Source organism: Notolepis coatsorum (genome assembly GCF_963971535.1).
Source record: "Notolepis coatsorum genome assembly, chromosome: 19".
Taxonomy (NCBI): domain Eukaryota; kingdom Metazoa; phylum Chordata; class Actinopteri; order Aulopiformes; family Paralepididae; genus Notolepis; species Notolepis coatsorum.
Window position 1 is genome coordinate 88284526 of NC_140183.1, and position 72089 is coordinate 88356614.

The 72089-nt window shown below is 40.0% G+C and overlaps 3 protein-coding genes across 4 annotated transcripts in view; 1 reads left to right on the top strand and 2 right to left on the bottom strand.

The window, feature by feature from the left end:
• The window catches only part of atn1 (atrophin 1), a 29858-nt gene extending 28308 nt beyond the window's left edge, over nucleotides 1-1550 (top strand). For both annotated transcript variants that reach the window (XM_084336939.1, XM_084336940.1), the window contains exons 8-10: nucleotides 17-160; nucleotides 294-474; nucleotides 1350-1550. In XM_084336939.1, coding sequence (XP_084193065.1) covers nucleotides 17-160; nucleotides 294-474; nucleotides 1350-1383 — 359 coding nt within the window. In that variant the 3' untranslated portion in view covers nucleotides 1384-1550. The remainder of the gene's footprint in view (nucleotides 1-16; nucleotides 161-293; nucleotides 475-1349) is intronic.
• Nucleotides 1551-11944: 10394 nt separating this feature from the next.
• Nucleotides 11945-19376, bottom strand: LOC311246114 (uncharacterized protein; the record flags this gene model as incomplete). Its single annotated transcript, XM_084336196.1, has 3 exons — nucleotides 11945-13574; nucleotides 13771-13941; nucleotides 19202-19376. 3 exons carry the CDS (start codon nucleotides 19374-19376, stop codon nucleotides 12493-12495), a joined length of 1428 nt encoding a protein of 475 aa, XP_084192322.1. The 3' UTR covers nucleotides 11945-12492.
• Nucleotides 19377-26242: 6866 nt separating this feature from the next.
• Nucleotides 26243-32135, bottom strand: LOC311245775 (triosephosphate isomerase B). The gene is made up of 7 exons (XM_084335756.1): nucleotides 31937-32135; nucleotides 29213-29336; nucleotides 28698-28782; nucleotides 28270-28402; nucleotides 27842-27927; nucleotides 27659-27746; nucleotides 26243-26949 (listed from the first exon to the last, which is right to left on the bottom strand). Exons 1-7 carry the CDS (start codon nucleotides 32043-32045, stop codon nucleotides 26831-26833), a joined length of 744 nt encoding a protein of 247 aa, XP_084191882.1. The 5' UTR covers nucleotides 32046-32135; the 3' UTR covers nucleotides 26243-26830.
• Between the last annotated feature and the right edge of the window lie 39954 nt (nucleotides 32136-72089).

The following is a 72089-nucleotide window of genomic DNA, read 5'->3' on the forward strand; positions in this document are numbered from 1 at the left end:
CATCATTGGCCCCCAGCGGCGGGCGGGGTTCACCCCCTGATGGACCCATTGGCGTCGGGGTCTCCTCTGGCGCGCCTCCCCTACCCCGGGGCCACACTAGGCACTCCCATCCTGGCACACCCCCTCACTGACAGCGAGGTGCTCCGCCAACAGCTCTTCGGTGAGGAGAAGGCTCCTCCTCCATGTACTCCTTCAATTTACTCTACACATATTCAATAATGATGAAAGTTTTTAATTAAGACAACGATTACTGACCTCCTCTTCCTCCGCCCCCTCTCCCTCCTCTCCAACAGGTGCTCCTTTCCGTGACCTGCCCCAGCCCTCCTCTCTAACTGCTCCTATGTCAGCCGCTCACCAGCTCCAGGCCATGCAGCAGGCCCAGAGCGCAGAGCTGCAGATCCAGAGACTAGCCTTGGAGCAGCAGTGGATCCATCACCATCACCACCACTCCCTCACCCAGGATGAGTACTACAGGTAGAGGACAGCTGCTGTGTGTGTGTGTGGGCACATTTAGGTGATAAATCAGGAAAAAAAATTAGCATACACACCATGAAATCAGCACATTTATGTGATAAACCAGGAAAAAAAATTTGCATACACACCATGAAATCAGCACATTTATGTGATAAATCAGGAACAAAAATGTACATACACACCATGAAATCAGCACATTTATGTGATAAATCAGGAACAACTTTGAGCATACACACCATGAAATCAGCACATTTATGTTGTTAAATCAGGAACAAATTTGAGCATACACACTACAAAATCAGCACATTTATGTTGTTAAATCAGGAACAAATTTGAGCATACACACTACAAAATCAGCACATTTATGTGATAAATCAAGAACAACTTTGAGCATACACACCACAAAATCAGCACATTTATGTGATAAATCAAGAACAACTTTGAGCATACACACCACAAAATCAGCACATTTATGTGATAAATCAAGAACAACTTTGAGCATACACACCACAAAATCAGCACATTTATGTGATAAATCAAGAACAACTTTGAGCATACACACCACAAAATCAGCACATTTATGTGATAAATCAAGAACAACTTTGGAGACCAAACGAGGTTATGGTTAGGGATGATTATAGAATGAATGTAAATCTATTTAATGTCCCCATATTTCAAATAAACACAGCTGGGTGTGTGCACACACACACGTGCATATGTCTGCGCGGCCCGTTTCAATCATTGAAACATCCTTTTTCATAGTGCGTCTCATAATATTAACTGAATTTACATGAACCCACAAACCTTATTATATTTGACCCGCCTGACCATATCACTACAATCTCTTCTTTTTTTATTCCCCTTTGCCGTTTTAGTCACTTGAAGAAAGAGAGCGACAAGACCCTGTGAAGGACGAGAGAGGGGGGACCACAGAGAAGAGCGACAAGACCCTGTGAAGGACGAGAGAGGGGGGACCACAGAGAAGAGCGACAAGACCCTGTGAAGGACGAGAGAGGGGGGACCACAGAGAAGAGCGACAAGACCCTGTGAGGGACGAGAGAGGGGGGACCACAGAGAAGAGCGACAAGACCCTGTGAGGGACGAGAGAGGGGGGACCACAGAGAAGAGCGACAAGACCCTGTGAGGGACGAGAGAGGGGGGACCACAGAGAAGAGCGACAAGACCCTGTGAGGGACGAGAGAGGGGGGACCGCAGAGAAGAGCGACAAGACCCTGTGAAGGACGAGAGAGGGGGGACCACAGAGAAGAGCGACAAGACCCTGTGAAGGACGAGAGAGGGGGGACCACAGAGAAGAGCGACAAGACCCTGTGAGGGACGAGAGAGGGGGGACCACAGAGAAGAGCGACAAGACCCTGTGAAGGACGAGAGAGGGGGGACCACAGAGAAGAGCGACAAGACCCTGTGAGGGACGAGAGAGGGGGGACCACAGAGAAGAGCGACAAGACCCTGTGAGGGACGAGAGAGGGGGGACCACAGAGAAGAGCGACAAGACCCTGTGAAGGACGAGAGAGGGGGGACCACAGAGAAGAGCGACAAGACCCTGTGAAGGACGAGAGAGGGGGGACCACAGAGAAGAGCGACAAGACCCTGTGAGGGACGAGAGAGGGGGGACCACAGAGAAGAGCGACAAGACCCTGTGAGGGACGAGAGAGGGGGGACCACAGAGAAGAGCGACAAGACCCTGTGAGGGACGAGAGAGGGGGGACCACAGAGAAGGGGTGGAGAGAAGAGAGAATGTGTGCAAAGGAAACAAATCAAAACAAAAGCACTGAAAACAATGAAGGAGGAAGTCTTTTAAACGAAACACGGACCGAGAGACTTAGCGTCATTTTTGTATAAATGAAAAGGAAAGAAAAAAGAAGAATAAAGATTGAAGGAAATGAAATGAAAAAAGAGAGAAAGAAAACCAAACGAAAAAAAGAGGGATTAAAAGAAAATGTAAAAAAATCAAACGGAACCGCACCACGTCCAGGATCCAGACTCCAGCGCTTCCCTGCATTATGTTCTTGATCTCCAGTCTGTTTTGTATCGTGCTCTGTACAGCATATTTGGTTGGCGGGGGCAGCAATAGTGCAAGTGCTGTGTGTAAAATACCTTATGCCAGAAGGATTGTGTACATGAGCCTCTTTTATGTCATTGCATGTAGCTAGGGCGCTTATTCGGAACCGGTCGGAACTCGGTTCTGTTTTTAGTCATTAACCGCCTCTTTTGTATCCGAGGGGTGTTCTGTGGGTATGCATGAGACCAGCGATTTAGTGTTCTATTATGTTAATGATCAATAGTATTGTTATTATGATTAATGTTGTCTGTTTGTTGATAATTATATATACATATTATTTGTATTATTTTTTTACATTTTCATGGTATGGCAGTCGGTTTTTATTTTTATTTTTCAATTTACCCTGTGAAGAAACGAGATGCAAATGAAGACAAAAAAATCTGAAAATAAATTATAATCTTTTTTGCTAAGTTTGTTGTGTGTCGTGCTCGTCGGCTCCCACTGCATACATTCAGTCTACGTGCCCTCTCTCTCTTTTTGTTTTATACAAGTCACTCATGCACAGAGCATATCGAATTCCTCACTCTCCTCCCCCCTCTCTCTCTGACTCTTTTCTCTCTCCATCTCTCTCTCTCTCCTCCCTCTCTGGGTGAGTGTAGCTAATAGGAGACACATGGGATGAGTGTGAGTGGAGTCGCTCCAACGCACACCAGCCGCTCCGTAGAGCAAGCATTCCATACTGCACTGTAAAGAGGAGGGGGGGGGGGGCTAAGGGGCGGGGGAGAGGAGGAGTCGGGAGTGATTTACTGATGCTGCTGGAAGCTCGTGGCTGTGTGTTCTCACTTTGTCCAGTACATTCCCTGTTCAACACCAGCTGGACACATCAGTGAATAATATGGCCCTCATCGTTTGCTACAGTACGGGGGGCCCCACTCCAGGCGTACAGATTCAGGGGCCATCTAGACCTGGCTGGAGATGTAAATCTGGGACCAGTACTGAAGTGTGTTACCTCGCTAGTGGCTCCTACTGTTCACGAGGTAACACACTTCAGCGCTGTCCCCCTCTAGTCCCAGACTTACATCTCCAGCCAGGTCTAGATGTTTTCCGTGTCCCTTTAGAGCTATTGGATGTTAGTGATAGAAACACACTCTTTGCACTCCTTCATACGTACGTCGTGTTCCTTTATGCCAGTGCTTCTCAAACTTTTTCTGTCAGGCCCCCCTTTGGCGGACCAAAATATTTTGCCCCAACAAAAGTCATGAAATGGGCCATGTTTAAATTTATTGAAATAACACCAATATCGTGACCTTTCAAATTGGCCCTATATTTTGTTTTCAGAGCTGTCATGGATGAAAAGCCAGCCTCACACAGATACTGTATGTGGTGCTGAATGGTATCAACACCTTAACTGCTGCATCATGAGATACTTGGTACTCAGCACCACACTCTGAAACTAGCTCTCCAGGTGGTATCAGATGAGATTTCAAAGAGTTCTTCCAAGAGTTTGGATGGAGATGTGTCAGGAAGCTTTGTCTCAATGTTGTCTGTAAAGGTTTTTTTTTATCCAGAGTAACTTGGTGATCCTTTTCTGTGTTTTATTAAATAATGATTTTCAGATTTTGAGAAATGGTATTTTCATGGAGAACAGTGCAGCTGCAACAGATAGCACTTTAGTGATCATTTTCTGGAATCCAATTTTTTTTTTTTTATAAATCTCAAGGCCCCCCCTGTCATGCCTCTGCGCCCCCCCTGGGGGGCGCGCCCCCCACTTTGAGAAACACTGCTTTATGCAATGGAAACTGTCACCGTGCCGTGTGTTGATGAATGGCCTTGAAAGAGGAGTCATGTGGTGAACGCAGAAGAGAAAATTACATTGGATTTCCAATCTACTGTATGTTGAATATTATATGGGGCAGGCTTGTCAGGCACGGCATTGGTATGTAGGTTATGTGGCATTTAAAGTCACCTTGAATAAGTGTGTCAATATAATGTAAAGTACCTTTCTACGGGGACAAATGTGATATTCCATTCTGGTGACATCACACACCAGGGAAATATTTTTAGAACTCTTATCATTATAAGAGGTGAACGAGGACAATGTCAACGGTATGTATGAAGGATATGTACCTTTTTCTGAATCCCTGGGTGTTTTACATAGGACTCAGTCAGACCCAGTTCTGTTGCTGCTGGCCTTTTATAGGTAAGTTGATATGTTTTGGATCTATCCTGGTGGCGGTTGGTATCAATGGGGATGACTGTTCTGAGGGTTCACCCATAGGCTGACGGGCCTCCTTTATTATATACTAATTAAGAGTTGCAGGTTCCCATCCAGTAAGGCAGTGGTTCTCAATGTGGCGTCCAACGACCCCCAGGGGTCCTTGAGTGGGGTCCCCGGAAAAATGGTATTTAATTAACTAGAAGTTAGCCAAATGAGAGAATGTGTGAGAATGACTATTCTGATCATAGGTTTCACTCAGATGGGGCTCCCCCGAGACCACATCTTATCAAATGGGGATGTGTGGCCTGATGTGTATCAATCTGGAGGTCCTCGACAGCAAACAGGTTGAGAGCCACTGCAGCAAGGGACAGCTTGTGTTTGTCCCAATGTCCCCGCGATGAAGAAAGACTCCTCCGAGTCTGTCAAAACGCAAGAGGGGAGGGTTCACAAGGTCATGGAAATCTAATCTAATAAAATATACCTCCAACACACACACTTGAAATGCTGACAGGCTGCAGGTGTAATTAAAAACACATAGCTGTGCATGCCTTCACATCTACACTTGTGGAGGAAACGCACACACACACACACAACAGGGGCTTTGTGTATGTTAGGTGGCTTATAAACAGCCAAGCCGGAGAATCTGGCCAGGACCAGCCCACCCCACCCACACACAATGCCAGTGACCACCATACACACCACTGACAGAGGCACCCAGCTAATGGGATGAATGCTAATCTGATGAATCGTGATTTTTTTTTAACTTTTATTGTCAGAACAGTGGAATATGTTTCAGAAACTGGACAGGACACTGGACACAGACTGCTAACACTGACCGGTGCAGGACACTGGACACAGACTGCTAACATGGACCGGTGCAGGACACTGGACACAGACTGCTAACACTGACCGGTGCAGGACACTGGACACAGACTGCTAACATGGACCGGTGCAGGACACTGGACACAGACTGCTAACATGGACCCTGCAGGACACTGGACAGAGACTGCTAACACTGACCGGTGCAGGACACTGGACACAGACTGCTAACATGGACCCTGTAGGACACTGGACACAGACTGCTAACATGGACCGGTGCAGGACACTGGACACAGACTGCTAACATGGACCCTGCAGGATACTGGACAGAGACTGCTAACATGGACCGGTGCAGGACACTGGACACAGACTGCTAACACTGACCGGTGCAGGACACTGGACACAGACTGCTAACACTGACCGGTGCAGGACACTGGACACAGACTGCTAACATGGACCCTGCAGGACACTGGACACAGACTGCTAACACTGACCGGTGCAGGACACTGGACACAGACTGCTAACATGGACCGGTGCAGGACACTGGACACAGACTGCTAACATGGACCCTGCAGGACACTGGACACAGACTGCTAACATGGACCGGTGCAGGACACTGGACACAGACTGCTAACATGGACCGGTGCAGGATACTGGACACAGACTGCTAACATGGACCGGTGCAGGACACTGGACAGAGACTGCTAACACTGACCGGTGCAGGACACTGGACACAGACTGCTAACATGGACCGGTGTAGGACACTGGACACAGACTGCTAACATGGACCGGTGCAGGACACTGGACACAGACTGCTAACACTGACCGGTGCAGGACACTGGACACAGACTGCTGACACTGACCGGTGCAGGACACTGGACACAGACTGCTAACACTGACCGGTGCAGGACACTGGACACAGACTGCTAACACTGACCGGTGCAGGACACTGGACACAGACTGCTAACACTGACCGGTGCAGGACACTGGACACAGACTGCTAACATGGACCGGTGTAGGACACTGGACACAGACTGCTAACACTGACCGCTGCAGGACACTGGACACAGACTGCTAACATGGACCCTGCAGGACACTGGACACAGACTGCTAACACTGACCGGTGCAGGACACTGGACAGAGACTGCTAACACTGACCGGTGCAGGACACTGGACACAGACTGCTAACACTGACCGGTGCAGGACACTGGACACAGACTGCTAACACTGACCGGTGCAGGACACTGGACACAGACTGCTAACATGGACCGGTGCAGGACACTGGACACAGACTGCTAACATGGACCGGTGCAGGACACTGGACACAGACTGCTAACACGGACCGGTGCAGGACACTGGACACAGACTGGCGCAGGACAGACGAGACCGAAGGACAGCCAGATGAACGCTTAAGGAATGCCATCTCGACTGCACAGCACACGCCACGCCCTGCAAGCGAAGACGCTCTCTCGTTCTCTCTACCCACTGAACAATGGTAAGATGGATAGCTCTGTGAGGGCCGTGTAATCTATACCAAGTACTCATACAGGCTCTATGAAGGTGCGAGAGGGATCTTCGATGTACTGTGTGGGGTATGTTGCCAGAGCGGTGAGAGGGTCTGAAAGGCCTGTGGCGAGCCCGAGGCTGCAGTGCTGTACAGCTGTCTCTCATCTACTGTAAGTAGAAACATTTCCATCTCGAATACTCGTAATTATGTAGTCATTGTAATATACAGTAAACTGCATCTTCACTACTAGGTTTCTACTACTTATATTCACAACTAAGAACTTGGGGAATATTTTTTTTTAACAGCACTAAAAACAAGTGTCAATACAAGTGCAGAAGATAGGAATGTATAATAATGAGTGAAAAAGGCTTGCTTCACTGTTATATCATCGAAGTGGTGTCGCACAGATAGAGATACATCATGTCCGTCAACTATTTCATTTCTCAGATTCAGAAGGTGTTGGTGCCATTTGTCCTTCATCAGGCTTGAGGAACACTTCTTGGATGAAGTGAAAATGTGCTGACCGTGCCTTTGGGGGACTTCACATTGAGGACGTATGCAAGGGGGTCGAACAGCAGGAGCCCTGCATCCATCCGGCCAGGACCTCAGGTCAGATACGACCACTTGGTCTTCCAACACAATGGACATGTGGTGAGGTCCAGCAGGGACACGTCGTGCGTCGCCTGTTCCACACATGAGACGAGGGCTGCATCACCAATCACAGTGTCAGGATTGTACATTTCTCGATTTTTTTTCTTTTATGAAACCATTTGAAATACAGGTCTATCTGTTCAGGCTACTAGCACCAGAAAGTTAGTTGGCTGGCCAGTTTGTGCTCAATACAAGTAATTAGCATGCAGGTTCTGAATACATCTGTAGGTGCCTCACGTAGCAGCAAGGGCCGACCTGCCAGCACCACAGAACAGACTACGGTAATGTCTTGTTCCCCCTGCAATGTGAAATAAATGTCAAAATCCAGTTCTTACAGATATATTTCTTTTGTATCTCTCTTTCTCCGATTTTTCTCTGTTTTCTCCCCGTCCCAATTTAGTCGTTGTGCCAATTCCCTCCCCCCCCCCCCCCCCTCCCCTACCTGGTTGTTGTGCGCATGTTCTCCTACTGGTCGGTACAAGGGAACCCTGAAGTATCCGCACGCTTCCTCCGACACGTGCGGCGACAGCCAGTGGTAAGTATTCTGAAAGTATTCTGTACTTCTGTATGACAACTATTAAAGAACTTGAACTTGGCTCTCTTCTCACCTGGCAGCGAGGGCTCTCATTGGTGAAGTGTAACGCGTGGGAGGTCACGCTGCCTTCCTCAAGTCCTGCCTCCGCTGAGCAGGCGCCCAGACCTGACCTGTAGGCGTCGCTGTCCACAACGCCAGTTTCCCACCCATAGCTTCCCTCCCCCTAACTCAGCCAAACGAGTTAGTATAGCGATCAGCCCAAGCCAAGGCAATGCTGACTCCGGGAGTCGAGACCGCAGTCTCTTGCATTGGTGACGAGCGCAATCTCCGCTACGCCACCTGACCGCCTAGTTCTTACAGATATTTGATCTACTTTCAGCTGTAATACTTTATGTCCAGGAGAAGACACACACCTTCTACTACCTGTGCATCGCACACTTCCAAGAGTCTTGAGAACTTCTCTCCTGAGCTTGCTGACTTGGCTTGTCGGTCTCGGAACGCGGCCAGAATGTGTAGCGGCCCAACCATCATAGAAACTCCTTTTTTTTTTTTTTTTTTTTTAAATTTTTTTTATTATTGCAAAACAAAACTTATTAAAAGTCAGTACTCAACACACAATGTATAATGAAACTTTCAGTAAAGGTGGTTAAAATATATGCAAGTACAGAAACAGGATAAAACAAAAATAGTCAATAATAACATTTTAACCGTATACCGTGTATATCCAGCGAAGTTACAATTATATAAATGTTAGTATATAATATACCCCGAATACCTATTTTCTAAAACCCTACACACATATGCTCCAGCTCAAATCCCCCCCTCCCGGACCCCCTCTTGGATAGTACCTCCATTATCCCTCACTCCTAACCAGACATCACCATTATAGGCTAGCTTTTATTCTCTCCACCACTTCTAACCACATTAACATTTTGGATTCATTGAGCCCTAGAATTCTTGCTGTTGATATTTCTTGATATATCACATCAAGATATGTAAGAAACCACACTTTCCGGCACATTTTTTCCGGTTGAAACCAACGTGATGCAATCAGTTTTTTAGCTACTGTGATACCCGATAAAACCAATCTTTTTAGTTGTGGGTTCACTGCAAACTCAAAAACATCATTCAATAGCAATACCGCGGGGTGTACAGGTATATTCCAAAATACGAGTATTGATAATTGTTGGGACACATCTTCCCAGAATGTCTTAACTGGTGGGCAGTCCCAATACATGTGCATAAATGTTCCTTCGTCCCCATTTGTACATTGGGAGCATTTGGAGTTTTGTATAAGCCCCATTTTGCACAGCCTTATAGGAGTCAAGTATGTCCTGTGAATATAGTTCAGATTGATTTGTTGATGATCCGGGTTCCTTGATGTAAGTCGGACATTTGCCCAGGCTCCTTGCCAATCAAAGTCATTTTCCAGGTCTGGTATATCCCTCCTCCAGACATTGTCTAGTTGAAGGGTTTCGTATGAGGACGTTAGTAATTGTGAATAAAAACCTGATACAAAACCTCCCAATGTATTTCTGTCATAGAAAAATTTGTGGTATCTGTGGTGTTCAATTGGTATGTGTAATGGAACACCGTGGGATCTCATACAAAGTTTTAACTGTATGTAAAAAAGCCATGTGGACTCGGTGAGGTTAAACTTTATGCATATTTCGACATAACTACAGAGGCCCTTGTTATTAAAAATATCCCCTAATGAGTGTATGCCTCTTTCTTCCCATACAGGGAATCTTATAGGTCGTTTTCCCATTAAGAGAGCATTGTTATTGAATATGGGAGTGTGATTATGCCATACTTGATTGTTAGGAAATTTCCTTTGAGTTTCCCGCCATGTCCTGATTGCATGGGTTATTATTGGGCCAAATTCTCGCTCACAATGCTTGATTGAAAGTTTAGTGTATGCTATGTCTTTCAATCTCTGTGGGGCTACTATGTTTTCTTCTAAATTTCTCCAAGATACCAAAGCCTCGGGGTCAAACCATATCTTCTTCAATGGTCTTAATGTGAAGGCATTAAAATATTGTAAAAAATCTGGGACTGCCATGCCACCGTCTGCTTTACTTCTCTGTGCGGTGGATCTTTTTATGCGAGGTGGTTTGTTATTCCAAATAAATTTGTATGTGGAGGTTTGTAATCTTTTCCAGTAGCCCTCTGGAGGAGGTAACGGAAGCATTGAGCTGAAGAAATTGATTCTTGGTAATACATCCATCTTAACTATTGATACCCTTGCCTGTACTGAGTTTTTAAGTTTTGCCCACCTGTCCAGGTCGTCCTTGATTTTGTTCTGTATTTTTGTGTAATTGTGCTTCACCGTTTGTCTTATGGTGGGGAATATTTCCACTCCCAAGCATCTGAAATGTTTTACCATCGGTATCGCACCTGGGAGGGTTATATCTTTTTTTGCAGGGGTGTTAAGTGGAAGGAAAGCCGACTTCGGCCAATTTATCTTAAATCCCGATAAATCACCAAAGTTCTCAATCAACTTGAGCAGATGAGGCAATGTGGTGTTGGGGTTTTGCATGAACAATATTACGTCGTCCGCATATAAACTAATTTTTTGTTGTGTGCCCTTGATTACGATTGGTTCTATGGATTGGGATTGTCTTATATATTGTGCTAAAGGCTCTAATGATAAATTGAATAGTCCGGGACTAAGAGGGCAGCCCTGTCTGGCAGAGCGTGATACCGGAAAGATTTTGGAGATGATTGTGCCTGTTGTAATCATGGCCGATGGGTCCTTGTATAGTACTTTAATCATATCAATGAAACCTTTTCCTAACCCCATCCTTTCCAATACTGCCCATAGAAACGACCATTCCAACCTGTCAAATGCTTTCATAGCATCCAGGGATAGTATCGCCTTAGGTGTGATGTCCTCTTTGTCTGTATCTAGTACGTGCAGTATTCGCCTTATGTTATCATTGATCAGGCGACCTTTTATGAAGCCTGTTTGGTCCGTATGAACTAAAGACGTCATATGCTTTTGCAATCTGATGGCTAATATCTTAGAGTACAGTTTGACATCGGTTCCGAGGAGGCTTAAAGGACGGTAACTACCGCATTCAGTGGGGTCTTTGTCTTTTTTGTGAAGAACTGAAATGAGTGCGGTATTTTGGTGTTCGATGAAGCTTCCCTCTTTGACTGAGTATAAGATCATATTTAGTAATAAGGGTCCAAATATGTCCCAGCAAGAAATGTACATTTCTGATGGGATACCGTCAATTCCCGGAGCTTTGCCGTTTTTCATTCCGGATATGGCCTTCTTGAGTTCTTCTAATGTGATCGGTACTTCTAACCGTTTAGCGTCTTCATCTGTAAGTTTAGGGAGAGTAATTTGATTAAGATATGTGTCTAATTTGTCTTGATCAAAGGTCGTTTCTGAGTTATATAAATCGGAGTAGAATTCTTTGAATGTATCGTTTATTATTTTGGGTTCTGTTACTAGAGCTTGTTGTTTAGAAACTCCTTTTTTTTGTATTTTTTTTTTTTATTATTTTTTAAACAAACACATAAACAAACATGACAACACACGATAAGATATACAAGCATTAGTTGACAGTGCACATCCAATGAAATCACTTTTTAGTTAATTGTCATATATAGGATATACCCTTAATACCTGTTATCTAAAAACCTACACACATATGCTCCAGCTCGTACCCCCCCCTCCCGGACCCCCCATTGGATAATCCATCCATTTTCCCTCGCTCCTAACCATCATAGAAACTCCTGAAAGGATTTTGATTGGTCAATTGGTCAAATCGGCATGTACCTGACAGAAAAATTTATGTGCAACACCAATTATAGTACAACCAAGATAAGAAAACACGTATCCTCTGTGGCAAACTCTGGTATAGAGCTGTGAGTGAGTACTACTTGTCAACGTTCACACTTTATTAACCTGTGACTCAGGAAGAGGGCAGGCCATTGTTTTCTAAAGTCGCCAATCTGCGAAATGGATATCACGCTCTCTCTTGTCGTCGCAATGCAAACGTCTCATCCATGTTGTGATTTATCAGTGCCATGTTTATCTTCTCTTTACTCGCCTCTTCGATCAACACTGTCCTTTTGTCCGTGAGACTGTGCATCTTCACCAGGTGGGAACCTCTCCTCTCCGTGTCCGTCTGATGTTGCAGTGCTGTTCCTCTCCGTGTCCGTTTGATGTTGCAGTGCTGTTCCTCTCCGTGTCCGTTTGATGTTGCAGTGAGCTGCTTGGTCGTCCGTCCCCTGCTTTCTTCATTTCCCCCCGTTTATATAGTGACCTCTTGCAATCCAACTCTTCGTAGCTTCGCCCTGTAGTTGCCCATCTTGAACTTCAAACTATGCTTCCAGCTTTGATAGCCCATCCTTGGCCCCGGGTCTCTCAGACAAGGGTGTGTTTTCACAAGTGCTTCAGCTGCCTTGGAGATCTCCTTGTCATTTGGATATGCCGTGTACTTGTAGATTTCCTGTGCCATTGTTGTCAGAATGTACATCTTGTGCTCTCTCCGCAGAATCAGTGTTTTTCCATTTCTAGTCAATTCTGAGTTGCCCTTTTGTAGCGCAAGCTCGACTGCAAACGAAAACACGGGGCTGACAAACACATCGGGCCATTTGCTTTGCTGCTGTGGTGGGTGGACTTCTGTTGGATGAGGGTCCGATGTTCCATTTGCAAATTCCTGCACTCCATCCCTTCTTAACTTGGCCCTGTAGTTACCCATCTTGAACTTCAGTCTCTGCTTCCAGCTCTGATAACCCGTGTCTGACCCTGGGTCTCTCAGACAAGGGTGTCTCTTCACCAGTGCCTTGGCTGTCTCCGAGATCTCTGCATCATTTGGATACGGGTTATACGTGCAGATTTTGTTGGCCATTGTGTTCAGAATGTCCATCTTAATCTCCTTGTTCACCGTCAGTGATTTTCCACTTGTCATGAATTCAGAGTTGCCCTTTTCAAGAGCAAGCTCGACTGTGTATGAAAAGGTTGGAATGGCGAACACGTCTGGCCACTCTCCTTGGCACTGCTGGACGTCTGGTCGGACATCCATTTCAAGTATGTTCAGGTAAGTATGTCCATTGGGCTTGGGGTTGGATCCCAGTGTTTTAACTATTTTAACCAACACCCCTGGAGGGAGGTCTTCCACAGTCTGTAAATTGACGTACTCAGAGTCAAAATCGGGGTCTTCATATTGAAGCACAAAGTCAAAGTTCAAGTGCAGTCTGTCTCTCAGCATTGCTATGAGCTCATCGATTGTGTCTGGCCGACAGGGCAAGGACATCTCCTGTATGCTACCATGTAGCATGACTCTCAATGGGAAAGTAAGGTCACCAGACCCCTCGTCAGGATATGACAAGCCTGTTGAAAAAACAGGAGCTGTCAGTGTTTAGCGATAGGTCCCCATTATTTACATGATAGCTCATGACAGCTAGCATAGGGCATACAAATGGATGGTTATCCAATCAGCTTTACAGATAAATGTACGATATAGTGTAATAGTGTATTATTTTGTAAAACAAACAAAACTAATATAATACTTATCATGATCACATACATGAGGATATTATGAACTCTTTGTCATCAGGATACAATTTGTGAAATTGCTCTTCCTGGAAGTTGGTCCATGCATCCTCTTCTTTGATATGGCTTGGTCTTGGGTACTCCTGAGGGCTGGAGCATGTGGGTAAGGCTGCCTCCTCAACAGCAACAGTAACCTGAAGTGAATCTGGAGAACAAGAAAGCATAAACCTAGCTCCCGTCAAAACAAGGGAAAATTGTATTGCGTGAAGATTGCATCTATCGAGGACTGGGTGTGTTAGTCAGCAAGCTAAAAAACATATATATATATTATATATATATATCCACATCTGTCTGAATATACCTGCATATAATCCTTTTACATACCGTATATACCATACTATATCTATATCTGTAATTATATCCCTATCTACTCTTACTAATTATACTGCTGACCAGTATGACTTACCGGTACTAGTAGTGTTTTTACGTGTATCACTGTGCACAATACTATAACACATTATTAAGGCTGAGACGATATGCCATTTGGAAGAGTCGATAAATCGGGTCAAAATTATCGATAAATATCGTTTTTTTTTATTAGTATATATATATATTTAAACAACAAATGTATGTTTATTTTGCAGCAATTCTTTGTTGTTGCTGCCATCTTTAGTGTTACAGATTTACCCATTCAAAACTACCACAGTGATCCTTCTCATGTTACAGTCTGGTCTCTGGATGTGATGGAGGAGTGCGCTGCTTATTGCATGTTACAGTCTGGTCTCTGGATGTGATGCAGGAGTGCACTGCATATTGAATGTTACAGTCTGGTCTCTGGATGTGATGGAGGAGTGCACTGCTTATTGAATGTTACAGTCTGGTCTCTGGATGTGATGGAGGAGTGCACTGCTTATTGAATGTTACAGTCTGGTCTCTGGATGTGATGGAGGAGTGCGCTGCTTATTGAATGTTACAGTCTGGTCTCTGGATGTGATGCAGGAGTGCACTGCATATTGAATGTTACAGTCTGGTCTCTGGATGTGATGGAGGAGTGCACTGCATATTGAATGCACAGTGCAGAGTTGCAATTCAACTGAATTTACATGAAATGGGGATGTTTTAACTAAAACATGCCACAAGACCTAGTATTTTAGTATAGTATAAAGTATAAAAAGAATAATAATAATTACATATGCAAATATATCGATATGTGACGCCACTTATCGATATCACGCAGTTATCGATAAGTGGTCTCAGCCTTATACATCATTACTCAGTAGTACTCATTTATATATACTCCAGTTTAATCACTTGTACCCTACATTGTATATTGATGCACTTTACTGCTATATTTGCACTCTGGTCAAAACTAACTTATTTTCGTTGTACTGTACTTGTGCTGTATAATGACAATAAATCTGAATCTAATCTAATGTTACCTGCTAAAAAATAAATACATTGAGTGTGCACAGTTAAAATTGTTTTAAAGATGTTGAGTTAGAGTGAAAAGAAAGAAGTTTTGACTAAAGTAACAACCACCAAACGCACATAGCACACACATCCACACGCACACACTCACTTTAAACAAACACACTGTAGCACCCACTCCACACACTTTATAGCACACACCCACTTTAAACAAACACACTGTAGCACCCACTCCCCACACTTTATATTTATTGATGAAGGATTGCACTACAACTCGTACACCTTACTGTAAATTGTACCTAAAATTGTACCTCATCCCATTTCTGCTTTGCACTAGATAGTACTGTACATTAGTACACTGCATAGTATTGTATATTATATGGTAACTCAGAACATTGTACATATGTCTATACCGAACACTGTGACCTCATTTTTCTTCTTCTAAATTACATGCTATATTATGTTATTTGATACTATCTTGTCTAGCACAGTCTCTGGAGCGTAACAGTAAGAAGCATTTTGTATGAAGGTATTCTGTACTTCTGTATGACAACTATTAAAGAACTTGAACTTGACCCGTGTGTCCATTTGGGGAACTTCAACCAACTATGAAACCACCAAATGGAAAGTGCTGTTCCGCAGCTAACAGAACGATGGTCTTGATGCTGTGTAGACCTTGATTTGAAGTAGAAATGGTCTGTTAAAAATATAGCAAAGAAATGGGATCCAGAAAAGATAGGGATGGGGTCAGCAACCTTTACTATCAAAAGAGCCACTTTTCCCCCGTCCCACAAAATAAAATGCTCAGGGAGCCGCACAACCTATTTACCCTTAAAATGAAGATAACACAGTGTATAACGTTTTATATATCCCCAAGCATACCCCACATTTAGCATAAAACGGCTGACAATTGCATACCCAAAGTAATTTGCGATTTATTATACTTTATACTTATAGCACACATGTTTGTTGCATTAATGGAATTATAAAGCAACAAAAAGAAAAATGTTGACTTTTTATTGCTGTTTTTACCTGTTATAACAAAGGAAAACCTCAAACTCGTATGAAGAGGAGAAAAAATACTGGCTGTGTGTGTAGACCTATTTTTTAATAAAACACAGAAGAGGAGACAAAACACTGGTGTCTGTAGACCGACTTTGAAATAAAACCCTGAACTATTCAGGTATATTTGAGTCCTTCCATTATTTGTGGAACATTTATAAAATAAAAAGTAGTCCACTTTGAAAAAATACTATATGTGTAGACCTACTTTGAAATAAAAGACAGAAAAGGAGAAAAAACACTGGCTTGTAGGCCTACTTTGAAATAAAACCCTGAACTATGCAGCTCTATTTGAGTCCTTCCCTTATTTGTGGAAAATCTATAAAATAAAAAGTAAATTTTTCGTTGTTCGCAAATTTCGCACCACATATCAGGCATACAGGTAAGCCTGCATCGTTAGTCGTGAAAGCAAATTAATCTGTCCACGCTGAATTAAACCCTCTATTTTCCTCAGACTTTCCTTTTTTTGGATTTATCCATGGTTAGCTTACTGGGGGTCGGAAACTCAAGATTAGCCACTTGCAGACGGCAGGGAGAGGCGCCATCAGGGTTCCCCATTTTCAATTCATAGTGATAGGGGGGGGGGGGGGACGGGACGGGACAAAGGATGAAATAGAATCCGTATCCATTCAAGATCAAATGAATCAAAATCCAATCCAATTTTGCTTTCATGATGCATCACCACTACTAGCATAGAACAGCCTTCCTCATTCAAACCAACCTGACTTTAGAAGCTTCAGCTGCAACCGCAGACGATTGATTTCGATATCTTTCGAACGGGAAATGTCTTCCTTGTATTCGGCTATTGTTTTTTCAACCGCTCCTAATATCTCCTTGGCCGCTGCCGTCAGTCTCTCGTTGAGAAACACTTTCAATGACTCCATTTTAGAAATTTTTCTGGAGAAAATTAATAGCTTTCTTTGAGCCACGCTTAGTGATTTATTCTTGCGACTCCAGTAGACGACGTCTACGCCACACGCTTTGCTTGTAAACACGGACGCCTATAGCTTATTCCCAGCGGAAGAGTGCTGCCGAGTGCTTCCGCGTTTTCCCTGATTGGCTGCGACACGCCCCCGCGGCAGCCGCAGAGCGGAGCGGCAGAGCTTGCGGCATTATGTAGCCGTAATCCCCAATGTTTTTCATTTGACGCTTAGCTCAACTGCCAGCTCAACTGGCAGTACTGCCTGGTCCGTTGGTGACAAGTTCAAATCCCTTCAATTTTTATTTTTTTTTAACATGCATTCTTTCGCCGGTTAAGTTTAGGCATGTTAACTTTAAGCATTGTTTCGGAGTCTCAAGGCGAGCACAGAAAGACTCAGAAGTAGCTTCTATCCCCAGGCCATCAGGCTGCTAAACGAACAATGAATGAACACTACACAACAACAACAACCACCAAACACACATAGCACACACATCCACACGCACACACTCACTTTAAACAAACACACTGTAGCACCCACTACACACACTTTATAGCACACACCCACTTTAAACAAACACACTGTAGCACCCACTCCCCACACTTTATATTTATGGATGAAGGATTGCACTACAACTCGTACACCTTACTGTAAATTGTACCTAAAATTGTACCTCATCCCATTTCTGCTTTGCACTAGATAGTACTGTACATTAGTACACTGCATAGTATTGTGTATTGTATATTATATGGTAACTCAGAACATTGTACATATGTCTATACCGAACAACTGTGACCTCATTTTCTTCTTCTAAATTCATGCTATATTATGTTATTATGTTATTTGATACTAGCTTGTCTAGCACAGTCTCTGGAGCGTAACAGTAAGAAGCATTTTGTATGAAAGTATTCTGTACTTCTGTATGACAACTATTAAAGAACTTGAACTTGAACTTGAGTTGGTTATGGTTAGAAGGGTTAAGTTTAGGCGCTGTTAAGGAGCTGGTTAAGGTTAGAGTTTGTCTTAGAGAATGGCAATAGACAGCCTATTTCCGCGCTGCAGCTCTCTCGCGCTGCCGTGGTCACATGGGCGTCATGGCCAATCAGAGAAAATGCGGAAGCACGCAACGCACTCTTCCGCTGGGAATAAGCTACACGCGGCGCGGGGTGTGACGTACTGTATATTTTAGTTGATGAAATATGTTTGTTGACTAAATATTTTAGTTGATGAAATCTTTTTTCATTTCAGTGTCACAGTATGACATCGATCTCCAAAATAAGAGAAAAGAAAAGTTTTATTTTTTGGGCCAGGGAGCCGCAGCTGATTGGCTAAAGAGCTGCAGGTTGCCGACCCACTCATCCAACTGAGTAAATCAAGCTAATTTTAATCATTTATTTTTTAGCACCTCTTTCTTGCCTTGTATTGAGCACAGTGTTTTTGGTGGGTGATTGATTGATTGATTGAAAATGTTATTAACAGATTGCAGAATGGGTACAATACAGTACGGCTCAATACACACAATTATTAAGGGGATGCAGACCAGAGAAAGACTTTCGTCTTGTTTACATCAGGGTCCCCCATTTTCAATTCATCAGGAAAGCAACACGCCTGGCTACCCCACACCCAAGAGTAAACCACTTTTACAAACTGGGCATTACATTATTAGGGTGAGCAGTGGTCCAGGCTCTAAACAGCACAGCTAATTGATTAAACAAGGCTCATTCATTTATTGTGTTCCCATTGTAACATCATCGAGGGGAAGCAATACTGAACAGCTTGTTTAGACGTGTTAATCTGAAGACTTCAAACCCTGGCCAAACGTCAAGGAGTACATTATGTACATTATTTCAGACTGACAAATTCATACAAATAAATTTTCCGTAAAATGTCCCCTTTAACCATGAAGCTATGAATATAGATTGGTGGTTGTCCTAAAATGAATGAATATAATATAACTATATGAGTGTGAAGTGAAATCTGAAGCATATGTTTTATATTGTCACGACTCACGACACGATGTATTGGTTATTCATTTTAAAAGTATAATAATGTTACCTGCTCTTTTAGGTAGCTCAGTCAATTTCTTTCGAAGATAGGCATTCTCCTCTTTTGAACGAGAAATGTCTACCTGGTATGCCGTTATCGTTTTTTCAACTTCCCAAAATATCTCCTCGGCTGCAGCCATCAAGCGTTTATTTAGAAACGCTTTGAATAATTCTATTTTTGACATTTTTGCGTTGGGGGGTAATAATCTGTAAAGACTGTAGCGTATGCACACTAATGTCTGATGCATGAGAGACTGGATGTTTAACATTTGTACCACTACTGCCACCTTCTGGGGTGGAGTGGAATCATCTCCCTCCTTGGTTGCTGCCATAGATATCTATAGTACTACTATATATATCTATGGTTGCTGCACCCACTGATCTGCACCAGCAGTCAATTAGTAGGCTAAATGCTAAATGAATATCCAAATATATAATGAATATAAGGAAAATCAAAGTGATGCTTCGATGAATATTATTATTCACACATTTATTTATGATATATTTACAATGGTCTGAGTTTATAAAAGCATATGTAATGAATAATACAATCTAGCTATGTATATCAGGGAAGACAGTACACTACTTTTCTACACAAGGTTTAATGATGGCTACATAGGATACATGCATTAATCAACATTTACATCAGGGTGAAAACACTCTTTGTTTGCACTTAACAAGTGTCTTCATTTTGAGTTTTGACTTAAAAAAAACCATAATGGATGACAGAACAACCACTGTCTAAATATGGCAGCCTACAGTAGTCATACAGGCATATTCTCCCTCTTATGAACGCTTCGCATGTGCCTTCCAAGGGACTCCATCCATTTGAAGGATTTGCCACAATAATTGCATATGAATTGTTTCCCCTCTGTGTGAATTGTCTGGTGTCTATTCAATGCGCTAGTCGTGATGAAAGTCTTCCTACATATGTCACATCTGTAGGGCCTCTCTCCCGTATGAGTCCTAATGTGCGCCGCGAGGTGAGAGCAATTGCTGAAACGTTTTTCACAAACAGAACAGCAATATGGCTTTTCTCTGTTCTCTTCGCCGTTGTTTTGGTATGGTTGAAAAGGCAGTGGCGAGTCTTGCAGGTTGCTTTTCATACTGGAAGGGGATGAGATGAATTCTTTGATGTCGGACTCCAGCTCGTCGAGCTGCTCCTCCTCGTGCCCCATCCAGAACTCCCTCTGTGACTTCTGCTGCTCCCTCTTCACTTGCGAGGGTTCTGGCTGCTGCTGCTCCATGCTGCCGTCTCCATCCTGCTCGCAGTGCTGCTCGTCAGGGGGGGGCTCTGGTGCTGCTGCAGGGCCAGGGGGGACTGATTGATGGTGGTGGTGGTGGTGATGGGTGGGCTGCTGCTGCTGTGCTTGCTGGACTCCGGGACATCTCTCTGACCGAGGGACTAGGATGAATGAATGAAAACTTTATTTAACAGATTGCAGAATGAGTACAATACAGTACGACTCAATACACACAATTGTTAAGGGGATGTTTACATCAGGGTTCCCCATTTTCAATTCATAGTGATAGGGGGGAGGGGGGGGGGGGGGACAAAGGATGAAATAGAATCCGTATCCATTCAAGATCAAATGAATCAAAATACAATCCAATTTTGCTTTCATGATGCATCACCACTACTAGCATAGAACAGCCTTCCTCATTCAAACCAACCTGACTTTAGAAGCTTCAGCTGCAACCGCAGACGATTGATTTCGATATCTTTCGAACGGGAAATGTCTTCCTTGTATTCGGCTATTGTTTTTTCAACCGCTCCTAATATCTCCTCGGCCGCTGCCGTCAGTCTCTCGTTGAGAAACACTTTCAATGACTCCATTTTAGACATTTTTCTGGAGAAAATTAATAGCTTTCTTTGAGCCACGCTTAGTGATTTATTCTTGCGACTCCAGTAGAAGACGTCTACACAGACGGACGTCACGCTTCGCTTGTAAACACGGACATGAGATGTTGCCACACGCACAGCGATGGAAGTGTTGCACTCTATCGCCGCCTGTTGGAACGGGGTGCAATAATGTAGCACTATTGTTTTGGGGGAGGGGTACAGTGAAAGGGGGAAATCAAGACAAATAGATTCAAAAGCTAAATTGAATAGGTTACTAGTACTACTCATCATACGAATGATGATCAAATATTAATAGTAATATATTTCTCTTCACATAAGGTATTCGGAGTATAGTTATTAATGCACAAGTAGGTCGTCACTCAGCATAGTATATCATTATGGATAGACACTGTCATATTTTCCTTTACTAATTTCTCCAGATTCGGATGCCTCTTTAAAGTGCAATCTACTGAAGGCTGAACTGCAGATTCATTCAGAAGCACAACTTTGCCTCTGCCCACATCTCCAAAATGAAGTTTTGACCTCCACCCAAACTGAACTGCGCAACAACACCTACATGACCCTGGCTAAGGATCAGCTGGAGAGAGACTACATTAGTATCCAAACATGAATTACAGTGGGAACAAATAGAACAGACCGCTAGAGGCTCTCAACAAATACATGATGTCCAATAACCAATTACAAAGACACAATGTAACCTTGACATTAGGCCTATCTGAAAAACTACTTGAGAGCGATTGCTTTGATTGATTGATTGATTGATTGATTGATTGATTGATTGATTGATTGATTGATTGATTGATTGCAAACTTTATTAACATATTGCATAATGGATACAGTACAGACTGTACAGTACAGCTCAATACAATCTGGTTCAAAGTACAGCTCAATACACACAATTGTTAAGGGGATGCACGATGCAGACCAGAGAAAGACTTTCGTCTTGTTTACATCAGGATCCCCCATTTTCAATTCATCATAACATATATGACATACACAACATACAGATAGACAGTAGCCTACTGCTACATCTATACATTTATGACATATCAGATTTGCAAATACAGTACTGTTTGTGATACAAAAAGAGTCTAAAAAAGAGAGTATATACATTTTTTTTGAACAAATGTTTTTTATTTACCCTTTTTTAACATAAAACTAGACACACAATACATTAACAGTAGAAATCCACAATAAATCACAGGACTATGACCGACATACTAATAACAATAATGACAGTCCAGTACTTAAATAAAAATAAATGTAGATTAAAAGATATACACCTATATTGTATATACATTTGACGTAGAAACTGTACATTGTCACTTTGCTAAACACTGCTAAAATGTCACTTTGGCTCAGCAACAGTTAGAGGAAGAACTTGAGTGTCTGAAAAGAGAATAATGCTATAAAACAGACTGAGTGTGGATTTTATAAGACTGTGTTTGTTTGTTTGTTTGTCTGTCTGTCTCTGGTTCAAAATGCTTTCCTTGAAAATCTACCATGTGTCCAGCTTCTATGTGTGTGTGTGTGTGCATATATGTCTGTGTGTCTCATGTTCTTATGAATGAATGTTTATTACTGAACACACACAGTGTGTGAGCCATGTCTAAAAGTAGTGTTACTTCTCCATGGAGAGGAGAAGCTGGAGCAGCGGCCATGCTGACTGTATCTGTGATCATCAGCTGTCTTAGAGGAACAGGTAAGATACCATATCTCAGTACCACTACCAAGACATTCTCAGAATCATAAACCCCTTCTTAGTCATATGATATTCTTAGGTGATATTGGCACAGAATCACAGCTACTGACAGGATTTCACAGTACAAAGTAGTGCATACAGTACGAGCACAATTGGACCAAGATGGACATATGATGGACAGTAGACTATACACATCACTCTATGTAAACATTCAATACTCTGCATAAATGAACAGCATTAAGATGTGTCTTGTGATCTGCCTGTATCAAATTAACAACACAGACTTATAATAGTTCAAGTTTCTTTATTAGTGTATGAACGACCAGCTAAACTGAAAGCAATGTGGAGTGCTGGGCGAGCCCAGCGTCTCCGCATTCGTGGCGAGTGCCTTGCCCAGTACGCCACGTTGCCGCCATAAGTACAGAATACTTTTATACAAAATGCTTCTTTCTGTTACGCTCCAGAGACTGCTAGACAAAAATAGATAAGTATAAAATAAAATAAGTATAGCAAGTAAAAAATAGAAGTCACGTACGTAGACACAAGTGTTCAGTATGTACATATGTACAATGTTCAATGCAGAGTAGAAGTAACTGAGTTACCATACAATATACTATACAATATACTATATAGTGCAAAGCAGAAATGGGATGAGGTACAATTTAGGTACAATTTACAGTAAGGTGTAATGAGGTATGGGTTGTAGTGCAAATTCTTTACCAATCAATATAAAGTGTGTTTAGGTGTTCTAAAGTGTGTAAAGTGGGTGCTGCAGTGAGTTGTTTGTTTAAAGTGAGTGTGTGCGTGTGGATGTGTGTGCTGTGAGTGCATTTGATGGTTGTTACATAGTGTTATTGTTCGTTGAGCATCCTGATGGCCTAGGGATATAAGCTTCTTCTGAGTCTTTCTGTGCTTGCCATGAGACTCCGGTATCGCTTGCCTGACCGCAGCAGTTCAAAGAGGCAGTTGTTTGGGTTGCTGGAGTCTTTGATAATTCTCTTAGCCTTACCCATGCACCGCTTGTTGTAAATGTCTTGGAGAGTGGGAAGCCCCCCTCCAATTGTGCGTTCGGCTGAACGGGCCACTCTCTGTAGTCTGCTACGGTCTTGTGCGGTGCTATTCCCAAACCAGGAGGTGATATTGCCAGTCAGGATGCTCTCTATTGTGCATGAGTAGAAGTTCTTAAGGATCTTCTGACTGACTTGGAACTTCCTTAGGTGCCTGAGGAAATAGAGGCATTGCCGTGCCTTCTTCACAACACTGTCAATGTGTGTGGTCCATGTCAAGTCCTCGGATATGTGGACTCCGAGGTACTTGAAACTGAAACTCTCTCAACCGGTGCCCCGTCGATGCTGAGGGGGCTGTATTCCCTGATCCCTGACCTCCTGAAGTCCACAATCATCTCTTTTATTTAGCTGACGTTCAGGGAGAGGCAGTTCTCCTGACACCACTGTGACAGGTTCTCTACCTCTTCCAGGTAGGCCCTCTCGTCGTTGGCAGAGATCTGGCCCACCACTACTGTGTCATCAGCAAATTTGATGATTGTGTTGTTGTTCCGCTGTGCCACACAGTCATGTGTGTACACAGGGAGTAGAGGAGGGGACTCAGAACACAGCCCTGGGGGGCCCCTATGTTGAGCGTGATGGATGAGGAGGTGCAGTTGCCTGCTCTTACCACCTGGGGTCTACCCGTCAGGAAGTCCAAGACCCACTGGCAGAGGTCATAGTTCAAGCCCAGGTCCCTGAGCTTGGCTATGAGTTTGGAGGGGACTATGGTATTGAATGCTGAGCTGTAGTCGATGAACAGCATTCTCACATAGTTCCCCTGCCTCTTGTCCAGGTGTGATGCTGCTGTGTGCAGCACATGGGCTATGGCGTCTCCGTGGACCTGTTGGGGCGATATGCAAATTGCAGGGGATCCAGGTTGATGGGGAGGGAGGAACAGATGTAGCCCTTCACTAGCTTCTCAAAGCACTTCATGGCTATGGAGGTGAGAGCTACAGGGCGGTAGTCGTTGAGGCAAGCGGGCGTAGATTTTTTGGGTACCTACAGGGATGATGGTGGACTTCTTCAGACAGGTGGGGATGACAGCCTGTTCTAAGGACAGGTTAAATATGTCAGTGAATACCGGGGCCAGTTGGTCGGCACAGACTTTTAGGACGCGGCCAGGGATGCCGTCCGGTCCTGCTGCCTTCCTGATATTCACTTTCTTAAAGGTCCTCCTCACCTCATGTTCTGTTACCCTGAACACTGAGTCTCCATCAGCAGCGCCCCCCCCTCCATTGCAGTGGTTTGTAGGCTGGTGTTGTTATTCACAGCCTCAAACCTCGCATAGAAGGTATTGAGATCATTTGCTAAGGAGATGTCACTGTTCAGTTTGAGGGAGGTGCCTTTGTAATCTGTCATCGTTCTGAGGCCCTGCCACATACCTCTAGTCAGCCTGTTCAAAACTGAAGTTCAACTTTATCCCTGTAACGCCGTTTTGCCTCTATTACTGCTCTCCTGACGTTGTATCTCGCCACCTTGTGCGGAAGCACCACAGCCCAGCCGAGGTACTGGATCGGGACGATGGCTCAGGAGATGGGTGGTTCTGGGTCAATTGTTGCAAACGGTGTGTGAATGGATTGAATCCGTTCAGTGTTGTGCACATGGAACCGGAGTGTGCATCTACCCTCATTAGAGACAAAAACTGGACAGACAAACACCTGTAGCAGCAGGTTCAGATGGATCAGCGAGTCCAGCACTCATTATCACCATAGATTGTATGCAGACCTTCAGTCATATAGACCGTTTCATAAACAAAAACAATTCTAAATGGGCCTGTGTTCATTTCATGCTGCAGTGTTTGCCAATACGATAGCTGGCAGGAAAATACACTTGGGCCAAAGCCATTTCCCTAGGAACGGAATCCTTCTGAAAAGGCCTACAGGTATAATGAGAAGCTCTTCTCTCGCACACTCACATATTTCAAAGGTAATATTTAATTGATCTATATCTTTGACCAAAATATGCACATACTATTATCTTTGTTCACTGTGTTACATTAAATAGATGCTTAGTCTGATAAGACATTTAGTATATGAGAGCACATGTGGCTGCTGCACTTCTTAAGATCTGGCTGTGTGGCTTCAGCTCAGTGTCGGTGGGTAAATATAGCAGCGGAATGCTTCCGCTGGCATTGTCTCCAGAAGAGTTCACTACTGTAATGAGATCCTCCCTCACTCCACTCTAATGTCAAGGCAGTGCCAGGCAGCACACTTTACCGCAACGACCGGGCTTCGCTTCTCTGTAACCATACAATACGCTGTAGTCATTCACAATTATCAACACCAAAAATTATCTGTACAAGGGGATTGTGACGTGAATAGAACCATGGGGATATTATTAATTTTTTCATCATATTATCTCAGTTACCTCAGTCAATTTCATCCAAATACATAGTGATAATAGCTTCCGTCTGAACACAATGACAAAACAAGATGAAGCAACTCTCTAAACCGTTTATTACGTTTCCTTTATGGCCTTCCCCCCTTCTATCCATAGGCCATGACACAATATGATGAACATGTAATGGACACCCCTCTCTTCCTCAGAGGGGCAAATAAGAGAAGGGATCATGCGTTTCTACAGGGAGGGAGAAGCCACAGAACACTATAATAAACACAAAGAGACACCCATGTTAAAAAGACAAGTGAATCTCTGTTGACAAAGAGCTTTGACACTGTGTACACAAGTCAGCAAACTTTTCAAGTAAAGGCATGGATTGTTTGTCCTCCTCAAGGTGTTATTTTGCCAGGTGCAGTCCATTTAGCGTGTAGTTAGTATTTTGCACAGGCGACGTCTCTGTGGACCTACATGGCTTCAGTGCTGTACAGTGCATGCGTCAACCTGTCCTTTTTCTTCATACCAAAAAAAAAAGACACAGGGAATGACATCATCACAAATACTTTGAATAAAAAAAAAAGTGGGGGGGGTTCTAAGTGCTGAGATTAAGGGACGATGGGAGTCCGGATCGTCTGAACAGAGTCGGCTTCAGATCCGGACATGGTTTTTCGTAGATACTTCCAGATGTTCTTATTGCTTGGCATTGATGATGTCGACGAATTCTGGCTTGAGGGCAGCGCCGCCCACCAGGAAACCATCCACATCCTTCTGGGAGGCGAGCTCCTTGCAGGTGCCGCCAGTCACCGAACCTGAGACAAAAAAAAAACATTGGAATGTTTGAAGAAAGAGATTTGCTAAATGGAAAAAAGTGTCGATTGACCAGATATCTTCGATATCGATATCTAGAAAAAACGGTCAACAATCAAGATCAAGAGGTTTATTTGTCAGATACATACCAAGGCATACAGTGAAATGCGGGTGGTCATGCCCGCCTTGTGCAAGAATACAATAGTAAATAAAATAGACATGGTAAAGGTCCTGAGATAAAATGCAATACAATGTTAAGGTACGAATTAAAGGCACTGGGTCCCATGTACACTACTATACAATATACAGTTTTACTCCATGTCCCTATGTGATAGAATAAAAAAAAAATGCAGTGCATTTCCATAGCTGTGGATGAGTCCACTGACACCACTGAGAAGCCTATGTTCTGAAGAACCGTTCATGTTCTGAAATGTTATTGCTAAAGATTGGATCAGTTGTACTTTTTTTTTTTTAATACTTTAAACCCTTTTTTGTGGAATATTTGATGCAGCCCAGCCTCACCCAGACTCTACCTCCAGCGGCCCCCAGGTAAATATAGTTTGAGACCCCTGCTTTAAAGTGTCCTTTTCTTATGTGTTTAAAGTGACCTGTGGTGCGTTTGTGTATCAATCAATTTTGTGTGTCAATCAATGCAAATAGTAAAAGGTGATAAACAGTCTCTTTGCGCCTCTGAAAGTAATGATGACTGACCTCCATAGATGATCCTGACACTGTTGGCCACGGCCTCAGACACGTTGTCCTTCACCCACACCCTCAGTTTGTCGTGGACCTCCTGGGCCTGAGAGAACACACAGGAGATGGGGAGCGATAGTGAGAGACTGTCTGGGATCACCAACCCAGAGCTAGACGTTTTCAACCTTCTTCCATTCTCACCTGCTGCGGGGATGCGGTCTTGCCGGTGCCAATGGCCCACACAGGCTCGTAGGCGAGCACCACCTTGCTCCAGTCCTTCACGTTGTCTGGTAAAAAAAAAGAGGATTTAATGATCAGAGTTAACCCTTTCACTACCACACTACCAAATGGTTAACCCATTCACTGCGACAATACAGAAGGTTAACCCTTTCACTGCCACAATACAGAAACAAGGTAAACCTTCTGTAGTGTGGTAGTGAAAGGGAAGTAATACTTCCCTTCAGTACAACATTAGAAGAATTAGAAGCTACTCATCTTCTAACACGCTCACATTGGCATAAACACTCAACCTCAAGACACTCAATGGCCCTAGATTGTGTATTACAACAATTCAGTTTGAGTTCATTTCAACATGATTTCATGACAGGATCGTCAATAGAAGTCTGTACCTGCAATGACCTTGGTCTGAGCATAGACAACCTTCTCTGTGATGCCGGCCTCCCTCTCATCCAGCTTCTCACCGATACAGGCGATCACTCCAAGACCATTCTCCAGAGCATGCGCTGTCTTCTGACCGATGAGCTATCAGTGCACATAGAGTATAGTCATTATATACATACAGTCATCCAATCACATGTTGGTCTTAAGTGCATCCAGGAAGCGCATTGTGCTGCAGTCCATATTATCCATTCTATCACGAGCAAATCCGTTCTAATGAACTCAATTATGCCAGGAGGTTATGCTTAGGCAAATACTGTTTTGAGTAGAATGTACTGTATGCTACAAACAGTTTTACCAGTGCTCAATGTCACCAGTACCATGATGATTGTGCCACCACCAGATGGAGCAAGAATAAGATCAAAGTAAGTAGAATTACCTCGTCACTCTCCCCGAAGACGTGGCGCCTCTCAGAGTGACCCAGGATCACCCAGTGCACCCCACAGTCCTTGATCATCGCAGGGCTGAGAGACGGAAGAGATTCACATCAAATAAAACATACAGATATCCAGAAAATACAGTTTGTATGATGTGACATAAATCCATAATATGTGTATTTTATTGAACTACTCCATAATAGAGGCATTTCACAGAATGTTTAGTATGCCCATTTATCGTCCATGTTGGAAGGGGAAAAAACGGTTGCTATGTGCGAAACAACATTTGCTATATGGAAAATATATGATTATCTGTGTCGTATTACTTGATGTTCTAAACAAGTCAGGGTGCAACAGTAATATCATGGTCTTCCAATGTTTTACACACTCTCTATGGCACTACCAGGGCACAGATAATGAGGCATCCTCTTTCAAAAGTGGTTACAGGCAGCCATGTTGGAAGAAAGACAAACATTCCGCACAAGGCCTCTTGAACTTGAAAGGACACCGGCCGCACCTGATCTCCCCAGTGAAGGCACCCTTCGCACATTTGTAGCAGTTCTGTGCGGCCACTCCAATCTTGGCGTCCATCTTGGCCCTGGCGAAGTCCAGGTAGATAGCTGGGCAACCGCACACCACCTCTGTAAGCACAAGGGTCAAGAGTTCATAGAGCGGACTTTGAAAACCTTGAAAGGTCAACCTCCACGTTGTATTTTTGTTCAATAAACAATGTGGACTAGGCCAACAGTGGCTTTCATGAAGAAGGGAAAAAAAGTATTGAAATTGACCCAGTTTTAGCGTTTTTATCAAACATTTTGTCTGCCCAACACAATCACCACGCATGTGCATATTTTAATCAATGGTTCATACCGTGCGTGTGTAATCGAAATGATCGTCACAACAGGTGCAGGGCACCAGGGGGCTCACCAGGGGGCGCTGAGAGTCACACAGCTAGTGGCAGGCAGAGAGCCTTGCTACCATAGATATATGCTTGCTACTACTAGCCGAATGGAAATGTATCTGTTTCACCTCACTATTGCTCCGTGATTATAGCCATCCATCCATCTCTAAAGCGAACCACTATTTGTAAAAGCCACAACCACGTTACCATATTTGTAATAATGTAAATCATTGTGTCGTTGTACACATATTGTGTTTATAACGTTAGTAGATAACATAGCTTAGCTTGGTAGCTATTGTGCTAACAACATATCCCGACATCCGGCTCGCTGGCCGGCATGAACGGCCGACCCAAAATGGTTCTCTCCTCTCTAGTACACCCCGTCCCCACGGATGCCCTGCCGGGGGGCCCATGGACGCGACGGCGGCGGCAGCCGTAGGGTGCTCGAGCCCGTAAAGGCTAGTGTTAGACAATAGCTATGAGCTAACTATCGCCGTCGAGTCCACAAGCTCCTCTGCGGGGACGGGGGCACACAAAGAGGAGAGAACCACCCGCAGGGACGGCGGGCTATAGGCTAACGTCAGTGAGTGTAGTGGTCCCGAGTCGACTGTAGCAGGGACGGCGGAGATATAGGCTAACTGTGATGCACCCAGTGAGCCACCATTGATCTAGTACTATGACCCGGACGGACATAAGGCATACGTTTCCTGAAGTGACGTCACGGCCGTGCTAGGTGCTAGCGTCTGATAAGCTTTTAGATTCGGCTCATTAATATGCACCTGTTGTCCTGTTGTGACGTCGGCGTTTGATAAGCTTTTTTGATTCGCGCGTGGACCTTTTTAACTCTTTCAGAGTGGCATTTCCGGTGTCAAATGGAAAAAAATAATGAAATTATATACCAATGATGTAAACTACCCATAATTGATCAGTAGGGTTTAACCTGGAGGTTGGGCTTGAAGCTTTAATAACATTTTTTAAAGTATGTATATCCAATCACCAGGAAACACATACATTGTTCCCAAATATTCCCAGTTTACAACACAACATTTATGTACCTCTGGTGCCTGTGTGTATTAGGTTCCATTTGACACTGCAGTACCACACTCAAAAAAGACAAATCTTGTCACTATTCATAGGCTTACCATTTTATTTATGTGTTGAAACAATCACTGAATTTGCCCAAGTCAGCACTCTACAGTAACATCATACAGGACGTCAAGAGACTAACATTCACAAAGTAACTTGAGGTTAAGTGGATCTATATTAAACGCATTAAGTCACTCTGGCCTTCGGAAAGGTCAGAGACGGCATAAAGGTCTGAGTTCAACCTCCAAAAGGTCGCCTGCACGTTACATTCTGCAGGGGTCAGACAAGAGGTGGGAGACGTTCAGATGTTCAAGAAGGTCAGAGGTCAACACAAAAGCCAGAAATATCTTACAATAAAAACCGGCCTGGGGTGAAATATTTGAACTTTTACTCTAAATCTCGGAGAGAGAGATAGGCCAATTGGAAAAGCCTACTGCGAGTTTCGGGATAGTAGCAGGCGTACATTTCGAGCAGAGGAGGGGCGGTTCTTTGGAGAGCAATGTCCAAAGACAGAACGGGAACTAGTCTTCCTGCGTCAATTTCGAACGCAAATGTAGGCTCATTAGTTGTGAACAACCTAATTTGTAAGCGAAATTACATGTGCACAAAATCTGCGTTTGCAGGTTGTGAGGAAGGCGAAAATAAGCAGGCTCCTCTTTCGGCACGCAGTGTTCTCTTCCTACAGAATATCATGCAATGACATGCAAATGAATGGATTCACGCTGGGCCGCTTGAGTCGAGGTACAAGTTATAACAGGGTGGAGGGTGAGGACCGATCCATGGAATACAATACGATCAGAGATCAGTGGTCAGATCAGTGGTCAGCTCAGCTGCTATGACACAAGCAGCCAGGGCTACGTGCCGATTGAAACGCACGCCCACCGACAGAGCCGAGAATCATCCCTTTTCCAGAGGGTCCCTGTCCATTTAATTCTATTTGGGGGTCTTTGTAAATCGGATTTAGTGCTTAAGAAGAACAGAGCGCAGACTAAAAGCCAATCATATAAAAATGCAAGAAACATCATGAAATTAATTGGTATTCCAAATATATATATTTATTCAATGGATGAGCCATTTTGACACTTGTGCTGATGATGGGGAAATGATCCCTTCGCAGTATTTCCAATATTCTGTTGGATGCTTCTGGTGGGACAAACAAACCCGACCGCGTAGGAAGTGTAACGTTAACAGGATGCAAGAGGTAAAGGTCACGTTCTAGCAGCAGAACAAATTAATGGCAAACAAATCACGTACCGACATTGGGGTCGAGCTTGGCAGCGTTCATGAGGTCAATGAGTTCCCCAAGGCTCTTCTTGTCGCCATTCATCTTCCAGTTTCCACCGACGAAGAATTTCCTGCTCATGGTTGCGGTGGTTTGTTTGGCTTCACGGAGAACGGTGATGATCACACAAGGTGTTGCTGTCAGTGGTAGGGCGACGAGAAAGAGCGAGTTGCTGTATTTATTAACATGGAGCCCTTAGCCCCGCCTCCCAATGCCATCTATTGGTTTATTAACATGAAGCCCTTAGCCCCGCCTCCCAATTCCATCTATTGGTTGTATTTATTAACTTGGAGCCCTTAGCCCCGCCTCCCAATGCCATCTATTGGTTGTATTTATTAACATGGACCCTTAGCCCCGCCTCCCAATGCCATCTATTGGTTGTATTTATTAACATGGAGCCCTTAGCCCCGCCTCCCAATGCCATCTATTGGTTGGTGGCGACAAGCCCGCAAAGCCGTCAGAGGAAGTAGAAGCTAAATGTCATCTGACTTTAATGTCAACGTACGGATTTTTTAAAACCCAGCCCTTACATGACAGGGAAAAAAGCTCATGCGTTGTCTTCGTGAGATAACATGTGAATACAATCTATAACATTACGTAAAATATAGGCAAATGTGCAGTCTTTTCAGGTCGACCAGAGCCGTCTCTGGTCCAGACATACAACACATTCATGTCAAATGCCCAACCCCCAAAGTACAAGACCAAACCGCCACAACTAGACAGACATTAGTTGCGCATGCGTAATGTCGCGGATTCACAACTACAGTATATGATTGAAACATAATATCTTTCTCAATTCGGGTTGACCTTTTGTCAAACTTATAATTGCCTCTCATTCTGTATGGTTGTGACATATTTGCCTCCTCGTTGTTCCGATAAACTGCAGAGATGAAAGCAGTGCAATGATTGGAGGGAAACAGCAAATATTTGCATATCCGACATGCATTTCGCTGCAAAAATGCATTTCACATAGATGCGCATCGATTGTAAAAACAAAATAATCACGTTCATATTCATTCTGAATGCACATGTTTTCTAAATTGTTATTTTGTATTGCACCAGCCTGCAAATGTGGAAACTGCAGCCAACCGTAACAAAGAACGCAATGCAGAAACTATGAGTGATTCCGAACCAGCGCTGTTCTGTGGAATAATTGCTCTTTCTGTATTTATCTAGTAGGTTTCTTATAATAAGAAGCCCTCTTTAATTGTGAACAACAAACTTTTTAAACGTGCAATCTTTGACCTCAATGGTTGTTGTGATAAAAAACATTACCTTTATTCTCTTGTGTGAACCACTGGCACCTGGTACACGTGCAAAAGGTTACTAGTATAGATAAAATTATTAAGTTAAACTATTATACTATCAGAAATCAGTGCAGTGTTTTGATGACATTCAGCATAAATTTGAACATCCAGCATGCATTTCACATAGATGCACATCGAAAGATAAAACAACACCACTTTCATATTCATTCTAAAAAGGTTATTATTTTTTAATTGTTATTTTGTATGAAATCAGTCTGGAATTGTAGAAATGGCAGCCAACCATATCAAAGAGTTACATGCAGGAACTATATGCGTGATTCCAAACGAACACTGTTCTGTGGAATAATTGCTCTTTTTGTATTTATCTAGTAGTTTTCTTATAATAAGAAGCCCTCTATAATTGTGAACAACAAACTTTTTAAACATGCAATCTTTGACCTCAATGGTTGTGATAAAAACATTATGTTTGTTCTCTTGTGTGAAGCACTGGCACCTGGTACACGTGCAAAAGGTTACTAGTATAGATAAAATTATTGAGTTAAAGTATTATACTATCAGAAAGCAGTGCAATGATTTGATGACATTCAGCATAAATTTGAACATCCAGCATGCATTTCACTGCAAAAATGCGTTTCACGTAGATGCACATTGTTTATTGTTTAAAAGGATCCCCATTAGCTGCCACCTAAGTTGCACCTATTTGCAAATCTGGTATGTCATAAATGTATAGATGTAGCAGTACTGTCTATCGGTATGTCATGTATGTAAATGTAAATGTAAATGTATGTCATATATGTCCTGATGAATTGAAAATGGGGGGCCCTGATGTAAACAAGACGAAAGTCTTTCTCTGGTCTGCATCCCCTTAACAATTGTGTGTATTGAGCTGTACTGTATTGTACCCATTCTGCAATCTGTTAATAAAGTTTTCAATCAATCAATCAGCTAGTCTTCCTATGGGGTCCACACAAAAAGACAACAAAAAACACAAAACATAACAATACATGAGATACATATGACAACAATCACAATTCACTTAATTAACAATGATAATCTAAAAACAGTAAAACATTGTAAATAATAAACATCAGAATATTTTGCTCACATATTTAAGTAGTGCATTCTCAAGTGGTATTTGAAAGACACTTTGCTATTCAATTTACTTATGTTCAGTGGGCAGTTATTCCAATGATTGATGGCACGATAAACAACGACCTCTTTAAAGCATTTGATTTTGGACGTGGTAACATAATCTGTCCATCATCGGCTGACCTAGTAAAATAAGAATGAACCTGACTGCATCTGACAATTTGTTTGTATAAGAAAACAGGTTGAGACGAAAAGTCAGTGTTCCTGAAAAATGTAACCGTGTTGAAAACCAGCCTATTCTCTACCGTTAACCATGAGAGTTGACGGTGCATACTGATAGTGTTTGTTCTCATGGAACAATGTAAGACTAACCTTGCAGCTCTGTTCTGGGCAGTTTGCAATTTCTTTAGTTTAGTTGTTTAGTAGTTGTTTAGTAGTTAAGGAAGTTCAGAGTATCTGGGAAGATACTCCAGTCCTTCTACTCCGGAGCTGTAGAGAGCATCTTGACTGGAAACATCACTGCCTGGTATGGAAACAGCACGGCACAGGACAAGAAGGCCCTACAGAGAGTGGTGCGCTCAGCCGAGCATACCACAGGTATTGCACTACCACCCCTGCAGGTCCTATACAACAAGAGGTGCAAATCCAGAGCCTGCAGAATAATGAAAGACCCTCACCACCCCAACAACAGCCTGTTCATGCTGCTGCGGTCAGGCAAACGCCTGCGAACACCAGCAACTAGGACAGATAGACTTCGGCTCAGCTTCTTCCCCCAGGCCATCAGAGCCTTGAACACTGAACTCTCCACACACAAGCACACATGAGCACACACACAACACACTCACTGTACACGCTCACACACTAGCAGCCACTTTAACATGAGCACACACACACACTCATGCTGCACACGCTCACACTTATGGTCACTTTACAAAAGGAAAGGTCACTTTAAGAATAGCATAGTATAACTTGAGATTGTATAATATAGCATTGTATAGCAGTGTACATAAAGACCCAGTGCCTCATCTGTAGCTAACAGTGTATTGCACTACCACAGGACCTAGCATGTCCTACCATGCTCTGTAAATAACTCATGTACAGATACCGATATGCCCTACTTTGATTATTGTTTTATTGCACAATGTCGTTCTATTGGATTCTTATTATATATTACTATTGTATTATGCACAATCGTTGCGGGCAAGACCCCCCGCATTTCATTGTATACTTGTATGCCGTGACAAATACAACTCTTGACTTGACTTGACCTTTGGATGCAGAGGACCATACTGGTGCACAATAATCCAGGTGACATAAAATTAAAGATTTCGCCACCTGTCCCACAATGTATGTAGGGACATAAGAAAGACATTTCCTCACCATGGAGATACCACTCCCCATCTTCTTCACTATGGTATCAATGTGTTCTGCCCATGACAGCTGGCTATCAATTATTATGCCCAGTAATTTTACTTTATTTACCTGTTCTATGGGTTCCTGAGACAAGTTCAAACTCATTTTTGGTATCGATCATAAAGTTTATGACTTGAACCCAAGATAATTGATTTGGTTTTCGAGATGTTTAGTACCAACTTATTCCATTTAATCCAATCAAACACCATATTTACCTCAGCTGATAAAACATTGTCCAGTTAACTGACAGTTTTTGCAGCATAGTACAATGTGGAATCATCGGCATACATTTGTACAGTTGCTTTACACAGAACTGATGGTAAGTCGTTTGTGAAGATGGAGTATAGGAGTGGTCCTAGGCAGCTCCCTTGTGGGACCCCGCAGTCTAAGACCTTAGAGTGAGACCAGCTGCCAGTGTAATAAACCCTTTGTGTCCTACTTGTGAGATAACTCTTCATAAATATGATGGCTGTTGGACAAAACCCATAGCATTCTAGTTTACCGGTGAGCAGATCATGGTCTATGACATCGAATGCAGCACTAAAATCAAGTAATACTGCACCAGTCTTTGATTGATTGATTGATTGATTGATTGATTGAAAACTTTATTAACAGATTGCAGAATGGGTACAATACAGGACAGCTCAATACACACAATTGTTAAGTGGATGCAGACCAGAGAAAGACTTTCATCTTGTTTACATCAGGGTCCCCCATTTTCAATTCATCATAACATATATGACATACACGACATACAGATAGACAGTACTGGTACATCTGTACATTTATGACATACCAGATTTACAAATACAGTACTGTTTGTGATACAAAAAGAGTCTAAAAAAGAGAGTAGCTTTGGGTAGGTTGTTCCACATTGATGTGGCATAATTGCGAAACGTGTTTAGTCCCTTATTTGAGCCGAATCTGGGTTTAACATGATTTGTAGAGCTCCCTCTGGTGTTGTGGTCGTGGTATTCACTGACCTTTGGGAAGTATTTTGACATGTACATGGGTACCTTAGTCCGGTCGTGTAGTGTATCTTGTAGACCAGGCCCATTGCAAGTTGCTGTACTCTGTCGTCTACTCTAAGCCATCCTAGGTAGTCAAAGTGGGCAGGGGTGAGGTGGGTTCTAGGAGTAAGGTCACATAGTAGTCTGACCAGTTTGTTTTGTGATGTTTGTAATCTTGTTTTTTTTAGCGCCTTTGAGGTGCTTTGGTACCATGAGGCGCAAGCATAGTCGTAGTACCCTTGAAGGAGTGCTCCTGCCAGAGTCTTCATGGTATTTTTGTTTACTAGAGAGGATATCCGGTACAAGAATCTAGTTTGTTGGTTGACTTTTTTGATTACATTGGATGCCATTTTGTCACAGGAAAGATTTGCCTCTAGGATGGAACCTAGGTATGTAATTTTATCTTTCCTTGTGACAATATTGTCACCCACTGTAACTGAGAAGCCGTCGGTCTTGCTGAGTTTGTTATTTGATCCGAAGAGAATGGACTCTGTTTTACCCAGGTGTAATGATAGTTTGTTATCAGCGAGCCAGGTGCAGATTCTGCAGAGTTCTGAGCTGAGTTTTTTTTTCAACCTGTAACTTGTTCTTGTCAGAGACCAGCAGGGCTGAGTCATCCGCAAACAAGAACAAGTTGCAGTCACAAGCTGATGACATGTCATTTGCATAAATTAGGAACAGTAGCGGTCCTAGTATGCTTCCTTGTGGAACACCACAGCTCACTGAGAGGGGGGGGGGATAGGGTACCGTTTACCTCCACCATCTGTTCTCTCCCCTCAAGGTAGGATTGCATCCAGCTCACTGATAGACTATCAAAACCAATTGCTTTTAGCTTGTCAATCAGAATGGAGTGATTGACAGTGTCGAAGGCCTTTTGTAGGTCCAGCATGACCATGCCGCAGTATTTGCCCGTGTCCACCTCTTGTTTGATGTGGTCGTTCAAATAGAGAAGGCATGTGTCAGTGGAGTGGGATGTTCTGAAGCCAGATTGGAATTCGTAGATTCGATTTTTTTCCGCTAGGTACTTTTCGACCTGTTCGTATACAATTTTTTCCATGACTTTCGAGATGGAGGTAAGGATAGAAACAGGGCGGTAGTTGCCTGGGTCTAATTTGCTCCCCTTTTTGTGCAGGGGGGTTACTCCGCAATTTTGAAGTCTTTGGGTACGTGTCCCTGTTTTATGGAGAGGTTTATTATGTGTGTGATGACTGGGGTGATGGCGGCTGCTGAGTCTCTGAGGAATTTGGAGGGGATGTTGTCATGGCCAGTGGCCTTGTTAGGTTGGAGGGCGCTCAGTTTTTTGAGTACCTCATCTGTTGTTACCATTTCCAGTTTGAAGTCGTCTTTGCGGACCCCTAGGTTTTTGTAGTATGCTACTATGTAACTTCTACCCCACCCCAGTCATCTTTGAGTTATCAATTTCCTTGAGCCAGTAATCTGTCATTACTGTAAGGGCAGAACAAGTTGAATGGTTAGGTTTGTAAGCATGTTGAAAACTTGTGTTCAAGCCGTTACAGTCAAAGTAATCCTGTATTTGTGAGTGGACTATTATCTCCATCAGTTTACTGAGAACTGGGAGTATAGCGATAGGTCTACTGTTCTTCCCAGTGAGTGCTAGTCTGTCATCTTTAGGTAAGGGAATAATTTTACCATCTTTCCAGACAGTGGGATAAACACCTTTCAATAAGCATGCATTTAATATATGACATATCGGACCATAAACATAGTCAGCTGCCAGACCAAGTACCTTACTGTCTAGCGCATATCAGTACCTACTGAGTTATGTTCAGGAAGGGACTTCAACAGCTTCCTTACTTCCCGCTCATCTACACAATTAAACTGAAAAGTGCAACTCTTGTCTAACATCACATTATCTTTTATGAGCTTTAGATAATCATAATCAGTATTGTCCATATTCTGCCTGGTTTTGTCAGAAACATGCCTTCTGATTCCACAAAGGAAACCCCACCAGTTGTCCTACTCTCCATTATTTCATTAAGGGTTTTCCAGAGCTCTTTACTATCTTGCTTTACAGCATTTATTCTTTGCATGTAATATTCTTTTTTCATTGATCTATTCAGTTTTGTAACCTGGTTTCTCAGTTGACAGTACATTAATCTGTCCTCCACTAATCCAGACATTACTAATGTAGATTTGGCTTCATCTCTTTCCTTCATGAGGCTCTTTAGAGTCTCATTCAGCCATGGAGCTGGTCTAACCTTTCAAGTTTCAAGTTTCAAGTTTCTTTATTAGTTGTCATACAGAAATACAGAATACTTTTGCATGAAATGCTTCTTTCTGTTTTGCTCCTGAGAGTGTGCTAGATAAAATAAAAAGATAGTATAAAACAAGTATAATATAATTATAAAATAGAAAGTCAAGTACGTAAACAAGTGTAAACAAAACAAAAATGTTCAATATACATATACAGTGCAGATACAGTACAGTGTAGAAATGGTGAGGTATAGCTTAGCTTGTGGTGCCACCTTGTGGTGGTGAGGTGCAATGAGGTGCAATGGGGTATGAGATTGATGTGCAAATCTCCTTACCAATAAATATAAAGTGTATCACAGTGGCTAAAAAGCTGATAGCATCACGATGGTTCCAACCGGAAAAAATGTGCCGAAAGGTCTGGATTATTACATATCTCGATGTGATCTATCAAGAAATATCTACAGCAAGAATTTTGGGTCTCAATGAATCCAAAATGACACTGTGGTTAGAAGTGGTGGAGAAAATAAAAGCTAGCATATAATGGTAATGTCTGGTTAGGAGCGAGGGAAAATGGATGGATTATCCAATGGGGGGTCCGGAAGGGGGGGGTACGAGCTGGAGCATATGTGTGTAGGGTATTAGATAACATGTATTTAAGGGTATATCCTATATAAGACAATTAAATAAAATATGATTTCATTTCATTGGATGTGCACTGACAAATAATGCTTGTATATCTTATCGTGTGTTGTCATGTTTGTTTATGTGTTTGTTTAAAAAATTATAAAAAAATAAAATACAAAAGTTTCAAGTTTCAAGTTTCTTTATTAGTTGTCATACAGAAATACAGAATACTTTTGCATGAAATGCTTCTTTCTGTTTTGCTCCTGAGAGTGTGCTAGATAAAATAAAAAGATAGTATAAAACAAGTATAATATAATTATAAAATAGAAAGTCAAGTACGTAAACAAGTGTAAACAAAACAAAAATGTTCAATATACATATACAGTGCAGATACAGTACAGTGTAGAAATGGTGAGGTATAGCTTAGCTTGTGGTGCCACCTTGTGGTGGTGAGGTGCAATGAGGTGCAATGGGGTATGAGATTGATGTGCAAATCTCCTTACCAATTAATATAAAGTGTGTTTGTGTCTAGAGTGGGTAAAGTGGGTGCTACAGTGTGTTGTTTATTTAATTTACAATACACTTTCTCATAGGCATGCTTATCAACAATCTTCATGAAGCGTTCCATAAAGATATTTAAGGAGGTCTCAGGCTCCTCAGCAGTATACACATCAGCCCAGTCAATATCACCAACATCTGCCAAAAAACTGTCAGGAATGAATTTCTTGAACATCCTTTTATGTATTATATTGACCTTGCATTTAGGAATTTTAGTTTTCCTGGTAATTGCTATAATATTATGGTCACTAAAGCCCACAGATCAAGAAACTGGTTTAATGCCGCATTCAGGAATATTTGTGTAAATATGGTCTATGCAAGTGGCAGAAGTATGGCCAGCACTTTTAGTGAAGACTCTGGTTGGTTGAGAGATCATCTGAGACAGATTACACAAGCATCAATTAATGATACAATATTTTGTTTCATTGGACATTGATTGGCAAACCAGTCTATGTTCATATCCCCAAGTAAAAAGATATCACCATTCACATCTGTAACTCTGTCAATTAACACACATTCAGGTATTGCACATCAGACCCGGGAGGTCTATAGCAGCAGCCGATCAGCACCGGCTTTAGATGAGGAAGATGCACTTTGACCCACAGATATTCTAAACTATCTGACATGAACATCAGACATCAGAGCACAGTGTTGTCGGAAAGTGATTTCTGATATATAATGCTATGCCACCCCCATGTTTATTCCTGTCCCTTCTAAATATATTATAGCCATCAATGGCCACCTCTGTGTCAAAAACAGTAGCATCCAGATGGGTCTCCGATATGGCCAAAATATGAATGGTGTTTTCTGTAATCAGATAGTTAAGTTCATGTACCTTATTTCTGATACTGCAGAGACATTCAAATGAGCCATAACAAGACCCTTTGAAAAAGGAAGAAGATGGGCGGCTAAGTGGCGAGTGGGCAAGGCGCTCACCACTAACGCAGGAGATGCTGGGTTCGAGCCCAGCTCTCGGCGTTGCTACCAGCTTGGCTGGTCGTTCATACTAACACAATTGGCAGTGTTAGGGGTGGGAAAGCTGGTGGGTGGGGATCGGACGTTGTGGACAGCGACTCCTACAGGTCGGTTGGTGCGCCTGTACAGCAGAATCAGGAAGTATCGGGGGCAGCGTGAGCCTCCCACGCGTTACTCCTCGCCACTGAGAGATCGCGCTTTACAGGTTTTAAAGATGCGACAGCTGCCTCCTCGTGTACCGGAGGGGACACGTGATGCAAGCCTTGGTCCTCACTGCAGCCGACCAGTGGGAGGCATAGTCTAGCAACGTTCGAGACAGGGGAGGGGAGAATTGAAGGGAGAATTGGCGAGGCGAAATTGGGATGGGAGAAAATAGAAAAATAAGGAGAAAAGGTGGATAAAAAAAAAAGAAAAAGGAAGAAGATGCATATATATACCGCTTGGGGACCAGGTTTCCATGATGCCAGTTACCCAGGTGGGGTATCTCCCAGGCCTTTCTGTGTGGAGTTTGCATGTTCTCCCCGTGCTCGCAAGGGTTTCCCCCCCCGATAAGATAAACCCAATGGAAAAACATGCACAACAACAAGATCGCTAACGCTGTGGCGTCCTTGACGAAGACGGACAGGAGCACTTGGATTGGTCCCCTGGCGCGGCTCACGTGGCGCCTGTCTGCTCCCGGCTGCCCTTGGGGGGGAAGGACGACGGGATGGGTTAATCGCAGATACGCATTGTATGCATGGTTCGCATGTGTGCCAAATGGTGACCTCGGAGCAGGTCCTAAATTATTATTATTATTATTATTATTATCATCACACAGTCTGTAATGAGCTGAAGTTAAGGAAACCAGAGAGCTAGTCTCTAGCTCCTTCTCCTAGCCTTTGGGAAGGGGGATGGACAATAAGCTTGTCATGTCGGATAGGCTGTCGCCTCGTTCTCTGGCAGCTTTCATGGCTGGAATGCCTGACAGCTTCAGTGTAGTCCTCATTCACATAGATGTTGGTGCCTTTCAGATCCTTAGCCTTTCCCCTGAACAGCCATTTTATCTTTGTATCTGAGGAATTTGATCACAATAGGCCTAGGTCTCTTTCTAGAATATCCAGATGGATTGCCAGTCCTATGTGCGCGTTCAATCACAATCTGACTACTGTCCAGGTGAAGTTTCTCATCGATAACACACCTGACTTTGTCCTCAGTCTCCATCCAGCTTTCATTCTGGGTCTCAGGAATGCCATCCATTTCATTCTGGGTCTCAGCATCAGAAAGCAGTGCACTGATTGGATGACAATCAGCATCAATTAGAACATCCAGCATGCTTTTCACTGCAAAAATGCTTTTCACATAGATGCACATCAAAAGATAAAAAAACACCACTTTCATATTCATTCGAAACAGGTTATTCTTTTCTAAATTGTTATATTGTATGAAATCAGCCTGAACATGTAGAAATGGCAGCCAACCATAAGAACTATGAGTGATTCCAAACAAACACTGTTCTGTGGAATAATTGCTCTTTCTGTATTTATAGTAGGTTTCTTATAATAAGAAGCCCCCTTTCATTGTAAACCCCCCCTTTATTTTTTATTTTTTTTAAACACAGAAATACGCAATTTTAGAGTAATTAGAGATGAATACTGAAGAACTAGAATCATTAGAGGTTCTCAAAGTGAGGTCCATGCCCATGAGAGGGATCTGGGCAGTCCCCATAGAAAATTCAAAGTTAACAGGACCAAATCATTAGTTTCTTATTTATTTAACCTGTATTTAGCCAGATAAAACATTGATCTGGTTCAAGAGGCCCCAACAGGAGTACAAATATACATATATACACATATATATATACATATATATATATATAATATATATACATATACTGTACATACATACACACATATACACCAATAACAAAATAAAAACACAGTTAAGAATCATACACATAAGCAAATAAACAAACAAACAAACATGCACAGCCTATGTACAAAAGAAATAAACAGTTCATCTCTAGTCTTTACAGTTTTCTTCCATTGCATAAACACTCAAATCAAAAGTATTACACAATTATCAAAACCTTACACTCAAGGAGCAAAACATAGGCCCAGATTTACACCCCTATAAGCACAATGTCAGGCTCACACTTTTTGCAAAACAATACACACAGTGATTTGCAAAACACTAAACACACTTGCATTACATTAGACACAGAATGTCAAATTACCACACATATGAGCCAATTGGTTAAACACAGCCATCAGATGCACAAACACACCATTGCTTAATTGTAGATACACCAATCAGGTTTAAGCACTATAAAAATGCAGCAGGTGAGTTCACCTGTCTTCAACCAAAATGGAAGGAGAGTGAAGTACTGTACACAGAGAACGTGAAAATATACAATACATTCACCAAACACTACACAAGACAACCAATGATGCAGACTGATGGAAATATACATTTTCTCCCATTTTCCCAAATCAGTCAACATGTCAACATGGAGAATCACAACAAAAAATTCTCTTGCCAGATCCAGCTAGGCAAAGAGATAATGTCTAGTATTTTCTGTACTCTAATTAAAAAAAAATCAAAATTGTTTTTGTTTTACTGTAATTTTAACCTGTACTGGATACAGTATTTTATGTTTGTCTGATATTTGCTGAGCTTACAGTGTTATGCACATAGTAGAATGAAAACTGGGACATGTTTTGTTGTGATTCTCCATGTTGAAATGTTGACTGATTTGGTTATATGGAGAGAAAATTTATATTTTCATCAGTCTGCATCATTGATTTGGGTATATGGAGAGAAAATGTATTTTTTTTCATCAGTCTGCATCATTGATTTGGGTATATGGAGATAAATAAATTATATTCTCATCAGTCTAGCATTGGATTTGTGGAAATAAATGGCAGCCAACCATATCATGCAGGAACTATATGATTCCAAACGAACACCGTTCTGTGGAATATTTGCTCTTTCTGTATTTATCTAGTAGGTTTCTTATAATAAGAAACCCCCTTTCAGTGTAAACAAAAATGTCTAAACAATTAGGCCTTTAGCTCAATGGCTTTGATAATAACAGTATGTTTACTGTCATAACTCTAAAGCACTTGTACCTGGGTGCATGTGGGTGATGGGACAAGGCCAGAAAGTAAAATGTATGTCAAATTGTCAAGTGAAAATATTATAGCATCAGAAAGCAGTTTACTTATTGGATGACAATAAACATCAATTAGAACATCCAGCATGCATTTCACTGTAAAAATACTTTTCACATATGCACATCGAAAGATAAAACAACACCATTTTCATATTCATTCGAAACAGGTTATTCTTTTCTAAATTGTTATATGAAATCAGCCTGAAAATGTAGAAATGGCAGCCAACCTACATGCAGAAACTATGAGTGATTCCAAACGAACACTGTTCTGTGGAATAATTTCTCTTTCTGTATTTATCTAGTAGGTTTCTTATAATAAGAAACCCCCTTTCATTGTAAACAAAATGTTTCTAAACAATTAGGGTTTAGCTCAATGGCTTTGATAATAACAGTAAGTTTACTGTCATAACTGTGAAGCACTTTATACCTGGGCGCATGTGGGTCGCTGGACAAGGGAAGAAGGTTATAATTTAGCTCAAATTGTCAAGTGGAAATATTATAGCATCAGAAAGCAGTGTACTGATTGGATGACAATCAGCATCAATTAGAACACCCAGCATTGCATTTCACTGCAAAATGCTTTTCACATAGATGCACATCGAAAGATAAAACAACACCACTTTCATATTCATTTTAAACAGGTTATTCTTTTCTAAATAGTTATTTTGTATGAAATCAGCCTGGAAATGTCGAAATGGCAGCCAACCATATCAAAGAGTTACATGCAGGAACTATATGAGTGATTCCAAACAAACACTGTTCTGTGGAATAATTGCTCTTTCTGTATTTATCTAGTAGGTTTCTTATAATAAGAAACCCCCTTTCATTGTAAAAAAAAAAATTCTAAACAATTAGGCGTTTAGCTCAATGGCTTTGATAATAATTAACAGTACGTTTACTGTCATAACTGTGAAGCACTTGTACCAGTGGGCACATGTGGGTGATGGGACAAGGCCAGAAAGTAAAATGTATGTCAAATTGTCAAGTGAAAAATATTATAGCATCAGAAACCAGTGCACTTATTGGATGACAATAAACATCAATTAGAACATCCAGCATGCATTTCACTGTAATTTTTTTTCTTCACATATGCACATCGAAAGATAAAACAACACCACTTTCATATTCATTCGAAACAGGTTATTCTTTTCTAAATTGTTATATTGTATGAAATCAGCCTGAACATGTAGAAATGGCAGCCAACATATCAAAGAACTATGAGTGATTCCAAACGAACACTGTTCTGTGGAATAATTGCTCTGTCTGTATTTATCTAGTAGGTTTCTTATAATAAGAAACCCCCTTTCATTGTAAACAAAAATGTTCTAAACAATTAGGTGTTTAGCTCTATGGCTTTGATAATAACAGTAAGTTTACTGTCATAACTGTGAAGCACTTGTACCTGGGCGCATGTGGGTCGCTGGACAAGGGCAGAAGGTTAAGTTTAGCTCAAATTGTCAAGTGAAATTATTCTAGCATCAGAAAGCAGTATACTGATTCGATGACAATCAGCATCAATTAGAACATCCAGCATGCTTTTCACGTAGATTCACATCAAAAGATAAAACAACACCACTTTCATATTCATTTTAAACAGGTTATTCTTTTCTAAATAGTTATTTTGTATGAAATCAGCCTGGAAATGTCGAAATGGCAGCCAACCATATCAAAGAGTTACATGCAGGAACTATATGAGTGATTCCAAACGAACACTGTTCTGTGGAATAATTGCTCTTTCTGTATTTATCTAGTAGGTTTCTTATAATAAGAAACCCCCTTTCATTGTAAACAAAAAATGACTAAACAATTAGGCATTTAGCTCAATGGCTTTGATAATAACAGTAAGTTTACTGTCATAACTCTAAAGCACTTGTACCTGGGCACATGTGGGTGATGGGACAAGGCCAGAAAGTAAAATGTATGTCAAATTGTTAAGTGAAAAAATTATAGCATCAGAAAGCAGTTTACTTATTGGATGACAATAAACATCAATTAGAACACCCAGCATGCAAAAATGCTTTTCACATAGATGCACATCGAAAGATAAAACAACACCACTTTCATATTCATTTTAAACAGGTTATTCTTTTCTAAATAGTTATTTTGTATGAAATCAGCCTGGAAATGTATATGGCAGCCAACCATATCAAATAGTTACATGCAGGAACTATGAGTGATTCCAAACGAACACTGTTCTGTGGAATAATTGCCCTTTCTGTATATATGGTTTCTTATAATTTGAAACCCCCTTTCATTGTAAACAAAATTTGTCTAAACAATTAGGCTTTAGCTCAATGGCTTTGATAATAACAGTAAGTTTACTGTCATAACTGTGAAGCACTTTATACCTGGGCGCATGTGGGTCGATGGACAAGGGCAGAAGGTTATAATTTAGCTCAAATTGTCAAGTGAAAATATTATAGCATCAGAAAGCAGTGTACTGATTGGATGACAATCAGCATCAATTAGAACACCCAGCATTGCATTTCACTGCAAAAATGCTTTTCACATAGATGCACATCGAAAGATAAAACAACACCACTTTCATATTCATTTTAAACAGGTTATTCTTTTCTAAATAGTTATTTTGTATGAAATCAGCCTGGAAATGTCGAAATGGCAGCCAACCATATCAAAGAGTTACATGCAGGAACTATATGAGTGATTCCAAACGAACACTGTTCTGTGGAATAATTGCTCTTTCTGTATTTATCTATAGGTTTCTTATAATAAGAAACCCCTTTTCATTGTAAAAAAATCTTTCTGAACAGATAGGCGTTTAGCTCAATGGCTTTGATAATAACAGTAAGTTTACTGTCATAACTCTAAAGCACTTGTACCTGGGCACATGTGGGTGATGGGACAAGGCCAGAAAGTAAAATGTATGTCAAATTGTTAAGTGAAAAAATTATAGCATCAGAAAGCAGTTTACTTATTGGATGACAATAAACATCAATTAGAACATCCAGCATGCATTTCACTGCAAAAATGCTTTTCACATAGATGCACATCGAAAGATAAAACAACACCACTTTCATATTCATTTTAAACAGGTTATTCTTTTCTAAATAGTTATTTTGTATGAAATCAACCTGGAAATGTCGAAATGGCAGCCAACCATATCAAAGAGTTACATGCAGGAACTATATGAGTGATTCCAAACGAACACTGTTCTGTGGAATAATTGCTCTTTCTGTATTTATCTAGTAGGTTTCTTATAATAAGAAACCCCCTTTCATTGTAAACAAAAAATGTCTAAACAATTAGGCGTTTAGCTCTATGGCTTTGATAATAACAGTAAGTTTACTGTCATAACTGTGAAGCACTTGTACCTGGGCGCATGTGGGTCGCTGGACAAGGGCAGAAGGTTAAGTTTAGCTCAAATTGTCAAGTGAAAATATTCTAACATCAGAAAGCAGTATACTGATTGGATGACAATCAGCATCAATTAGAACACCCATGCATTTCACTGTAAAATGCTTTTCATATATGCACATCGAAAGATAAAACAACACCACTTTCATATTCATTTTAAACAGGTTATTCTTTTCTAAATAGTTATTTTGTATGAAATCAACCTGGAAATGTCGAAATGGCAGCCAACCATATCAAAGAGTTACATGCAGGAACTATATGAGTGATTCCAAACGAACACTGTTCTGTGGAATAATCGCTCTTTCTGTATTTATCTAGTAGGTTTCTTATAATAAGAAACCCCCTTTCATTATAAACTAAAAAATTCTAAACAATTAGGCGTTTAGCTCAATGGCTTTGATAATAACAGTAAGTTTACTGTCATAACTGTGAAGCACTTGTACCTGGGTGCATGTGGGTCATGGGACAAGTCCAAAAAGTAAAATGTATGTCAAATTGTTAAGTGAAAAAATTATAGCATCAGAAAGCATAGTGCACTTATTGGATGACAATAAACATCAATTAGAACATCCAGCATGCATTTCACTGTAAAAATGTTTTTCACATATGCACATCGAAAGATAAAACAACACCACTTTCATATTCATTCGAAACAGGTTATTCTTTTCTAAATTGTTATATTGTATGAAATCAGCCTGAACATGTAGAAATGGCAGCCAACCATATCAAAGAACTATGAGTGATTCCAAACGAAGACTGTTCTGTGGAATAATTGCTCTTTCTGTATTTATCTAGTAGGTTTCTTATAATAAGAAACCCCCTTTCATTGTAAACAAAAAAATTCTAAACAATTAGGTGTTTAGCTCTATGGCTTTGATAATAACAGTAAGTTTACTGTCATAACTGTGAAGCACTTGTACCTGGGCGCATGTGGGTCGCTGGACAAGGGCAGAAGGTTAAGTTTAGCTCAAATTGTCAAGTGAAAATATTCTAGCATCAGAAAGCAGTATACTGATTGGATGACAATCAGCATCAATTAGAACATCCAGCATGCTTTTCACGTAGATTCACACCAAAATAAAAAACAACACCACTTTCCTATTCATTCTAAACAGGTTATTCTTTTCTAAATAGTTATTTTGTATGAAATCAGCCTGGAAATGTAGAAATGGCAGCCAACCTACATGCAGGAACTATATGAGTGATTCCAAACGAACACTGTTCTATGGAATAATTGCTCTTTCTGTATTTATCTAATAGGTTTCTTATAATAAGAAGCCCCCTTTCATTGTAAACAAAAAATTTCTAAACAATTAGGCGTTTAGCTCTATGGCTTTGATAATAACAGTAAGTTTACTGTCATAACTGTGAAGCACTTGTACCTGGGCGCATGTGGGTCGCTGGACAAGGGCAGAAGGTTAAGTTTAGCTCAAATTGTCAAGTGAAAATATTCTAGCATCAGAAAGCAGTATACTGATTGGATGACAATCAGCATCAATTAGAACACCCATGCATTTCACTGTAAAATGCTTTTCATATATGCACATCGAAAGATAAAACAACACCACTTTCATATTCATTTTAAACAGGTTATTCTTTTCTAAATAGTTATTTTGTATGAAATCAACCTGGAAATGTCGAAATGGCAGCCAACCATATCAAAGAGTTACATGCAGGAACTATATGAGTGATTCCAAACGAACACTGTTCTGTGGAATAATCGCTCTTTCTGTATTTATCTAGTAGGTTTCTTATAATAAGAAACCCCCTTTCATTATAAACAAAAAAATTCTAAACAATTAGGCGTTTAGCTCAATGGCTTTGATAATAACAGTAAGTTTACTGTCATAACTGTGAAGCACTTGTACCTGGGTGCATGTGGGTCATGGGACAAGTCCAAAAAGTAAAATGTATGTCAAATTGTTAAGTGAAAAAATTATAGCATCAGAAAGCATAGTGCACTTATTGGATGACAATAAACATCAATTAGAACATCCAGCATGCATTTCACTGTAAAAATGTTTTTCACATATGCACATCGAAAGATAAAACAACACCACTTTCATATTCATTCGAAACAGGTTATTCTTTTCTAAATTGTTATATTGTATGAAATCAGCCTGAACATGTAGAAATGGCAGCCAACCATATCAAAGAACTATGAGTGATTCCAAACGAACACTGTTCTGTGGAATAATTGCTCTTTCTGTATTTAGTAGGTTTCTTATAATAAGAAACCCCCTTTCATTGTAAACAAAAAAAATCTAAACAATTAGGTGTTTAGCTCTATGGCTTTGATAATAACAGTAAGTTTACTGTCATAACTGTGAAGCACTTGTACCTGGGCATATGTGGGTCGCTGGACAAGGGCAGAAGGTTAAGTTTAGCTCAAATTGTCAAGTGAAAATATTCTAGCATCAGAAAGCAGTATACTGATTGGATGACAATCAGCATCAATTAGAACATCCAGCATGCTTTTCACGTAGATTCACACCAAAATAAAAAACAACACCACTTTCCTATTCATTCTAAACAGGTTATTCTTTTCTAAATAGTTATTTTGTATGAAGTCAGCCTGGAAATGTAAATGGCAGCCAACCTACATGCAGGAACTATATTGATTCCAAACGAACACTGTTCTATGGAATAATTGCTCTTTCTGTATTTATCTAGTAGGTTTCTTATAATAAGAAACCCCCTTTCATTGTAAACAAAAAATGTCTAAACAATTAGCCGTTTAGCTCAATGGCTTTGATAATAACAGTAAGTTTACTGTCATAACTGTGAAGCACTTGTACCTGGGCACATGTGGGTCATGGGACAAGTCCAGAAAGTAAAATGTATGTCAAATTGTTAAGTGAAAAAATTATAGCATCAGAAAGCAGTGCACTTATTGGATGACAATAAACATCAATTAGAACATCCAGCATGCATTTCACTGCAAAAATATTAGGATACGGGTTACCACAAACAGGACTGGTGCTTTACTTAGGAGACCTGACACACGAGGGAATACAAGGGGGGACAAATATTTAATAAAGATAATGTTGATAGCGGCCAGAAAAGCAATAACAAGACTGTGGTACAAAGAAGACCCACCGACAATAACACAATGGGTAGGAATAGTGGAAGAGATACAGGATATGGAGAGGATAACACACATGCTAAGGTTACAGGAAGAGAAATTTGGAGAAAGATGGGGAAAGTGGGAGGACTATAAGGGGAACGAAAATGACATCAAAGAGGAGGAACCAAATACATCACAAGAGGGCGAAGGGTAAAGGAGGAAAGAGGTTCAAGGAGGGTCTCTGAACCCATGTCACACACTTAATGTTTTACAATTGTTTTATGTTTTTTTAAGTCAGTATTTTTATTTTTCGTCTTTTGGGCGTTACATTTTTTCTTTATTATTTATGTCTGTTTAATAGTGTTGTTGAAGTTATTGTATATGTTGTGTTGTTTGTCTCAATAAAAATGTAAGTTTAAAAAAGAAAAAATGCTTTTCACAAGATGCACATCGAAAGATAAAACAACACCACTTTCATATTCATTTTAAACAGGTTATTCTTTTCTAAATAGTTATTTTGTATGAAATCAGCCTGGAAATGTCTAAATGGCAGCCAACCATATCAAAGAGTTACATGCAGGAACTATATGAGTGATTCCAAACAAACACTGTTCTGTGGAATAATTGCTCTTTCTGTATTTATCTAGTAGGTTTCTTATAATAAGAAACCCCCTTTCATTGTAATTTTTTTTTTCTAAACAATTAGGCGTTTAGCTCTATGGCTTTGATAATAACAGTAAGTTTACTGTCATAACTGTGAAGCACTTGTACCTGGGCGCATGTGGGTCGCTGGACAAGGGCAGAAGGTTAAGTTTAGCTCAAATTGTCAAGTGAAAATATTCAAGCATCAGAAAGCAGTATACTGATTGGATGACAATCAGCATCAATTAGAACATCCAGCATGCTTTTCACGTAGATTCACATCAAAAGATAAAACAACACCACTTTCCTATTCATTCTAAACAGGTTATTCTTTTCTAAATAGTTATTTTGTATGAAATCAGCCTGGAAATGTAGAAATGGCAGCCAACCTACATGCAGGAACTATATGAGTGATTCCAAACGAACACTGTTCTATGAAATAATTGCTCTTTCTGTATTTATCTAATAGTTTTCTTATAATAAGAAACCCCCTTTCATTGTAAACAAAAAATGTCTAAACAATTAGGCGTTTAGCTCTATGGCTTTGATAATAACAGTAAGTTTACTGTCGTAACTGTGAAGCACTTGTACCTGGGCGCATGTGGGTCGCTGGACAAGGGCAGAAGGTTAAGTTTAGCTCAAATTGTCAAGTGAAAATATTCTAGCATCAGAAAGCAGTATACTGATTGGATGACAATCAGCATCAATTAGAACACCCATGCATTTCACTGTAAAATGCTTTTCATATATGCACATCGAAAGATAAAACAACACCACTTTCATATTCATTTTAAACAGGTTATTCTTTTCTAAATAGTTATTTTGTATGAAATCAACCTGGAAATGTCGAAATGGCAGCCAACCATATCAAAGAGTTACATGCAGGAACTATATGAGTGATTCCAAACGAACACTGTTCTGTGGAATAATCGCTCTTTCTGTATTTATCTAGTAGGTTTCTTATAATAAGAAACCCCCTTTCATTGTAAACAAAAAAATTCTAAACAATTAGGTGTTTAGCTCAATGGCTTTGATAATAACAGTACGTTTACTGTCATAACTGTGAAGCACTTGTACCTGGGTGCATGTGGGTCATGGGACAAGTCCAAAAAGTAAAATGTATGTCAAATTGTTAAGTGAAAAAATTATAGCATCAGAAAGCATAGTGCACTTATTGGATGACAATAAACATCAATTAGAACATCCAGCATGCATTTCACTGTAAAAATGTTTTTCACATATGCACATCGAAAGATAAAACAACACCACTTTCATATTCATTCGAAACAGGTTATTCTTTTCTAAATTGTTATATTGTATGAAATCAGCCTGAACATGTAGAAATGGCAGCCAACCATATCAAAGAACTATGAGTGATTCCAAACGAACACTGTTCTGTGGAATAATTGCTCTTTCTGTATTTATCTAGTAGGTTTCTTATAATAAGAAACCCCCTTTCATTGTAAACAAAAAATGTCTAAACAATTAGGTGTTTAGCTCTATGGCTTTGATAATAACAGTAAGTTTACTGTCATAACTGTGAAGCACTTGTACCTGGGCGCATGTGGGTCGCTGGACAAGGACAGAAGGTTAAGTTTAGCTCAAATTGTCAAGTGAAAATATTCTAGCATCAGAAAGCAGTATACTGATTGGATGACAATCAGCATCAATTAGAACATCCAGCATGCTTTTCACGTAGATTCACATCAAAAGATAAAACAACACCACTTTCATATTCATTCTAAACAGGTTATTCTTTTCTAGATAGTTATTTTGTATGAAATCAGCCTGGAAATGTAGAAATGGCAGCCAACCTACATGCAGGAACTATATGAGTGATTCCAAACGAACACTGTTCTATGGAATAATTGCTCTTTCTGTATTTATCTAATATGTTTCTTATAATAAGAAGCCCCCTTTCATTGTAAACAAAAAATTTCTAAACAATTAGGCGTTTAGCTCTATGGCTTTGATAATAACAGTACGTTTACTGTCATAACTGTGAAGCACTTGTACCTGGGCGCATGTGGGTCGCTGGACAAGGGCAGAAAGTAAAATGTATGTCAAATTGTTAAGTGAAAAAATTATAGCATCAGAAAGCAGTGCACTTATTGGATGACAATCAGCATCAATTAGAACACCCATGCATTTCACTGTAAAAATGCTTTTCATATAGATGCACATCGAAAGATAAAACAACACCACTTTCATATTCATTTTAAACAGCAGGTTATTCTTTTCTAAATAGTTATTTTGTATGAAATCAACCTGGAAATGTCTAAATGGCAGCCAACCATATCAAAGAGTTACATGCAGGAACTATATGAGTGATTCCAAACGAACACTGTTCTGTGGAATAATTGCTCTTTCTGTATTTATCTAGTAGGTTTCTTATAATAAGAAACCCCCTTTCATTGTAAACAAAAAATGTCTAAACAATTAGGCGTTTAGCTCTATGGCTTTGATAATAACAGTAAGTTTACTGTCATAACTGTGAAGCACTTGTACCTGGGCGCATGTGGGTCGCTGGACAAGGGCAGAAGGTTAAGTTTAGCTCAAATTGTCAAGTGAAAATATTCTAGCATCAGAAAGCAGTGCACTTATTGGATGACAATAAACATCAATTAGAACATCCAGCATGCATTTCACTGCAAAAATGCTTTTCACATAGATGCACATCGAAAGATAAAACAACACCACTTTCATATTCATTTTAAACAGGTTATTCTTTTCTAAATAGTTATTTTGTATGAAATCAGCCTGGAAATGTATATGGCAGCCAACCATATAAAATAGTTACATGCAGGAACTATGAGTGATTCCAAACAAACACTGTTCTGTAGAATAATTGCTCTTTCTGTATTTATCTAGTATGGTTTCTTATAATAAGGAACCCCCTTTCATTGTACATTTTTTTTCTCTAAACAATTAAGCTTTAGCTCAATGGCTTTGATAATAACAGTAAGTTTACTGTCATAACTGTGAAGCACTTTATACCATGGGCGCATGTGGGTCGCTGGACAAGGGCAGAAGGTTATAATTTAGCTCAAATTGTCAAGTGAAAATATAGCATCAGAAAGCAGTGTACTGATTGGATGACAATCAGCATCAATTAGAACACCCAGCATTGCATTTCACTGCAAAAATGCTTTTCACATAGATGCACACCGAAAGATAAAACAACACCACTTTCATATTCATTTTAAACAGGTTATTCTTTTCTTTTTTTTTTTAAATTTTTTTTATTATTGCAAAACAAAACTTATTAAAAGTCAGTACTCAACACACAATGTATAATGAAACTTTCAGTAAAGGTGGTTAAAATATATGCAAGTACAGAAACAGGATAAAACAAAAATAGTCAATAATAACATTTTAACCGTATACCGTGTATATCCAGCGAAGTTACAATTATATAAATGTTAGTATATAATATACCCCGAATACCTATTTTCTAAAACCCTACACACATATGCTCCAGCTCAAATCCCCCCCTCCCGGACCCCCTCTTGGATAGTACCTCCATTATCCCTCACTCCTAACCAGACATCACCATTATAGGCTAGCTTTTATTCTCTCCACCACTTCTAACCACATTAACATTTTGGATTCATTGAGCCCTAGAATTCTTGCTGTTGATATTTCTTGATATATCACATCAAGATATGTAAGAAACCACACTTTCCGGCACATTTTTTCCGGTTGAAACCAACGTGATGCAATCAGTTTTTTAGCTACTGTGATACCCGATAAAACCAATCTTTTTAGTTGTGGGTTCACTGCAAACTCAAAAACATCATTCAATAGCAATACCGCGGGGTGTACAGGTATATTCCAAAATACGAGTATTGATAATTGTTGGGACACATCTTCCCAGAATGCCTTAACTGGTGGGCAGTCCCAATACATGTGCATAAATGTTCCTTCATCCCCATTTGTACATTGGGAGCATTTGGAGTCTTGTATAAGCCCCATTTTGCACAGCCTTATAGGAGTCAAGTATGTCCTGTGAATATAGTTCAGATTGATTTGTTGATGATCCGGGTTCCTTGATGTAAGTCGGACATTTGCCCAGGCTCCTTGCCAATCAAAGTCATTTTCCAGGTCTGGTATATCCCTCCTCCAGACATTGTCTAGTTGAAGGGTTTCGTACGAGGACGTTAGTAATTGATAATAAAAACCTGATACAAAACCTCCCAATGTATCTCTGTCATAGAAAAATGTGTGGTATCTGTGGTGTTCAATTGGTATGTGTAATGGAACACCGTGAGATCTCATACAAAGTCGTAACTGTATGTAAAAAAGCCATGTGGACTCGGTGAGGTTAAACTTTATGCATATTTCGACATAACTACAGAGGCCCTTGTTATTAAAAATATCCCCTAATGAGTGTATGCCTCTTTCTTCCCATACAGGGAATCTTATAGGTCGTTTTCCCATTAAGAGAGCATTGTTATTGAATATGGGAGTGTGATTATGCCATACTTGATTGTTAGGAAATTTCCTTTGTGTTTCCCGCCATGTCCTGATTGCATGGGTTATTATTGGGCCAAATTCTCGCTCACAATGCTTGATTGAAAGTTTAGTGTATGCTATGTCTTTCAATCTCTGTGGGGCTACTATGTTTTCTTCTAATTTTCTCCAAGATACCAAAGCCTCGGGGTCAAACCATATCTTCTTCAATGGTCTTAATGTGAAGGCATTAAAATATTGTAAAAAATCTGGGACTGCCATGCCACCGTCTGCTTTACTTCTCTGTGCGGTGGATCTTTTTATGCGAGGTGGTTTGTTATTCCAAATAAATTTGTATGTGGAGGTTTGTAATCTTTTCCAGTAGCCCTCTGGAGGAGGTAACGGAAGCATTGAGCTGAAGAAATTGATTCTTGGTAATACATCCATCTTAACTATTGATACCCTTGCCTGTACTGAGTTTTTAAGTTTTGCCCACCTGTCCAGGTCGTCCTTGATTTTGTTCTGTATTTTTGTGTAATTGTGCTTCACCGTTTGTCTTATGGTGGGGAATATTTCCACTCCCAAGCATCTGAAATGTTTTACCATCGGTATCGCACCTGGGAGGGTTATATCTTTTTTTGCAGGGGTGTTAAGTGGAAGGAAAGCCGACTTCGGCCAATTTATCTTAAATCCCGATAAATCACCAAAGTTCTCAATCAACTTGAGCAGATGAGGCAATGTGGTGTTGGGGTTTTGCATGAACAATATTACGTCGTCCGCATATAAACTAATTTTTTGTTGTGTGCCCTTGATTACGATTGGTTCTATGGATTGGGATTGTCTTATATATTGTGCTAAAGGCTCTAATGATAAATTGAATAGTCCGGGACTAAGAGGGCAACCCTGTCTGGCAGAGCGTGATACCGGAAAGATTTTGGAGATGATTGTGCCTGTTGTAATCATGGCCGATGGGTCCTTGTATAGTACTTTAATCATATCAATGAAACCTTTTCCTAACCCCATCCTTTCCAATACTGCCCATAGAAACGACCATTCCAACCTGTCAAATGCTTTCATAGCATCCAGGGATAGTATCGCCTTAGGTGTGATGTCCTCTTTGTCTGTATCTAGTACGTGCAGTATTCGCCTTATGTTATCATTTATCAGGCGACCTTTTATGAAGCCTGTTTGGTCCGTATGAACTAAAGACGTCATATGCTTTTGCAATCTGATGGCTAATATCTTAGAGTACAGTTTGACATCGGTTCCGAGGAGGCTTAAAGGACGGTAACTACCGCATTCAGTGGGGTCTTTGTCTTTTTTGTGAAGAACTGAAATGAGTGCGGTATTTTGGTGTTCAATGAAGCTTCCCTCTTTGACTGAGTATAAGATCATATTTAGTAATAAGGGTCCAAATATGTCCCAGCAAGAAATGTACATTTCTGATGGGATACCGTCAATTCCCGGAGCTTTGCCGTTTTTCATTCCGGATATGGCCTTCTTGAGTTCTTCTAATGTGATCGGTACTTCTAACTGTTTAGCGTCTTCATCCGTAAGTTTAGGGAGAGTAATTTGATTAAGATATGTGTCTAATTTGTCTTGATCAAAGGTCGTTTCTGAGTTATATAAATCGGAGTAGAATTCTTTGAATGTATCGTTTATTATTTTGGGTTCTGTTACTAGAGCTTGTTGTTTCCTAATGGCAGTTATATCTGCAAATTTTGCATTAATTCTTAGTCGCATGGCTAATAGGTGACTAGGTTTAGAACCTTGGAAGTACTGCTGTTGTCTAGTGCTGCGTATTTGCAATTCCGATTTTTGTCTGTACATTGCTTTGATCTCGGTCTTTAGAATGTTAACTTGGTTATCTAGTCTAGTAGAGTTGTTGTATTTTAAAGAATTAAAAAGCGTTGAGTAAAGCGTTTCCATTTCAGACAGTTTTGTGTTTTGATTTTTGCGCAATATGGAGGTAAATCTATCCGAGAAATCCTTGATCATACTCTTTACCGACATCCATAATATTCTGGGATCTTGCACCGAGTTAGCATTATCTTGTAGGAATACTGTGAGAGCTTCTTTAATTTGTGTAATGAATTCCTTGTTGTTAAGCAGCATCGAATTAAAACGCCATCTTGGGGCCCGGGTAGATAATGTACCAAATGTTGCTTTCAGGATTAAGTATTCTTTTCTAAATAGTTATTTTGTATGAAATCAACCTGGAAATGTCGAAATGGCAGCCAACCATATCAAAGAGTTACATGCAGGAACTATATGAGTGATTCCAAACGAACACTGTTCTGTGGAATAATTGCTCTTTCTGTATTTATCTAGTAGGTTTCTTATAATAAGAAACCCCCTTTCATTGTAAAAAAAAAATTTCTAAACAATTAGCCGTTTAGCTCAATGGCTTTGATAATAACAGTAAGTTTACTGTCATAACTGTGAAGCACTTGTACCTGGGCACATGTGGGTCATGGGACAAGTCCAGAAAGTAAAATGTATGTCAAATTGTTAAGTGAAAAAATTATAGCATCAGAAAGCAGTGCACTTATTGGATGACAATAAACATCAATTAGAACATCCAGCATGCATTTCACTGCAAAAATGCTGTTCACATAGATGCACATCGAAAGATAAAACAACACCACTTTCATATTCATTTTAAACAGGTTATTCTTTTCTAAATAGTTATTTTGTATGAAATCAGCCTGGACATGTCGAAATGGCAGCCAACCATATCAAAGAGTTACATGCAGGAACTATATGAGTGATTCCAAACGAACACTGTTCTGTGGAATAATCGCTCTTTCTGTATTTATCTAGTAGGTTTCTTATAATAAGAAACCCCCTTTCATTGTAAACAAAAAAATTCTAAACAATTAGGCGTTTAGCTCAATGGCTTTGATAATAACAGTAAGTTTACTGTCATAACTGTGAAGCACTTGTACATGGGTGCATGTGGGTCATGGGACAAGTCCAAAAAGTAAAATGTATAGCAAATTGTTAAGTGAAAAAATTATAGCATCAGAAAGCATAGTGCACTTATTGGATGACAATAAACATCAATTAGAACATCCAGCATGCATTTCACTGTAAAATGTTTTTCACATATGCACATCGAAAGATAAAACAACACCACTTTCATATTCATTCGAAACAGGTTATTCTTTTCTAAATTGTTATATTGTATGAAATCAGCCTGAACATGTAGAAATGGCAGCCAACCATATCAAAGAACTATGAGTGATTCCAAACGAACACTGTTCTGTGGAATAATTGCTCTTTCTGTATTTATCTAGTAGGTTTCTTATAATAAGAAACCCCCTTTCATTGTAAACAAAAAAATTCTAAACAATTAGGTGTTTAGATCTATGGCTTTGATAATAACAGTAAGTTTACTGTCATAACTGTGAAGCACTTGTACCTGGGCGCATGTGGGTCGCTGGACAAGGGCAGAAGGTTAAGTTTAGCTCAAATTGTCAAGTGAAAATATTCTAGCATCAGAAAGCAGTATACTGATTGGATGACAATCAGCATCAATTAGAACATCCAGCATGCTTTTCACGTAGATTCACACCAAAATAAAAAACAACACCACTTTCCTATTCATTCTAAACAGGTTATTCTTTTCTAAATAGTTATTTTGTATGAAATCAGCCTGGAAATGTAGAAATGGCAGCCAACCTACATGCAGGAACTATATGAGTGATTCCAAACGAACACTGTTCTATGGAATAATTGCTCTTTCTGTATTTATCTAATAGGTTTCTTATAATAAGAAGCCCCCTTTCATTGTAAACAAAAAATGTCTAAACAATTAGGCGTTTAGCTCTATGGCTTTGATAATAACAGTAAGTTTACTGTCATAACTGTGAAGCACTTGTACCTGGGCGCATGTGGGTCGCTGGACAAGGGCAGAAGGTTAAGTTTAGCTCAAATTGTCAAGTGAAAATATTCTAGCATCAGAAAGCAGTGTACTGATTGGATGACAATCAGCATCAATTTTATTAGAACACCCATGCATTTCACTGTAAAAATGCTTTTCATATATGCACATCGAAAGATAAAACAACACCACTTTCATATTCATTTTAAACAGGTTATTCTTTTCTAAATAGTTATTTTGTATGAAATCAACCTGGAAATGTCGAAATGGCAGCCAACCATATCAAAGAGTTACATGCAGGAACTATATGAGTGATTCCAAACGAACACTGTTCTGTGGAATAATTGCTCTTCTGTATTTATTTAGTAGGTTTCTTATAATATGAAACCCCCTTTCATTGTAAACAAATATTTTTTAAACAATTAGGTGTTTAGCTCTATGGCTTTGATAATAACAGTACGTTTATTGTCATAACTGTGAAGCACTTGTACCTGGGCGCATGTGGGTCGCTGGACAAGGGCAGAAGGTTAAGTTTAGCTCAAATTGTCAAGTGAAAATATTCTAGCATCAGAAAGCAGTATACTGATTGGATGACAATCAGCATCAATTAGAACATCCAGCATGCTTTTCACGTAGATTCACATCAAAAGATAAAACAACACCACTTTCCTATTCATTCTAAACAGGTTATTCTTTTCTAAATTGTTATTTTGTATGAAATCAGCCTGGAAATGTAGAAATGGCAGCCAACCTACATGCTGGAACTATATGAGTGATTCCAAACGAACACTGTTCTATGGAATAATTGCTCTCTGTATTTATCTAATAGGTTTCTTATAATAAGAAGCCCCCTTTCATTGTAAACAAAAAATTTCTAAACAATTAGGCGTTTAGCTCTATGGCTTTGATAATAACAGTACGTTTACTGTCATAACTGTGAAGCACTTGTACCTGGGCGCATGTGGGTCGCTGGACAAGGGCAGAAGGTTAAGTTTAGCTCAAATTGTCAAGTGAAAATATTCTAGCATCAGAAAGCAGTGTACTGATTGGATGACAATCAGCATCAATTAGAACACCCATGCATTTCACTGTAAAAATGCTTTTCATATATGCACATCGAAAGATAAAACAACACCACTTTCATATTCATTTTAAACAGGTTATTCTTTTCTAAATAGTTATTTTGTATGAAATCAACCTGGAAATGTCGAAATGGCAGCCAACCATATCAAAGAGTTACATGCAGGAACTATATGAGTGATTCCAAACGAACACTGTTCTGTGGAATAATTGCTCTTTCTGTATTTATCGTTTCTTATAATAAGAAACCCCCTTTCATTGTAAACAAAAAATGTCTAAACAATTAGCCGTTTAGCTCAATGGCTTTGATAATAACAGTAAGTTTACTGTCATAAGAAGACAGTTATTATGAAGATATTACCTACCTGGGTTCCATCCTAGAGGCAAATCTTTCCTGTGACAAAATGGCATCCAATGTAATAAAAAAAAGTCAACCAACGAACTCGATTCTTGTACCGGATCTCCTCACTGGTAAACAAGAATACCCTGAAGACTCTAGCAGGAGCACTCATTCAAGGGTACTACGACTATGCTTGCACCTCATGGTACCAAAGCACCTCAAAGGCGCTAAAAACAAAATTACAAACATCTCAAAACAAACTGGTCAGACTACTGCTTGACCTTACTCCTAGAACCCACCTCACCCCTGCCCACTTTGACAACCTAGGATGGCTTAGAGTAGACGACAGAGTACAGCAACTTGCAATGGGCCTGGTCTACAAGATACACTACACGACCAAGGTACCCATGTACATGTCAAAATACTTCCCAAAGGTCAGTGAATACCACGATCACAACACCAGAGGGAGCTCCACAAATCATGTTAAACCCAGATTCGGCTCAAACAAGGGACTAAACACGTTTCGCAATTATGCCACATCAATGTGGAACGCCCTACCCAAAGCTGTAAAGGAATGTGAATCACTACCCACTTTCAAAAACACTCTCAAAAAACACCTAAGGGAGACTGCAACTCGAAACTGGCCCCAGTAAATGTCCGAACACAACCCCCTCCAATGTACAGTAAATTACCAAGTATGGTCTTGTCAATAATCCAATGTACAGTTTTGTTTGTACAGTTGTACAGTGTCCCCCACCCACCCCTCCTACCCAACCCCCCCCCCCCCACTCCTACCCACCCCCCCCCCCACCCACCCAACCACCTCCAATGTACAGTCCCCCCCCACCCCCACCTACCCAATCCAATGTACAGTTTCTACGTCAAATGTATATACTTTTTTTTTCTGGACTCTTTTTGTATCACAAACAGTACTGTAATTGCAAATCTGGTATGTCATAAATGTATAGATGTAGCAGTACTGTCTATCTGTATGTCATGTATGTCATATATGTTACGATGAATTGAAAATGGGGGACCCTGATGTAAACAAGACGAAAGTCTTTCTCTGGTCTGCATCCCCTTAACAATTGTATGTATTGAGCTGTACTGTACTGTACCCATTCTGCAATCTGTTAATAAAGTTTTCAATCAATCAATCAATCAATTCAATCAATCAATCAATAACTGTGAAGCACTTGTACCTGGGTGCATGTGGGTCATGGGACAAGTCCAGAAAGTAAAATGTATGTCAAATTGTTAAGTGAAAGAATTATAGCATCAGAAAGCAGTGCACTTATTGGATGACAATAAACATCAATTAGAACATCCAGCATGCATTTCACTGCAAAAATGCTTTTCACATAGATGCACATCGAAAGATAAAACAACACCACTTTCATATTCATTTTAAACAGGTTATTCTTTTCTAAATAGTTATTTTGTATGAAATCAGCCTGGAAATGTATATGGCAGCCAACCATATCAAATAGTTACATGCAGAAACTATGAGTGATTCCAAACGAACACTGTTCTGTGGAATAATAGCTCTTTCTGTATTTATCTAGTAGGTTTCTTATAATAAGAAACCCCCTTTCATTGTAAAAAAAATTCTCTGAACAATTAGGCGTTTAGCTCAATGGCTTTGATAATAACAGTAAGTTTACTGTCATAACTCTAAAGCACTTGTACCTGGGCACATGTGGGTGATGGGACAAGGCCAGAAAGTAAAATGTATATGTCAAATTGTTAAGTGAAAAAATTATAGCATCAGAAAGCAGTTTACTTATTGGATGACAATAAACATCAATTAGAACATCCAGCATGCATTTCACTGCAAAAATGCTTTTCACATAGATGCACATCGAAAGATAAAACAACACCACTTTCATATTCATTTTAAACAGGTTATTCTTTTCTAAATAGTTATTTTGTATGAAATCAGCCTGGAAATGTATATGGCAGCCAACCATATCAAATAGTTACATGCAGGAACTATGAGTGATTCCAAACGAACACTGTTCTGTGGAATAATGGCTCTTTCTGTATTTATCTATGGTTTCTTATAATTTGAAACCCCCTTTCATTGTAAACAAATTTTTTCTAAACAATTAGGCTTTAGCTCAATGGCTTTGATAATAACAGTAAGTTTACTGTCATAACTGTGAAGCACTTTATACCTGGGCGCATGTGGGTCGCTGGACAAGGGCAGAAGGTTATAATTTAGCTCAAATTGTCAAGTGAAAATATTATAGTTTCAAGTTTCAAGTTTCTTTAATAGTTGTCATACAGAAGTACAGAATACTTTTATACAAAATGCTTCTTACTGTTACGCTCCAGAGACTGTGCTAGACAAGATAAGTATGAAATAACATAGTATAGCATGTAAATTAGAAGTAAAAAAATGAGGTCACAGTGTTCAGTATAGACATATGTACAATGTTCGATGGAATAGACGTTCGATGGAATAGAGTAAGACGTAACTGAGTTACCATATAATATACAATATACTATGCAGTGTACTAATATACAATACTATATAGTGCAAAGCAGAAATGGGATAAGGTACAATTTAGGTACAATTTACAGTAAGGTGTACGAGTTGTAGTGCAATCCTTTATCAATAAATATAAAGTGTGTGAAGTGGATTTCCCAAGCTATTTCGGTTCTGCTCTGCTCAGAACCGGGTTGCGTTAGTACTCTGCGTTGTGATTCAATACTTTTAAAGCTCTGGGAATCACTTCTCTTCATACTGAGCGGTGCAGGCAGAAGGAATTAGGAGGATGAAGGTTACATACCAGTTGTTTAATCAAAGTTTAAGAGTGTATACAAATTACAATAAAGAACACTATAAAAGATTCAAGGTACCAGAGCACTATGCCGCTCGCCCTATCTAAGAAATCAGATTAAAGAATGATAGTTGATAAATTGTTGATGGCTTTGTTCTCTGGCTAGTGAACAAAGTAAAGCTATGTTTCTCCCTCCAAAAGTGATGTTCTTTGTTCTGTTGATTCTTCCTCTGCTTCCGCCGCCTTGGTGTGGATGGGTGGTAGGTGTTGTCCTGTCGGTTGGGTTGTTTCGAGTCCCTCTCCCCCATCACACACACAGATCTTATAGCCAGACCTGCATAATCTTGTGATGTCATCAGAATGACATCACCAAATTCTTTCCTCCAATCCCAGGCCTGCTAAGCTTGTATTTGAAAAATAGGGGTTTGGCTTAATAGCCCAACCCCCTTCACATAACTGCAAACGGAGGCTGTCCTTACACAGTCAACAATATATACTGTCCTTTGTTTAATACTAACAATCTACCTTAAACATTGCATTATTTTCATTTCCTAATATCTATATTTGAATTACAATTGCCCACATAAACAGATATATTTCTTTATCACTAAGTCTACTGACTTTCAGAAAATATCTAACAAATCTAATCATTCTGTTAGCTTAATAGAATACAAATCAAGAGGATAGAACAATCAATTAATCATATTGAACATAAATGAAAACAGAACAGGCACATTAACTAATTACCTAATTTAAGTATGACCAAACCTAATTATATTTTAACTTACTTCAATGACTTCAGAATTCAAGATTACTAGTACAATATACCAGGAAATAGTTAGCTTGTTTGGAGCTCAAATTAAGGATTTCAATAGTGATCTTCTCTGTGTGTGTGTGTGTGTATGTGAAAATGTGTGTGTGTGAGTGTGTGTGTGTGTGTGTGTGTGTGACTGTGTGTGTGTGAGTGTGTGTGTGTGTGTGACTATGTGTGTGTGTGAGTGTGTGTGTGTGTGTGTGACTATGTGTGTGTGTGTGTGTGTGTGTGTGTGTGTGTGTGTCTCTGTGTGTGTGTGTGTAATCAGACCTTTGATGGTCACATGTAGCCATCAATATGTGACCTAATCATTGTCTTTGGCAGACCAGTTGGCCCTTTGATGTCTCCTAAAAGGAGACATGTTTCTCTAGAATTTCCTGCCCTTTGTTCTTACACACCCCCTAAGGGGAAGTAAGTATTACCCCAGCTGCCACTATATGCAAATGCCCTCCTGGAGTGACCACAAGGTCTTGGTGACATTATGAACTATAGTTAAGGGCCAATTGTTTCTACACATTAGTTTGATCATGAGATCTATGTTTGGGAATTTACCACATGTGTTTAGGTGATCTAAAGTGTGGAGAGTGGGTGCTGCATTGTGTTGTTTGTTTAAATTGAGTGTATGTGCGTGTGGATGTGTGTGCTGTGTGCATTTGGTGGTTGTTGTATAGTGTTTATTGTTCGTTGAGCAGCCTGATGGCCTGGGGATAGAAGCTTCTTCTGAGTCTTTCTGTGCTCGCCTTGAGACTCCGGTATCGCTTGCCTGACCGCAGCAGTTCAAAGAGGCAGTTGTTCGGGTGGCTGGAGTCCTTAATGATTCTCTTAGCCTTACCCCTGCACCGCATAGCATCAGAAAGCAGTGTACTGATTGGATGACAATCAGCATCAATTAGAACACCCAGCATTGCATTTCACTGCAAAAATGCTTTTCACATAGATGCACATCGAAAGATAAAACAACACCACTTTCATATTCATTTTAAACAGGTTATTCTTTTCTAAATACTTATTTTGTATGAAATCAGCCTGGAAATGTCTATGGCTTTGATAATAACAGTACGTTTACTGTCATAACTGTGAAGCACTTGTACCTGGGCGCATGTGGGTCGCTGGACAAGGGCAGAAGGTTAAGTTTAGCTCAAATTGTCAAGTGAAAATATTCTAGCATCAGAAAGCAGTATACTGATTGGATGACAATCAGCATCAATTAGAACATCCAGCATGCTTTTCACGTAGATTCACATCAAAAGATAAAACAACACCACTTTCCTATTCATTCTAAACAGGTTATTCTTTTCTAAATAGTTATTTTGGATGAAATCAGCCTGGAAATGTATATGGCAGCCAACCATATCAAATAGTTACATGCAGGAACTATGAGTGATTCCAAACAAACACTGTTCTGTGGAATAATTGCTCTTTCTGTATTTATCTAGTATGGTTTCTTATAATAAGAAACCCCCTTTCATTGTAAACTTTTTTTTTCTAAACAATTAGGCTTTAGCTCAATGGCTTTGATAATAACAGTATAAGTTTACTGTCATAACTGTGAAGCACTTTATACCATGGGCGCATGTGGGTCGCTGGACAAGGGCAGAAGGTTATAATTTAGCTCAAATTGTCAAGTGAAAATATAGCATCAGAAAGCAGTGTACTGATTGGATGACAATCAGCATCAATTAGAACACCCAGCATTGCATTTCACTGCAAAAATGCTTTTCACATAGATGCACATCGAAAGATAAAACAACACCACTTTCATATTCATTTTAAACAGGTTATTCTTTTCTAAATAGTTATTTTGTATGAAATCAGCCTGGAAATGTCGAAATGGCAGCCAACCATATCAAAGAGTTACATGCAGGAACTATATGAGTGATTCCAAACGAACACTGTTCTGTGGAATAATTGCTCTTTCTGTATTTATCTAGTAGGTTTCTTATAATAAGAAACCCCCTTTCATTGTAAAAAAAATTCTCTGAACAAGTAGGCGTTTAGCTCAATGGCTTTGATAATAACAGTAAGTTTACTGTCATAACTCTAAAGCACTTGTACCTGGGCACATGTGGGTGATGGGACAAGGCCAAAAAGTAAAATGTATGTCAAATTGTTAAGTGAAAAAATTATAGCATCAGAAAGCAGTTTACTTATTGGATGACAATAAACATCAATTAGAACATCCAGCATGCATTTCACTGCAAAAATGCTTTTCACATAGATGCACATCAAAAGATAAAACAACACCACTTTCATATTCATTTTAAACAGGTTATTCTTTTCTAAATAGTTATTTTGTATGAAATCAGCCTGGAAATGTATATGGCAGCCAACCATATCAAAGAGTTACATGCAGGAACTATATGAGTGATTCCAAACAAACACTGTTCTGTGGAATAATTGCTCTTTCTGTATTTATCTAGTAGGTTTCTTATAATAAGAAACCCCCTTTCATTGTAAACAAAAAAATTCTAAACAATTAGGTGTTTAGCTCTATGGCTTTGATAAAGTTTACTGTCATAACTGTGAAGCACTTGTACCTGGGCGCATGTGGGTTGCTGGACAAGGGTAGAAGGTTAAGTTTAGCTCAAATTGTCAAGTGAAAATATTCTAGCATCAGGAAGCAGTATACTGATTGGATGACAATCAGCATCAATTAGAACATCCAGCATGCTTTTCACGTAGATTCACACCAAAATAAAAAACAACACCACTTTCCTATTCATTCTAAACAGGTTATTCTTTTCTAAATAGTTATTTTGTTTGAAATCAGCCTGGAAATGTAGAAATGGCAGCCAACCTACATGCAGGAACTATATGAGTGATTCCAAACGAACACTGTTCTATGGAATAATTGCTCTTTCTGTATTTATCTAATAGGTTTCTTATAATAAGAAGCCCCCTTTCATTGTAAACAAAATGTGTCTAAACAATTAGGCTTTAGCTCAATGGCTTTGATAATAACAGTAAGTTTACTGTCATAACTGTGAAGCACTTTATACCTGGGCGCATGTGGGTCGCTGGACAAGGGCAGAAGGTTATAATTTAGCTCAAATTGTCAAGTGGAAATATTATAGCATCAGAAAGCAGTGTACTGATTGGATGACAATCAGCATCAATTAGAACACCCAGCATTGCATTTCACTGCAAAAATGCTTTTCACATAGATGCACATCGAAAGATAAAACAACACCACTTTCATATTCATTTTAAACAGGTTATTCTTTTCTAAATAGTTATTTTGTATGAAATCAGCCTGGAAATGTCGAAATGGCAGCCAACCATATCAAAGAGTTACATGCAGGAACTATATGAGTGATTCCAAACGAACACTGTTCTGTGGAATAATTGCTCTTTCTGTATTTATCTAGAAGGTTTCTTATAATAAGAAACCCCCTTTCATTGTAAAAAAAATTCTCTGAACAATTAGGCGTTTAGCTCAATGGCTTTGATAATAACAGTACGTTTACTGTCATAACTCTAAAGCACTTGTACCTGGGTACATGTGGGTGATGGGACAAGGCCAGAAAGTAAAATGTATGTCAAATTGTTAAGTGAAAAAATTATAGCATCAGAAAGCAGTTTACTTATTGGATGACAATAAACATCAATTAGAACATCCAGCATGCATTTCACTGCAAAAATGCTTTTCACATAGATGCACATCGAAAGATAAAACAACACCACTTTCATATTCATTTTAAACAGGTTATTCTTTTCTAAATAGTTATTTTGTATGAAATCAGCCTGGAAATGTATATGGCAGCCAACCATATCAAATAGTTACATGCAGGAACTATGAGTGATTCCAAACGAACACTGTTCTGTGGAATAATTGCTCTTTCTGTATTTATCTATGGTTTCTTATAATTTGAAACCCCCTTTCATTGTAAACACATTTTTTCTAAACAATTAGGCTTTAGCTCAATGGCTTTGATAATAACAGTAAGTTTACTGTCATAACTGTGAAGCACTTTATACCTGGGCGCATGTGGGTCGCTGGACAAGGGCAGAAGGTTATAATTTAGCTCAAATTGTCAAGTGAAAATATTATAGTTTCAAGTTTCAAGTTTCTTTAATAGTTGTCATACAGAAGTACAGAATACTTTTATACAAAATGCTTCTTACTGTTACGCTTCAGAGACTGTGCTAGACAAGATAAGTATGAAATAACATAGTATAGCATGTAAATTAGAAGTAAAAAAAATGAGGTCACAGTGTTCAGTATAGACATATGTATATGTTCGATGGAATAGACGTTCGATGGAATAGACGTAACTGAGTTACCATATAATATACAATATACTATGCAGTGTACTAATATACAATACTATATAGTGCAAAGCAGAAATGGGATAAGGTACAATTTAGGTACAATTTACAGTAAGGTGTACGAGTTGTAGTGCAATCCTTTATCAATAAATATAAAGTGTGTTTAGGTGATCTAAAGTGTGGAGAGTGGGTGCTGCATTGTGTTGTTTGTTTAAATTGAGTGTATGTGCATGTGGATGTGTGTGCTGTGTGCATTTGGTGGTTGTTGTATAGTGTTTATTGTTCGTTGAGCAGCCTGATGGCCTGGGGATAGAAGCTTCTTCTGAGTCTTTCTGTGCTCGCCTTGAGACTCCGGTATCGCTTGCCTGACCGCAGCAGTTCAAAGAGGCAGTTGTTCGGGTGGCTGGAGTCCTTAATGATTCTCTTAGCCTTACCCCTGCACTGCATAGCATCAGAAAGCAGTGTACTGATTGGATGACAATCAGCATCAATTAGAACACCCAGCATTGCATTTCACTGCAAAAATGCTTTTCACATAGATGCACATCGAAAGATAAAACAACACCACTTTCATATTCATTTTAAACAGGTTATTCTTTTCTAAATAGTTATTTTGTATGAAATCAGCCTGGAAATGTATATGGCAGCCAACCATATCAAATAGTTACATGCAGGAACTATGAGTGATTCCAAACAAACACTGTTCTGTGGAATAATTGCTCTTTCTGTATTTATCTAGTATGGTTTCTTATAATAAGAAACCCCCTTTCATTGTAAACTTTTTTTTCTAAACAATTAGGCTTTAGCTCAATGGCTTTGATAATAACAGTAAGTTTACTGTCATAACTGTGAAGCACTTTATACCATGGGCGCATGTGGGTCGCTGGACAAGGGCAGAAGGTTATAATTTAGCTCAAATTGTCAAGTGAAAATATAGCATCAGAAAGCAGTGTACTGATTGGATGACAATCAGCATCAATTAGAACACCCAGCATTGCATTTCACTGCAAAAATGCTTTTCACATAGATGCACATCGAAAGATAAAACAACACCAATTTCATATTCATTTTAAACAGGTTATTCTTTACTAAATAGTTATTTTGTATGAAATCAGTCTGGAAATGTCGAAATGGCAGCCAACCATATCAAAGAGTTACATGCAGGAACTATATGAGTGATTCCAAACGAACACTGTTCTGTGGAATAATTGCTCTTTCTGTATTTATCTAGTAGGTTTCTTATAATATGAAACCCCCTTTCATTGTAAAAAAAATTCTCTGAACAATTAGGCGTTTAGCTCAATGGCTTTGATAATAACAGTAAGTTTACTGTCATAACTCTAAAGCACTTGTACCTGGGCACATGTGGGTGATGGGACAAGGCCAGAAAGTAAAATGTATGTCAAATTGTTAAGTGAAAAAATTATAGCATCAGAAAGCAGTTTACTTATTGGATGACAATAAACATCAATTAGAACATCCATGCATTTCACTGCAAAAATGCTTTTCACATAGATGCACATCGAAAGATAAAACAACACCACTTTCATATTCATTTTAAACAGGTTATTCTTTTCTAAATTGTTATTTTGTATGAAATCAGCCTGGAAATGTATGGCAGCCAACCATATCAAATAGTTACATGCAGGAACTATGAGTGATTCCAAACAAACACTGTTCTGTGGAATAATTGCTCTTTCTGTATTTATCTAGTATGGTTTCTTATAATAAGAAACCCCCTTTCATTGTAAACTTTTTTTTCCTAAACAATTAGGCTTTAGCTCAATGGCTTTGATAATAACAGTATGTTTACTGTCATAACTGTGAAGCACTTTATACCATGGGCGCATGTGGGTCGCTGGACAAGGGCAGAAGGTTATAATTTAGCTCAAATTGTCAAGTGAAAATATAGCATCAGAAAGCAGTGTACTGATTGGATGACAATCAGCATCAATTAGAACACCCAGCATTGCATTTCACTGCAAAAATGCTTTTCACATAGATGCACATCGAAAGATAAAACAACACCACTTTCATATTCATTTTAAACAGGTTATTCTTTTCTAAATAGTTATTTTGTATGAAATCAGCCTGGAAATGTCGAAATGGCAGCCAACCATATCAAAGAGTTACATGCAGGAATATGAGTGATTCCAAACGAACACTGTTCTGTGGAATAATTGCTCTTTCTGTATTTATCTAGTAGGTTTCTTATAATAAGAAACCCCCTTTTATTGTAAAAAAAATTCTCTGAACAATTAGGCGTTTAGCTCAATGGCTTTGATAATAACAGTAAGTTTACTGTCATAACTCTAAAGCACTTGTACCTGGGCACATGTGGGTGATGGGACAAGGCCAGAAAGTAAAATGTATATGTCAAATTGTTAAGTGAAAAAATTATAGCATCAGAAAGCAGTTTACTTATTGGATGACAATAAACATCAATTAGAACATCCATGCATTTCACTGCAAAAATGCTTTTCACATAGATGCACATCGAAAGATAAAACAACACCACTTTCATATTCATTTTAAACAGGTTATTCTTTTCTAAATAGTTATTTTGTATGAAATCAGCCTGGAAATGTCGAAATGGCAGCCAACCATATCAAAGAGTTACATGCAGGAACTATGAGTGATTCCAAACAAACACTGTTCTGTGGAATAATTGCTCTTTCTGTATTTATCTAGTATGGTTTCTTATAATAAGAAACCCCCTTTCATTGTAAACTTTTTTTTCCTAAACAATTAGGCTTTAGCTCAATGGCTTTGATAATAACAGTAAGTTTACTGTCATAACTGTGAAGCACTTTATACCATGGGCGCATGTGGGTCGCTGGACAATGGCAGAAGGTTATAATTTAGCTCAAATTGTCAAGTGAAAATATAGCATCAGAAAGCAGTGTACTGATTGGATGACAATCAGCATCAATTAGAACACCCAGCATTGCATTTCACTGCAAAAATGCTTTTCACATAGATGCACATCGAAAGATAAAACAACACCACTTTCATATTCATTTTAAACAGGTTATTCTTTTCTAAATAGTTATTTTGTATGAAATCAGCCTGGAAATGTCGAAATGGCAGCCAACCATATCAAAGAGTTACA

Bases quoted from the DNA above. Each gene is read 5' to 3' on its own strand.
- LOC311245775 (XM_084335756.1), bottom strand. From the start codon at position 32,045: ATGAGCAGGAAATTCTTCGTCGGTGGAAACTGGAAGATGAATGGCGAC. The intron at 27,928-28,269 runs GTACAGACTTCT...TTTTTTTACCAG, and splicing joins TCAGACCAAGGTCATTGCAG to ACAACGTGAAGGACTGGAGC. The intron at 27,747-27,841 runs GTGAGAATGGAA...GTGTTCTCTCAG, and splicing joins AGACCGCATCCCCGCAGCAG to GCCCAGGAGGTCCACGACAA.